The sequence below is a fragment of the Abramis brama genome (assembly GCF_963993115.1).
Source record: "Abramis brama genome assembly, chromosome: 22".
Classification (NCBI taxonomy): Eukaryota; Metazoa; Chordata; class Actinopteri; order Cypriniformes; family Leuciscidae; genus Abramis; species Abramis brama.
Window position 1 is genome coordinate 6,761,265 of NC_139984.1, and position 54,522 is coordinate 6,815,786.

General features: G+C 39.0%; 2 protein-coding genes across 3 annotated transcripts; both read right to left on the minus strand.

The window, feature by feature from the left end:
* Positions 1-12,233: 12,233 nt before the first annotated feature.
* Positions 12,234-42,270, minus strand: epm2a (EPM2A glucan phosphatase, laforin). Of its 2 annotated transcripts, XM_084098523.1 has the most exons (5): positions 41,934-42,270; positions 30,397-30,571; positions 23,243-23,487; positions 22,872-23,083; positions 12,234-12,813 (listed from the first exon to the last, which is right to left on the minus strand). In XM_084098523.1, exons 1-5 carry the CDS (start codon positions 42,181-42,183, stop codon positions 12,730-12,732), a joined length of 966 nt encoding a protein of 321 aa, XP_083954649.1. In that variant the 5' UTR covers positions 42,184-42,270; the 3' UTR covers positions 12,234-12,729. The 2 variants fall into 2 exon arrangements, with proteins under 2 accessions (XP_083954649.1, XP_083954650.1); XM_084098524.1 differs by having other exon boundaries at positions 12,234-23,083.
* A 1,251-nt stretch (positions 42,271-43,521) lies between these two features.
* On the minus strand, positions 43,522-51,097 carry fbxo30b (F-box protein 30b). The gene is made up of 3 exons (XM_084099452.1): positions 50,934-51,097; positions 45,382-47,721; positions 43,522-45,208 (listed from the first exon to the last, which is right to left on the minus strand). Exons 2-3 carry the CDS (start codon positions 47,674-47,676, stop codon positions 45,005-45,007), a joined length of 2,499 nt encoding a protein of 832 aa, XP_083955578.1. The 5' UTR covers positions 47,677-47,721; positions 50,934-51,097; the 3' UTR covers positions 43,522-45,004.
* Between the last annotated feature and the right edge of the window lie 3,425 nt (positions 51,098-54,522).

Consider the following 54,522-nt stretch of genomic DNA (forward strand, 5'->3'; position numbering starts at 1 on the left):
CTGATCCTGTACAACATTCTCATCATGGCAAAAACTCACACTCAAAAAAAATACGCATAATTTACATAGAAAATATGGTACTTTTTGAAGTAAATAAATTCAAAAATACCCCCAAAATAAAAAAAAAACACCATAAATGGATAGACAAAATTTTATCGAAGATAGTGATATAACATTTATAATAAATAAAAAATAGGATCACATCTGAGTCCTCTGTGCCCACATTTGTCCACAATTACAGAATTAAGGGCTATAAAGTGAATACGGTTTGAGGGCTACATCATTAGTATACTGCACTGTTTAATGTTAATAAACTCATTTAAAGTCCCCCTGTGTAAACCCTTGCCTCATTTAGTATACGCGGTTCTATGAATATGCAAATTATCCCCGCCTTCACTCACTCGTAGCAGCTCAGAGATCCACTCGTTGGCGATCACACGTTGATCTGAATGGTTACAAGGTAGTTTGTGATGTCAGAAACACCAGCGATTACTCAGCAATGGTGTTAACTTATAAATTTGCACATGGTTTGTGCAAAATTACCACATAGAAATATAAACAACATCAAAGCTTTATTTTCACCACAGGGCGACTTTAAATAATAACTCATCCAAAACATTATTCAAGGACCTGGTGGCAGTTGCAGAACCGGCAGACTATTGCCTCGCTTACCACACCTGTCAAGCAATCAGCTCAAGTGACATAAACAGTCCCTTTCTGTTGTCCTCATGGGTATTCTGCCAAAGTTGTCAACATGGTGATGATAGCAGGTTAAAGTCTACAGCACAACTCCAATTAACCAACGCTTTTTGTTTGTTTGTTTGTTTGTTTTTATCTTAAAATCAATTTCAGTGGTATTCAACACTATGCCACAAATACTGTTGATAGAGTTTAATCCAGATCATTCCATTAAGGAATATCTGAGCTCACAACCACTTGCCGTAAATCCATCTGTGTCACGGCCTGTCACCTCTGCATCAGACCTTCCAGCTCCACTCGTTCCCAGTCTGAATTATCAGGGGCTTTCGCACGGAGGAACCTTTTCATAGTTCCTAGAACTAATGGCGGAAGTACCCGAATTTTGGCGTTTGCACCGCAGGAACTAGGAACGATTCTAGGAACTCCTTTTGGAGGATAATATTTCAAAGTTTTGTGTATTTGTAGTATATTTCAGAAGACACTAATTTAGCTCCTACTTCAGAGTAGGGTCTACCCAGCACTATAGGACCTACCAGTGACGTTAGTGTACGCTGATTGGCCGAACGCACGTGAAACACCTTACATTTTTTAAAAAGATGTGTAAACACACAGATTACAGCCTATTTACTCCAGAAACTAACTCTAGGAACATGGAAAACAGTGATAGATGGACCTCTCAACCTTTACACTGAGGAGAAAATCCAACGAATCTTTGAGGGGACCAAGCGAAACATGGTTATGTATTTCTGCTCAGCTAGCAACACTGGACATGCACTTATAACTTTTTTATTACTGTCTACTTTCTATGACAGTTCTATCTAATAACATACTAGACAGGACTGTTGGACAGATCGTAAAATAATGAACACAGAGAATGTGAGCGCTGTGATCAGCCTCTGGTTCTCAGCGCCGTCAAAATAAATGCCACAACAACAAGCGCGGCTTACGTCACTTCAGAGTTCGTACTGGCGGTGCGAATGCAACCAGGAAAACGTTCCTAGGGGAACCATTAGTTCTCAGGGAACCACCCTGGTGGCTAGTTCCTATAACTGAGTTCCTAGAACTATCCGGTGCGAAAGCCCCTATGATCATCTGCACCTGCAGCGCTCATCACCCTATATCAGCCCTCACTTCACCACATGCCATTGTCTGGTCTCGTTGAGCACTAGCCTGTGTGAGACAGAAGACAGAAGATGACTTGAAGATGGGATAAGAGGTAAGAGGTAGTCTTGCAAACTATAGCCATTTTTCATTTCATTCTCATAGATGTGTCTTCTGTGGAAAATCACAAAGAAAATTTAGTTGTTACTTCATGACAAAAGCCACAAAGTTTTTGATGGCTGACAGCACGTTGTTCTCAATAGGGGGATCCTGAATTGTGAATGTCCTATATTTTTTTTTACAAAACTGAGTAAAGTTTAATGGATTCATGAATTATTTGCTTCATAATTAAGTCTGCTTCTGAAGACTTTTCTCTTCAGATCTGTCCTGCCAGAAGACTTCAAATGTACTTCACGAGATATCAAAATCTATTCTTTTCACTTAATATTTTTATTAGAGGTATTTTAATGCCTTTTTTTTTTTTTTTTAAGATAACATTTAGTTATTGTCTTTAGTTATTACTGAGTCTAAGTTTGCGTAGTATATAGTTCGTAAATAGTATTTGAATAAATTAGAATTAGTGTGTCCCAAATTGTAGTAGCCTATGTTGAAATTAGTATTTCAAAGATACTGGATGGTCTATTTTTTCCAGTTAGAATCTGAACTGCAGATCCGTGAACACTTCAGGATTAATAGAAAGCTACAGGCAGGTGAGCTTGATGAAGGTTGGATAAACTCTGCAGGAAAGTGGACCTCTGGGGCCAGAGTTGAGAACCCCTGTTCTAGAATGAGGATGTCCTCAATGTGTCATTCATTAGAGCATTTCCAAACCATTAATCTACAGGTTTAAGCAATGTATGAGATAGGAACTCAACTTCTCAGCATGACACACACACACAACACAGTTTGACCGACAGCTAATTCAGTTATCAGTTTCTGATCTCGTAATTAAGCGTCTTATCATACCCAGAATATGTTATTCAATTACTTTCTTTCTTTCTGTCTCAGTGAAATGTGACCTGGACATGTTTTTAAGATTCAACAACGATGACATATGTGTTTTAAAAAATCCTCCTCTTAATTGTTTAGCGGGGTTGGCTGGAAAATATCTGTTGATAGGAATAATGTTTTAAAGGACAGGCCTGTGGTACATTCAGGCACTTGGATTTATTTTGTTGTAAATATGCTTTGATGAAGCAGGCTGTTCAAGCTTCAAATACACGGCACTAATTCAGCCGAATGTCTTTGGAGTGGCTCGCTTTGATTAATACTGCTTCAGTTTAAATCAAAGCTCTTAGTTTGATTAAAATGGGGAGGAAAGGGAAAAAAAAGTACATTTGGGTTACGGTTTTGTTCACTGTGAAACTTGGTTTATGAGTTCTTGGAAAATAAATAGCTTTTAATTTCATTATTGTGATTATTGCTTCACAATGTTATCTGAACACTATGTTCCCAGACAAAACCTAATTTTATCTTCTTCATAAATATACTTCCATTTTTTATATGTAGCACAATGAATAATTAACTACATTACAGCAACCAGTGATTTACTTACTTGCAATGAAACACAGATGGCTTTTAATTTGTGTTCAATAAGCAATCAGCTAAAGAACAATTAGCTCAGCATTTCTCAGCAGTCTGCACATTTTTCACATTTCACTGAGCCAAAGTAAAATATGTTGTATATGTTGTATAGTAGAATGTTGTATCAGAGTTACAGATTTACACTCTCTCCCACTGAGATACGCAGCAGATATGTCATATATACAGTAGGTACCTCCACCATGCGTGGACTGGATGTAAAAACATCCACAGTGTACATGTACAGTACAATAGTCTCCACATGCATCACACATGCATAGGGTAAGATGTGGAAGATGTCTCAATGTGCATTTACTTAATCTAAGTTTAGCATGTGTAGGATGATGATGCTTCAGCCAATGTGATATTACAGTTTTTCTTGGTGCGTTTTTCACATCATCCCTAATATGTGCAAAATAATAAGTACATTTCTCAGAACAATTTGTAGGCTACAAACTGCAATATACAATAGATATGTTTCTAAAGCTAGTCAGTCACCAAAAATCCTTAGTACATCTCTCAAAAGTAAATATTCATGCCAATGATCATGTCAGTGTCATCAGAATGATAAGTCATTGATCCCATGTAGGGGATAGGGATGGTGTGTTGTGGGGAGGTGAGGGGGAGTGTGAAAAAAAATGAAAAAATGTAAGCACTGTTTCATATTTATAAGTACTGTTTCACATTGTGTACACTTTGTATGGTTGGTGCTCAATAAAACATATTTGAAAAAAATAATGATAAGTCATTGAGTCATTGTTCACGAACAAGGTCGTCAAAATGTTTAGGCATGTTGTCAATGTAACTGTGTACTTTGACAGTATTACCTGATGTAAACTTAGGCTACAGTTTGGATGACAGTTACTGTATTGAAAATGCACAAGGCTGCACTTCTATATCAATTTCAACAGTACTATTTACATATTACTGTATATGGGTTATTGATTGACTGGCCAGGATTTTGTTTTTCACAGCTTTTACTAGTGCCACTTTATGAAAGAAAAAAACAAAATAATTTAAAGTAAGAAAAAGACAAGGGGCACAAAGGAAAAAAAAAAACTAAATTAGAAAGAAACACAGGAAACACCCCTAAGGCACAACTTTGCCCGCAGCACTGTTCTAGTGCTGTCTCTACACATCCAGACGTTCCTGTCTGTCGGCCCACATATTCTCATCCACATCACACCGGATATTTTCCCTTCCAATGCAACGTGGAAACAATATTTTGGAATGCTTTATCCATCCTCTGCAGGCGTCTACTGTCCTCACAGGCTGCATCCATTGCAGCCAGCAGGGGCATCTGTGTGTGTGGCTGATGATCATAGACCTTCCACCTCCATGCTGAAAAGAACTCCTCAATTGGGTTAAGGAATGGTGAATAAGGTGGGAGGAATTCTATGAGCATCCTCGGTTGGGTCACAAACCATTGCCTTATGATGTTTGATCGATGGAAACTCACATTATCACAAATGACCACATACTTTGGCAAATCCTCTCTAAACAGACCCCTCTCATCATCAGGGATGAGAGCCCTGTAGAGAGTCTCTAAAAAGTTGAGTAGATGCTGGGTGTTGAATGGCCCTATAAGGGGGATATGGGTTAGGACACCATGCTCTGAAATAGCAGCACACATGGTGATATTTCCTCCCCGTTGGCCTGGCAAATCCACAGTAGCTCTGGGACCGATGATATTCCGACCCCACCTTCTGCATTTGGTCAGGTTGAAGCCAGCCTCATCCACGTATACAAAGTTGTGAGAGGGTTCACTTGATTCCAACTCCATTATACGCTATATCCCAGAACACACAGTTGAATTTGTTTTGGTAAGGAAGAGTGACATAAAATGTACATACAGTGAGGAAAATAAGTATTTGAACACCCTGCTATTTTGCAAGTTCTCCCACTTGGAAATCATGGAGGGGTCTGAAATTGTCATCGTAGGTGCATGTCCACTGTGAGAGACATAATCTAAAAAAAAAAATCCAGAAATCACAATATATGATTTTTTAACTATTTATTTGTATGATACAGCTGCAAATAAGTATTTGAACACCTGTCTATCAGCTAGAATTCTGACCCTCAAAGACCTGTTAGTCTGCCTTTAAAATGTCCACCTCCACTCCATTTATTATCCTAAATTAGATGCACCTGTTTGAGGTCGTTAGCTGCATAAAGACACCTGTCCACCCCATACAATCAGTAAGAATCCAACTACAAACATGGCCAAGACCAAAGAGCTGTCCAAAGACACTAGAGACAAAATTGTACACCTCCACAAGGCTGGAAAGGGCTACGGGGAAATTACCAAGCAGCTTGGTGAAAAAAGGTCCACTGTTGGAGCAATCATTAGAAAATGGAAGAAGCTAAACATGACTGTCAATCTCCCTCGGACTGGGGCTCACCTCGTGGGGTCTCAATGATCCTAAGAAAGGTGAGAAATCAGCCCAGAACTACACGGGAGGAGCTGGTCAATGACCTGAAAAGAGCTGGGACCACCGTTTCCAAGGTTACTGCTGGTAATACACTAAGACGTCATGGTTTGAAATCATGCATGGCACGGAAGGTTCCCCTGCTTAAACCAGCACATGTCAAGGCCCGTCTTAAATTTGCCAATGACCATTTGGATGATCCAGAGGAGTCATGGGAGAAAGTCATGTGGTCAGATGAGACCAAAATAGAACTTTTTGGTCATAATTCCACTAAACGTGTTTGGAGGAAGAAGAATGATGAGTACCATCCCAAGAACACCATCCCTACTGTGAAGCATGGGGGTGGTAGCATCATGCTTTGGGGGTGTTTTTCTGCACATGGGACAGGGCGACTGCACTGTATTAAGGAGAGGATGACCGGGGCCATGTATTGCGAGATTTTGGGGAACAACCTCCTTCCCTCAGTTAGAGCATTGAAGATGGGTCGAAGCTGGGTCTTCCAACATGACAATGACCTGCAGCACACAGCCAGGATAACCAAGGAGTGGCTCTGTAAGAAGCATATCAAGGTTCTGGCGTGGCCTAGCCAGTCTCCAGACCTAAACCCAATAGAGAATCTTTGGAGGGAGCTCAAACTCCGTGTTTCTCAGCGACAGCCCAGAAACCTGATTGATCTAGAGAAGATCTGTGTGGAGGAGTGGGCCAAAAACCCTCCTGCAGTGTGTGCAAACCTGGTGAAAAACTACAGGAAACGTTTGACCTCTGTGATTGCAAACAAAGGCTACTGTACCAAATATTAACATTGATTTTCTCAGGTGTTCAAATACTTATTTGCAGCTGTATCATACAAATAAATAGTTAAAAAATCATACATTGTGATTTCTGGATTTTTTTTTTTAGATTATGTCTCGCACAGTGGACATGCACCTACGATGACAATTTCAGACCCCTCCATGATTTCCAAGTGGGAGAACTTGCAAAATAGCAGGGTGTTCAAATACTTATTTTCCTCACTGTATGTACATTTTATGTCACTCTTCCTTACCAAAACAAATTCAACTGTGTGTTCTGGGATATAGCGTATAATGGAGTTGGAATCAAGTGAACCCTCTCACAACTTTGTATACGTGGATGAGGCTGGCTTCAACCTGACCAAATGCAGAAGGTGGGGTCGGAATATCATCGGTCCCAGAGCTACTGTGGATTTGCCAGGACAATTTCAGACCCCTCCATGATTTCTAAGTGGGAGAACTTGCAAAATAGCAGGGTGTTCAAATACTTATTTTCCTCACTGTATATTGCATGTTCCTTTCACAGCAATGAAAATGTGTGCAGTTTATGCTTACTGTATTATGTATCACCATAAAATGTTGCTGTAAAGTAGTTACATAGATATATGTTTTACCTGTACATAGGCCTACTGGTACCGTAGCTCCTTAACTCTGTCCTCATTCCTTTGGAATGGTACACGGTACAGCTGTTTCATACTCATCTGGTTTCTATTCAGCACCCTGTCGATGGTTGAGATGCTAACCGTATGGATGTTTTCAAAGATATCGTTGTCTTCTATAATGGTCCTTTGTATTTCCCTGAGTCTCATGGCATTTTTTGCTCGGACCATGGTGCAAAGAGCCTTCTCCTGTTGAGGTGTGAAAAGGCGTCCTCTGCCACTGGTTTGAGGTAATCTTGCAGTCCTATGTGGGGAAAAATGCAGTGATGCATCGCACACTTTCGCATAGACAAAAACTATGCGAACACACATTTTACTGTAAAACATACAGGTGGGTGCATGTAAGGTGCAGTATGTATCTGTATAGAGTATATTTCTGTATGCTGTGAAATACAAGTGGACTACTGTAATATGAAGCATTGTAGGAAGTATACTGCTTATATACAGTAACAGTGCACTGTACATTGGTGGACATACCTGTTCTCTCTTCGAAAGGACACGGTTGATCTCCCAATATTCGGCTGCACCCTTCGACCCACCTCAGCCATTGTAAGGCCATGATTGACAACATGGTCTACAATAGTGGCTCTTATGTCATCAGATATGCGTCTATGTCCTCTTCTGCCTCTTCCTCTGTTTTGCCTTCCACCACGCATCCTTGCTCCTCTTCTTCCTCCTCTTGGCTGTTGACCCTGTTCGTTTCCTGGTCCATCCATTATTGGGAAATTGCAACTCTGTGTTGTGGTCTGTCTATATATGCTTGCCAATTGATTGTGCATGAGATGCACCTTTGAGCAATTTAGACAACTGGTTGATTGTTGGTTGAACTAACACTTTACATTCCCTCATGAGTAAGGGTCAGTTTCACCTGCACGATTCATCAATTCACGTTTTTGTACAAAAGGTCTAATAGAAATGTGTAAAACTATGCTTGACAGTTTATGACAAATAGTTAAACAATTTTGCATGTAGTGGCTTATGCAAGGAACTAATGCCTAGACTTTTGAGGGGTAAGACTATTCAACAGAGAACCATCTACTATATTTTGATCAGCATGATCAACACACAATTGAAAATGTGGCAAAAACCTGACATTGTACATTATCAATTGCAATATGTACAAAAGCAATTGCAATTTGTTCAAAGGAATAAGAAATTGCTTTAATGATGTGCACAAGTGACTAGATGATTTGGAATTTGTACAAGTAGTATCAAGAATTGCACTTTTGATCTAAGAAATGCACCAAAGCGACTGAGAAAAACTGTAACCTTTAACTGTCCACCAAATATGAAAACTAGATTGTAAGCTTTCAAATGATATATAGTTTGTCAATATTACTTTAGGTTTTTACTAAGATATTATTGTTTTAAAAATAGAATGGCAAACAGTCAAGGGGTTAAGGGAAATTAATGAAAACATTTGCTAAATGACTTGTCATATAGCACAACATGTAAAAATGACTACTGACACATGCACACACACACACACACACACACACACACACACACACACATTCAATGACTGGCAATATTTCCAAAACTAGCTTTAGACACAAATTTAGAGTTTAACATCTGTTACAAATCCCCAGCCTCAGACGTCATGTTCTTGTCATGTTCTTGTTTAGCTCTGACACCTGCTGGACCTTGCATGTAATCAGGAGTCTGAAAGTACTTTTCCCTTTTTGGGGCTGTCAATTTAACTTGTTAACATAGCAAAATTAGCCTGATTAGCCTCCCTTGTTATCTTCTGTAAGCCCTTAGGGGCTGTTTACACGACACCGTTTTCAAATAAAAATGTTTAAAAAATTAATGCGTTTTGGCCGTTCATTTACACGACAAAAGAGTTTTTACACCCCATAATGGAGTGCAAGTTTTTGAAAACGGTCTCCATGTAAACAACAAAAACGTGAATCTCTGAAGACGATGACGTCATGCACATGCGTATTACGTGTTCAGTCTATAGTGTTTCATCGCCATCTAATGGCCTGGCAGCAGAATACAGCGCTTTTAGTCGTTCTCACGGATCCGTGTGAATGGGGACAATGGTGTCTCTGTAATCTCAAAACTCAAAGGAAAAACTTCAGGATATCGTTATCGTGTAAACGTACCCTTTCCTCTGTGCATTGTTCAGTCTTGTTTGTGTTATACATGGTTGTGTATCTTCACTCCTAGTTATTCTCCTGCGTGTTTCGTAGATGGATTTTGATTAAAGACTGTTATGGTGCGTTCAAGTCATCTCGTATAGATCGTATTTACGAGTTGAACGCACTTGAACGCCACCACAATGTCGTAAATACCAGTGGAGAGCTCGGGATTTTCTCTAAGCTCCGATCTTTACGAGTTGGGGGCGTGTCAGTGATTAACATGGCGGAATACACAATACGTAAAGGTATTTAGCTGTGATATTGTCAGGCTTTTCTATTTACAGCGCAGTTAGCTAATCGCCAACACAGAATATGATAGTATTATAATATAACTATGCAACATGTAACGATGAGTTGGCAGTGGCTTCATAAATGAATTAAAAACATAAAAATACAAAGTACACCTGATGCACATTTCTTTGTTCTTCATTTTCTAGAACAAGAGTTTAAGAACCTTACTGTATTTTTGTGTAATTAATTAAGAGAAAGTACTCCGCCATCTTGCTCCGACGAAAGTGACTTGAACGCACATGCCGTTATAAGCACGACTTCCCACCTCGTACGTACGAACTTCCCAGGAGGACTTGAAAGCACCATTATACTCCATTTGTTGTGCGCTGGATGCAACCAGCCTTATGTGACAGCATCTTGTGTAAATGTCTAAATCTTGTCTAAATCTACCTTGAGTTTAGTGCTTTTGTCTGCTTCAATAACATGAATTTTGAATGATCATTTGGGGTCTTTCTTCATCAAATATTGCACTTAATTGTGATTTAAATGTATTAAATTTATCAGCATAGCATGCAATTAATTTGATTGCAAGTTTTAATCGATTTGATTGTTTATTTCACTATTGAGCAGTTCACTCAATGTATGAGAGCATTTTTTATTTGAAATTCTAATTTGAATTATCAGCCATGGCGTTTCAAACAGCAGTTTGTTTCTTTGTTATTGTTTTGGTTCATTCACATTCATTTATGCAGTTCTGCTCTGTCAATTCAGCCACCATTGTGCAAGTCCACACTTATCTCTCTCAGACACACAAACACACACATTCAACACTCACGTTTTATTGCTGTGTGTGTGTGAAATGATTTCTATGGCCTTTATCTGATCAAAGGCAGAGTTTCTTGACAAAGTCTCTTTATAAGATTTTTTCTCTGATATCTGTTCATGCACTATAAATGTGTGATATGCCCTTACAAATATTTGCAGTGTAGATCTCAGTATGACAGTGTGGCATCAGTATTAACTACGGTGGCCGAGAGAGCTCAACGCGCTGCAACTGAAGAAAACACATGCAAATAGAAAAAACACCTGCAAATTAAGAAAACATCTTCATCAGTTTCACAACACATGTGTGCTCCAAATACTCACAACACAACCAAATACAGAAACGCGCTGCAAAAGTTCACAACACAACCAAATGAAACGCGCTGCAAAAGTTCACAACACAACCAAATACAGAAACGCGCTGCAAATAGGACAGAACACAACGGAAATGTTTCCAGGGAACCCAATAAGTGACGGACGGACGGCTGGGACGTGCTTATTGCTCGTGAGCTTTACCTATGCCCTACTCTCTTAAAAGGGCAGACGGAAGAGCCCTTGAATTGGGCACTTTGGAGGGAGCGGGGCACTTGTGTGCCATTATGTTGATGAAGGGAGCAACCAGAGAATGTCTAAGCAACGAAAGACAACGTAATTTCCTCATTATTTTCACCTGGGATGTTCCCATGACAACGCAGCGCGTGTCCATCAGCTGAATAGCTGTTCTTACCAGAAATATAGTATTATTGCTGTTAACATAACTGTTGCAAATAAATATACATTTTATACAACACAGTTTTTAAAATATGCGTTATATCTGTGTGTGAGTGTCTCAACTTTAAAACTTGCCGTCTCATATTTGGACCTAGCTGCATTCTAACATTTCTTATGAAACTTATTTTAACATAACATGACAAAATGTGTACAATGTAACTGATGTATAGATTAATGTCTTTCCCTCATGTTCTTTTTCTCTATCTTTTTTTATTTATTTATTTATTTTAGTCTTCAGCTCATTGTTCTTTTTAGTATTCTTATGACATTGAACATATTGTAAATACATTTTGTATATTGTATACGAAGTTGTATGTCATAAACGTGTCATCTCTGTATGTTTTGCAAAAAAAATAAATAATAATAAATAAATAATAAAAGTAGACAGCTGTAAGCACGTCCTAGCCGGGTCCGTCACTTATTGGGTTCCCTGGAAACATTTCCGTTGTGTTCTGTTCTATTTGCAGCGCGTTTCTGTATTTGTTTGTGTTGTGAACTTTTGCAGCGCGTTTCTGTATTTGGTTGTGTTGTGAGTATTTGGAGCACACATGTGTTGTGAAACTGATGAAGATGTTTTCTTAATTTGCAGGTGTTTTTCTATTTGCATGTGTTTTCTTCAGTTGCAGCGCGTTAATTAATAATTACCATTATTATAATTAACATTATATGCACAGTGTGTTATTATCCTATGGTGTCGAGTCATTTATATAACACTTTATACAATAGAGGTTGTTAAAACAGCTTAAAGGCCAAGAACAATAACTAGCATCCACCGCAACAAATTATATTGTTCTGATTATTTTAAGAGCGCACTGCAGTTTTGTCGTCTGCCACTTTAAGTTCTTTAAAGCGGGATGGATTCTGATTGGATGTCAAGGTCTGTATCGTTACAGTAATCGTCCTGGGTGTGAACAGGCCTTTACAGTGACAAACAGGAAAATGACAGAATCAATTGTGCAAACTTCATTAAATATGAGACAAATTCAAGTCAAGTCAAGTCAAGTCATCTTCATTTATATAGCGCTTTTAACAATGTAGATTGTTTCAAAGCAGCTTTACAGAGATAAACGTATAATTTAAGGTAACAGAGATTGTTTTGGCTTTATAGCGGTTCTTTAATAAAGTTATTTTCCAGCTAAAGTTATTTTTGATTGATTCGCTTCCATCGCAACGATCATTTGTTATTAAATTAGGGGCCGCTAAGACGACACCATTCTCTCTACACAGACTTTAAACGTGAACCTGTGAGAAACGCTGATGGCGTTCACATGCGCATTAAGAATTGGTTCTATAGTTATGTGCGTTTGAATATATGTGTGCAGGTTTGTAATTCCCTACAAGCCAAGCCTAAACAAAGTACTGGTCTTTCCTTATAAATTTTGATACAGAATTGTATTTTATTTTGTCACTTCAGGGTAGGTATGCGAAACGAATTTTCCCGACAACGCTTTATCTGTAGAGTGGTAAAGGGATCCTCCATAGGGAGAGACTAGTTGGCACTTCAGCACTGCGTTGTCATCGGGTCCAGGCGAAGGTCCTTCATCAGATCTGGGTACGGCCTGGATCCGGCAGGCTGCGGGAAAACCTCGGGATAAAGAAAGACACTAAAATTAGAGTAGATGCCATTCTTCTCATGATGTAACGAGTACATCAGGATTTATGGGAAGTGTTCCCGGTTCTGGCTGATCTAATCTATGCAGCCTAACATTGAATTATAGAAGTCTATAATGTATTATGTGACTGCTAGGTCAAAGAGATGTGTCTTTAATCTAGCTTTGAACTGACAGAGTGTGTCTGCTTCCCGGACAATGTTAGGAAGACTGTTCCAAAGTTTTGGTGCTAAATAGGAAAAGGATCTACCGCCAGCGGTCGATTCAGCTGTAAAGCAGCTCTAAAGAAGACAATCGTGTCGTTATTCAGCTCAAGTCAGTTCACTATGGACTCAAATCAGTTCAATAACAGTGTCGATGTTTCAAAATTCGTCTATTAAAACAAATTTGATTCAGCTATAAGCAGAAGACAATAGTGTCATTATTCAACTCAATTCAGTTCAAGTTTTGTTCTCATCCAATAGTGTCAATGCAGCCAAATCAATAATATTACTGAATATTAAGAGTCTTTTAAACCTCAACTAAGCAAGCCAGAGGCGACAGTGGCAAGGAACCCAAACTCCATTGGGTGACAGAAAAAAAAAAAAAAAAAAAACTTGGGAGAAACCAGGCTCAGTCGGGGGCCTGTTCTCCTCTGACCAATGAACAAACACTGTGTGATTATGGTTCAGGCAGCATCACAAGTCAGATTTGTGATATTATTCAAAAAACATTTGCATCCAGCTCCTTCTGCTTGAAGATCGAAATCCACAATGCCGGCATTTGGTGGAGGAAAAATCACAATAGCATCAGCAAAAATCAAAATATTGGCAAATCCAGTCTCATTATAAGCCTGACACCTTGTAAACACAACTGTATTTCCAATTGGACTGATAATTGGGCTCACAATTCATGTTGGGGAAACACATCATGTTAAAAATTGCTTAATATTATAAAAGACTGTGCATCTGAATAGATTATGCATTTAACACAAATATAATTTATGTGATTGCAATAAATCACATATGGGCGGATAAAATATGTCCGCAGTCTGAGAAAACACAAAGAGTAAAAAGGGTTAGCACACCATGAGGGGAAAATGATATACGGTAGGCAGGGTGAGTCCAGAAGTTTGTCTTTATGATCAATGGCAGTCCACTTCAATGGCTAGTGGGCTAATAGACTCGCCCAAAGATTTATGGGAAATTTCACTGCTACGGAATGAATTTACAGAATGGAATAAGGGAGGAAAACACCAAACAACTGAAATGAATCTGTTCTCTTCTTTCAGAGATGTGTAGCTAATATAAATGTGCCAGTATCAAATCAAACAGCGGGAACAACATGAAGGTGAGTAAATGTGTATTAAATGAAATAAGTGCAGTACTGTGGAAAACATCAAAGCCATAGCATTGATTTGATGTAGAGAGACACCTGTGTTATTTGACTGTTTTACAGCTTCTCACAACACTGTGACATGAGTGCACAAAGTAAATATGTCCTCCAGAGATCTATATATTAAACTGTTTGTGACACATTAAAGGGAAATATATGACTTGCAAAACTCATAAACAAACATACCACTCATAAAAGAGAAAAGAAAAGAAGAGTGCATGAAGGAAATAAGGGTTTACTGGAGAAATTGGGACACATTTCAGTGATCTAGTGTTTTCTTGTTTTCTTTAAAAAAAAATGCTGCAAATAGATCCTTGCTTCTACTTTCCTGGTTTGAACCAACCTGTGACATTAAATTATAGCTAACTCTTTTTCCACAACAGAGTGTTTGAAAAAAGTTTCCAGCCACTGCCAGCATTTTTAATCATTTTCACAAAAGTTTCATGGCCCCCAGAATATTTTGTAGTGTGAATATCTGAATATATAATATATCAAAAGAAAGAACAAGAGCATCTGCTTTAAAAAATAAATAAAAATCTGTTTTATTCTAGCTTCATGCATTCCTTTTTATCAAAGTCACGTTTTTGTCAAAGACTATATCTGGATCGGATTCAGAATGATGATCAAAACACAGATGGAGTAGATTGTGTCCATCAACACCCCCAAAGCTTCACAGTCCTGTAGCTCGTCCTGGGTTGACATTTCATTCAGTAACATTAGGCAGTTTTGATTTATATGCTGTTCTGTTTATCTGTTATCTATTTCTGTTGATGCTTGTTTCTGCGTCTTCTTCATATGTGTTTTGATCAGGAGATTCAGTACTCTTTCAGAAGATGTGTAATAGCACCCCCTACCCTGCAGTGAAAACACGGAAAGCCATTTTGGTCAATGGCGGGAAGTGTTTTCTCACACATGACAATTTTTATTTTTTTTATAAACACTTTTTTTGTTATCCTGGTTCAAATTCTCTTCACATTGTGATAGCAATCAATAATATAATTGGTCTTAATATTAAAACATGTACATATATCTTCTGTGGAAGTCACAGGGTTCGTACTGGTGCTTGAAATCCTTGAAAGTGCTTGAATTTTGATGTTGTGTTTTCAAGGTTTGAAAAGTGCTTGAATTTTGGATAAAATGCTTGAAAATGCTTGAATTTGTAACTGTATTTCTTTCACAAGAAATATCTTTCTGACGAAATAGTTCTTTATTAAATGGAGAAAAAAAATGTAGCCCTTCAGAATCAGATACAGATTGATATACAGATTGATTTGCGTTACGCTGGCAAGAGCAAAAGTAGGCGGAGTTTTCATTTTGATTTCCGCGGTTGTTTGGATGCACCGTTTTTACTGGCCACGCAGCGGCAACAGTTGAACTATTTTAAACTTTGACCGCGGCGTGCGCGCGAGCTCGCTGAGCTCCGCTTTGGTCCGAGTCGCACGGCGCAAGCCATTGAAATATATCGGTTTCATTTCATAGCGCAGCGCGGTCCGCGTCCTATCTGAAAGGGCCATTAGTGACTGAGAGTACTTGGTGTGACAATGTAATGTAAGTATTGCATGTCCGTTATGTCACGTTCATTTGTGGAATATGCAGTGAACATTGCCAAAATTACAGAACTGTAACGTGCAAATTAACCTGCAAACGTTAGCCCAGTGCATAACAACAGTCGCTGATTGCTGAACTGAAATCAGTCAGTGTCATAAGTAGTATACTGTTACTGTAAGGTTTAGGATGGCCCTGTGCAATATTTACACTGCTCTATTCCAGTAAATGTATTAGCTAACGTTATGTCTTGGCCCAAGACATCTTGGCAATGAAATACATTTATCAGGCAGGTTCCTGTGCACTCAGCTATTGTTCAAACCTGGTCTATATCAAGAATGTGTCCCAAAACGGGAAGGCCTGTCAAATATTTCTGTTCAAATCTTCAAGTCTTCATATTTGAAATTAATTCAGTTTTACAGCCTATAAATCACATTATCTGGTAAGCACTATTTGGACATTAATATAATAAAAAGTATATTATTCATATGGCTATATACTTAGTGATACATTTTGAAGAATAACACTTGTGATTGGCTTAAATATTAGGGCTGCACAATATATCGAAATATTGCAAATGTATATATATTACAATATGCATAATTGCATATAGCAACGGCTTGCAATAACTGGGGTCATGAACAAAAGACAAAGAAAATCACTCACTGCTTTTGGCTGAATAGGCTAACTTTTGTAGCTTTAATAAGAATCAGTATATTTAATTCATGCAGTGAAAACTAAGCAGTGTTTATTTTTACATTTGATTAATCAGTTTCTGTTGTTAAATAAACCTAATGTAGGATAACCTGAACCCCTAAACCCCAGTGATGTTAAAATAACACTTCTTATGCTACAGTAAAACACTGATGTTCACTGTCTTGAAGTTGTAGGGATATTTTCTTATCACAAAAAGAATGTGAAACACGTATGTGTAGGTTATATCATTTTAAAGACATTTTAAAGATAATTTAAGTTAATTTGACACACTTTAAGCATTATCATATTGCATATTGAATATCGCATTATTTAATGAGTTATCGCATATCTCATTTTTCTTCAATATCGTGCAGCCCTCTGCTATTATGAAACATTTGGCTGTTTATCTCTTTTGATGTGATAAAAACACTAAATAATAATTTTAACTATGTATTGGTGTGTAATTTACGGTAGTGTAAGGTGCTGGAAAAAGCTTTAAAATGGACCTGGAAAGTGCTTGAAAAGTGCTTGAATTTGACCTTGGAAAAAGTGTACGAACCCTGAAGTCACAAGACCAAAAAATGTTCGTCCAATCATTGCATTCGGTCCGTTATTACGAGATGGCAACCCGTGAAGTTTTACCCGGAGCTGTTCACCTCCTTAGACTCGGATTTATGCATTTCTATGTCAACATTATCAACGCTGAAATGAATCTGCAACAGTCAGGCGGTACAACTAGAGCTCAGTGAGTTGTTTATTTTCATTATTATTGTAATGTTATGTGCTAGACATGAGGTAATTTAACGCTGTCTTGTGATGCTTTGAAGACTCTGCTGTGTGCGTTCATGAATTTTGAAGGAGGCGTGGCTTTGGAGACGCTCTGAAGGGAGGTGGAGTAATAACTTTTTTTAACGAATCTGTTTGAGATCGAATTAAAGGTGCTCTACGTGATGTTGGGTGACGTCACTTCTTGTTGACGTTTAAAGTATTGTCAAAAAAAACGGAGGCTAGCTAGACCCTCCTCATCCGCGCACTAACCCCCCAAACCCCACCCCCAAATCCTTCTTGTCGGTTATTGGCTGGAACAGTTTGTTATGTTTCGTGGTGCGGGTGAGCCCAGTTTGTTTTTCTTGCCATTTGTGGAGCCTGGGGTGTCTACAGAGACCGCGTTTTTTTACAGTGTGTTCAGGGGACAGGCAGCTAGCGGATAGTGAAGGAGATGTTTGCTGTATGTGACAAAAAAATTTTGGCCTAAAAAATGCGTGACACCGCTTAGAGCACCTTTAATGCTAGATGTTTTGCTATAAATTATGAACATGGCATCTGAGGACTATTTCTCATTTTTCTCAGTTATTTTGCTTTATTACAAGATTCAATTATAGGCTCGTTCTTACGTAACAGAGCACGTTCGCACATGGACACACTTTAAAAACGGTGCTAAAAATCTCTTGACAAACTAAAAGATGTAAATGACATTTGTATGTATTCTAAATAAAAAAATACAGATTGTACTGAACGTCAGCTTGCTTATTTGGCTCAAAATAAGGATGTATTAAGTCCACATGTCATGCAATCAAGACACTACGCTTCTAACCACAGGTCGAGAGCTGCTGTTTCGGGAAACACAGACTCGCTGAACTATGCTGATAACAACAGACCTTGCGACCATAGTTGGGTAACGATACTTTTGGGAGACACACCCCTGGTTGGTTGAAACCAGCAAGTTCTGCAAGTTCCAGACCCAGATCTGCCCTTTCTGTGTTGGAAGTGAATGGAACAAGCTAGAACTGGGCATCGGCTATGTAAATGGGGAAAGGAGTGTGAAAGGAGCTGGAAAAGATTGGATTTTACACTTCGGATAATGACAAATCATGACCTCTGACTGACACACACAGTGAAATTACCTAAATATCTGTGACAGGTCATCTTCTGCACACACGCTTTCTTTACATTGTATTTACTTAATACTTCCGCAAAAAAATCAGCTTTTAAGCAAAACCGCAATGATATTTTCTTTCATATTTCATCTCTGTTTTCCAGTCCAGATAAAGACTTATTTTTTCAGCGAGACACAGGAAAAAGGACTGCATTATAATAACTTAAATAAATATGAATAATATTAGCCTTTTGAACCAGCTCAATCTCTCTGTAAAAGATCACATGACTGTACAATTCTTCACTGACACAGAGAAACAGATGAAAACTTTATCCTCAAAACACCAAAGCTCTTTATCTCAGTCCTGAAATAGACTGTGTGTATATCCACTTTAGAGGTGGTTTTGTTTTGCTGCATGGAGGCTGTATTTATTTAAAGGTGGAGCGGCAAGGAATTGAGATGCTAACCGTGGATCAGGATGAGTTTTATTGTGTGAAAATAATGCCCATAGTTCATGATGACTCATCCTTGACTCTTCTATTTGAGCATGAGCGCTCAAGGCAAACACAAATTTAACTATAGGACTGGATGACTACATAGAAAAAGAAAAAAGGTCTTTATCTGTATCTTATGTTCTCCAGTAGAAATATTTAAACACACTATACCGTTCAAAAGTTTGGGGTCAGTAAGATTAAATTTTTATGACCAAATACTTTTATTCAGTAAGGAATAGGATACATTAAAGGGTTAGTTCACACAAAAATGAAAATTCTTTATTCATTTACTAACTCTACATCAGATAAAGATATGAAATCTGAGAGCTTTATGTCCCTCCAATGATAGCTAAAAAACTAAAACTAATCCATATGAATTGAGCTGTTTAGTAATTTTTTAAGAGATCTGATGTTCTGGTTCATTTTCTTGTGTTATGCAGCGCATTTGAGCTTCTGCAAGAACCAAAGAGGTTCATTCTCATGGAAACTTAAACGTGCTGCGTAACACGAGAATGAACCTCATTGGTCCTTGCTGAAGTTCAAACATGCTGCGTAACATGATAATGAACCTCTTTGATTCTTGCAGAGGCTCAAATGTGCCGCGTAACACGAGAATGAACCTCATTGGTTCTTGTGTTACGCAGCACGTTTGAGCTTCAGCAAGAACCAATAAGGTTCATTATCGTGTTACGCAGCACGTTTGAGCTTCCACAAGAACCAATGAGGTTCATTCTCATGTTATGCAGCACATTTGAGCTTCTTTAAGAACAAGTGGGGATTGTTCTCGAGCTTCAAGCAAGTACGGTTGAGCTTCTCTTTATGTTCGCTGATCAATGTTTATATGTGAATAAAAGGCTAAATTCAATCCGTTCATCATATGAAGTGATCATGTCTCTTCAGAATTTTTTTACTAATCCTCTCAATTTATATGAATTAGTTTTACGATCTCTTTATGAACTTTTTGAAGCATAGTGAAATGGTAGTTGCGTAGACTGTCAATGAAGGGATATAAATGTCTGAATTATTTAAAATATCTTCATTTGTTTTTGGAAGATGAACAAAAGTCTCACAGGTTTGGAACAACATGAGGGTGGGTAATTGATGACAACTTCTTAATTTTTTGGACGAACTAACCCATACACGTATATGGATTAAAGTGTAAGTAAAGACATTATAATGTTTTACAAATTTCACAAAATTACTTATTTTTGTGGTACACAGTCATTTTCATTATATATTTTTTTATTTATGTCTCTCTTTAAATCACTGATTTATTCCTGTTTTCGAATCAAGTTTAATTAATGGTACCTTCTGCTCAAACCACTGAATCGCTTTTTCTTTTCTGAAGCAGAACTTTTTTTGAATTTTCACATAAAGTCTCTCAGTGTGGTGACACTAGTCTCTATTTATTTAAAGGTCAGGTTAAAGCTCTTTTCATTATGGCAGCTTATTTCAAGGGCAGGGAAATTGCTGTGCTAAATATATAACAAGAATATTGAGTTACATTCATAAATGAATGAAAGTGGCATGTTAGAGGAGAAAAGGGGCAGATAGTCAAATAATAACCATCGCATTAGCAGTCCTGTCGACAATTGCCTCAAGGTGCCTTTTGAAATGAAGACCATGTCAAGATGAATGAACAATAACTGGGTGAAACTGGCATTCGGTGAAAACATTTCAAAGGAGAAACAGCACAATACACTCATGCCATAACGTCTTGGTTACATATGGTAACCCTTATTCCCTGAAGGAGGGAATGGAGACGCCACATCGAGACCGACGAATAGGAATCTCGCTAGAGAGGACAATCTACTTCGAGTGAAACTAAACGAGCCAATGCACATTGGCGTGCAATCATTTGCAACAGCTGCTCTGCCACACAGCGCAGGTATATAATGAGCAGCAGGTGCGACTGCACTTCAGTTTTTTGCTGATGAGCCGAGCTGATGAGCTGGCTGCCCTGGCGGGCCGCAGCAGATGTGGCGACGTGATGTGCAGATGTGAAGATGTTCCTCTTCAGTCGGTCAGTCGACGCCACGTTGAGACCGATGAATAGGAATCCCTACCAAAGGGCCACAGTTGCTGACCCCATCCAGCGCCCTGTGCAAGCCTCTTGCCCCTATATTACACAGAGTATATCTGTCACTGTTGTTCCGTGATACTTGGGGATCATGACCACCCTCGTGCAGGTTGACCTGCAACAACGCCATAGCATGTATGGCAGAGGCAGCTTCCCCACAGGCCTTGTAAGCCTTGCCGGTTAACTCTGACGAGTACTTACAGGACCGGGAAGGGAGACACGGCTCTCCGCGCCAATGGAGTTAGGGCACAGCTGCATTGCAACGGCCCGCTCCACTGGAGGGATGCACATGTACCCCTTAGCCACCCCGCCACCGGGATGGTTTCTGGCAGTGAAAGGTGCCGTCCACGCCCCAGTGAGCTCCTCATATACCTCCGGGACGAAATGCACCAGGGTGGGTTGCTGAGAACCAGCGCGTGCCACCCCGAGAAACCAATCATCCAGCCTCGAGTGCTCGGGACATGGTGGAGGGTTCCACACGAGCCCGATCCTGTTGGCAGCCCGGGAATGCATGGCCATCATCTCCGGGTCCGACTCGGGCACCGCTGTCACACCCGAAGGGGGCAGTGGCGCCGAATCATCATCCGCAGAGAAGTCTGACCCACCCTCCGATGCAGCGATCGATATCTGTTCATCGTGGGGAGCGCCGAAGGAAACGACTGGTACACACCTCGTGGATGGTCCAGCACGTTGGCGGCTCTACTGGCTGTGGAGCGTGGGAGGGATGAGGGTTCCTAGGGGGTTGGTTCCCCGAAGGAAGCGTGCTCACCGTGATCCTCAGGTCACCCGTACCACTGCCTGAAGTAACCCTCGGAGGAGGGTTAAATCGCGGCAGAGGCGCAGGGACTTTACAGGAACGAGAGTCTCGACCGTAGCTCTGAGATGGTCATCCTCCCACAATGGGTACATGATTCATCCACGAATGCTGCCTCAGCGTGTTCAATGCCCAGACACGCGATGCAGCGCTTGTGACCATCCCACGATCCCAGGCAAAGACCGCATCCAGAAACACACAGGTAGAGTGACATCTTTTTAAAAGACGCGCTCCACCCGTGTAAGCTCTTTCAGGGGACTGCTCTCCTTGGTGCTGAAGCACGCAAGGGGAATGGTTGCAGCAGACACAGACAGGAAATGTGCAGCCTGACTTGCGCTGTCTCTCTTTACGGCGGTCTTACCAGCCGTAAGAACGACTATTCAGCACTCTTGGCGCACCGTTATCAGCTGTGAAAACAGCCATTTTGTTTTGCTCAGTTACACAAAAGAGATAGAAGACAGAGAGGGAGAAAGAAAGTCGTTTAGTTTCACTCTAAGTAGATTGGCCTCTATAGCGAGATTCCTATTCGTCGGTCTTGACGTGGCGTCAACTAACCGACTGAAGAGGAACCATTGCCAGCTGTACTGCATTACAGATTCAACATTATGATTCCTGGCAAATAACAGCTATTATTATTTATAAATAATTGTTTTATATTCATTAAATTAATGTTTGGTATTGCATTATATGCAGGGTTGTGCAACACTAATATTATGTTAGTTAGGTAGCAAACAAGAATTGTAAGGAAATTGTAAGACTGGAGTAACTGGAAGAATTGGAAGAGAGCGCAACTCTCTGAGAAAACAAAGGAAATTAATAATCAATGTTATTTATATTATTTGCTATACTTCACACTTCATTTCATTTTGTGGATTCCAAGAAGAACATTTCATGTCCCATGATGTTCTAATTAACTCAATTTTATATAATCACTAGATTTAGATTTTGATGTCACTATTTAGTTTTAGTTTTTTTTTACAAAGTAGCTCTGTGTGACAAGATTAAAATCTATTTTGATGTCTGTTCATTGCTTTGACATTAATGAACACAGGTGTCCTCCTATCCAGTAGAGGGCACTGTTTTCAGGTCTCTGGGTTGCAAACAAATGGACAGAGTCGCCCAAACTTCACGAGAAAGTCATTTTCTGCTCTTACCAGTGCTTCCTCATCAATATAGACTGCCGCCCTTCTGGCAGTGAGGTAGTACTGCACTTTTCTGAGTCTCCAGCCTAACACATACATCAGGAGTCCACACACTGCTGCAGTAGAACGGCCCACTCCTGCATTACAGTGAACATATACTGTGTGACCGTTCTTCAGCAGTCCATAAAGCAGGAACACCGCTTGGGGCAGCATCCGTGTGCGGCCTGCAGAGGGCAAAATTACAATAAACATATACAGCAATACAAGCTTCTTCTAAGTAATCAAGTTTACAGTTCAGTACAGCATATCCTCCGTGTGCTAAATACATACGGCTCACTTGTGTCTGTTTTTCAAGGGTATATTGACTAAACACACACACTGACCTTCTGTGCTCATGTCTGGGGTGGGGATCCAGATATAAGAAAGGCCACAGTCTTTGTACAGGTGCGTCATTGTCTCTGGGGTCATGGGTTGACTGAGGTCACGCCGGCAGCCGTGTGAGTTGTTTATGACATCCCATTCTGTCTGAAAGTTCATCACTGCTGTAACACCCAGTTCTTGTTTCAGCTTTAGGGTTATATGTTCGACCCGTCGAGGGCAGCTGCCTAACCAGACACGTGGAAGCACCCTGAAGAGAAGAGAGAGAGAAAACTTAGCTGTGTGAATGAGTATATGTCTACAAACAATGCAAATAGTTGTGTGTGTAACCAGTGATGGCCCATCAGAGAAGGAAAGGGAAATCAAAATAAATGTACTTATAAATATGCAGAAGTAAAATATTTCAAATATTTTCCTTGCATAGTAGACCAGAGATCATCTGTGTACATAAGCATAATGAGCAGCCAAAGACACAATAATTAAACCTGCCTCAATCTTTTTTGGTTTGATCAATATTGTACATACATCATGCAACTTCCCTGGACAATTCCCACAGCTGTAACATACAATCACCACATTGCTTAATAGATATATTTTGAGATCCCAGAGCAACGAGTGCAGAAAGATATGGCAGGGTGATAGGAAAGATCATAAAACATATACTGTATGAAAAAGTGTTCCTTTAACGATTGCACTGACAATGTTACTACTCAGTGATACACTTTTTAGCGTTTTTTTTTTTTTTTTTTTTGCCATTGAAACATACTGTACCTCCAGCCCTATGTATTTAATTTTGGACTGCAAATTCATCCTGTCATATCATATCAATACAACGGAGACTCCTCCTGACGTGGGGGGTTGACTTGGGCAAACCAACAATTACGCAGAACACTGTAGCAACTCCAAAGAAACACACTACAAAACACTCAGAACAACAGAAGAGAAAAAGAGAGGAGAGCAGATCATTTTCATTTTTCATTTCCAGCATCTCTACCTCCATCGTTTCTCATCAAACGATGAGACAGTCATGTCAGCAGGGTCTCTCCCTCTGTGTATATGAGAGCTCAGGACTCAAATAATGGAAATGTTAATGAGTTTAGTGGTTTGAGGAAACAGACTGACAGTCAGGGGAATGAAGGTCACAGACACCAGGTGAGAGGTGTATTTTTACCTCAGAAACCCACATGCCTCTTTGAGGGGAAAACATAAATGAAATGATTGAAGGGAAAGTGAGCTGCAGGTTAATGGTGTGAAGCATTGAGTATGATCTAACCTCTGCCCAAAACCTTCTCCAGGGCAGGACGCTTGGGTTTATGTCTAAGGAAATTACATTCATATATTTTCCCTGTGACTTAAGTTTCCAAATGCTTTTGGGTGCAACTGTACTCAGAGGTGTGTGCAATGTACTCCTTCTCTGAAAACGATGTGTTTGTGTGTGTGTGCGCTTATATTTAAGCACTGCTTTAGAAGTGGGCACGTAGTGCATTTTAAATGAGCAGTGGTGACAAGTACAAGTTGTGTTTAATTAGTGGTCAAAGACCTAACAAGGTGTACTTGATTCTGGAGACAAAAGGTCCTTGTATTTTTCCTTGGGACTTTGTTCATTCAGCCACCCAATTATTTTACACTCTTCATTTGGTGTGAATTAGACTTTGTAATTCATACACAGAAACACTGTTTCCCGAGTTCCATGGTTGTTTATTCCTCAATGACATGCACTGTTGGAACATTGACTCATATTGTAAATGTAGACAAAACCTGAAATAAGAAAAAAAAAAACTTTCTAGTTCTCGCAGTAAATTTTAATGTTGAATTCTCTGTGGGTCTTACTATCTTCTGAGACTAACAGGTTTAAATAAACCAACGGTTCTTTAATAAAACAAACTCAGGTAATCCAAATACAGTAAGGCAACATAACAGCATATTTTACATGAACACACAAACAATACCAGAAACCAACTGAATGAAAAGGGGGAACTTAAATACACAAGGTGATTGAACTCAAATGATGAACAGGTGATGACTCACTAATCAGAAACCATAGTAACAAATGAGGAGAGGGAAACTGGAACAAAGTAGTTTGGTAACTGAGAGAAACAAATAGAAACTCCATGAAAATGAAACTAAAACAGGCAGTTTGTGATGTCTATATAAAACCATACTTTCAGATAATATAATATTTATGAATTAAAGAGAGCACGTTTTCATGACTATGTTCAGTTACACTGTGTTTGGTGACTATGATTGGTTACACTGGAATTAGACAAATAAGTACTGAGTAATATTAATTATTAACTTGAATATAACATGTAGTTATAGTTATAACATGTAGTTATAGGGTCCTGTTATGGGTTGCCTTAGGGTTAGTTGCTTGTAATTATGCATAATTTACTGTTATTACTTTTTTAAGTAGCTGTAACTAAACTTTAACGTATTAAGTGTTACCCTATGTTTTTAACACTCTTAAGTATACTTTTAAAAAGTGCACATTGTAATTATGTAAAATTAAACATTTTACTTTTAAGTACATTTTAATTCATTGTTTTAATAATATTTTGTCATGTTTTAAAGAAGTACACTTATTTTGATGTGTTGACTAACATACTAAAACATATGTGAAGTCTTTATTATAATTTAAACTGAAGTAAAGTGTGACTGAAGACAAACAAACTAAAAGGTGACACTGAAGGTGACACTGACTGAACATGAACATGACAGAACGCCCCCTCCCGGGAGGCACAGCCTCGCAGCGTGGAGAGGAGAAGGAGGAGGGCGTGGAGATGGTGTAGGGATGGTGACAGGTGATGGCGAAGGGATGGTGATGGCAGGCGGTGGAAGAATGGTGACAGATGGACGGCGACGAGACCCCAGCGGCGATGGTGTACGTCCGATGGCACAGACCCAGAGCACAGTGACGACAGCCCACGGTGGAATCAGAGGAGGGAGGTCAAGGGAGCCAAGGTGGTGTAGAGGCGGACGTCAACTGGAGGACGACCGACGGAGGCAGAGCCGATGGATCCCAGAGCAAAGACAGAAGATCGTCTGAGGAGGAGCCGATGCGATGCCGGTGTAATGGAGGACCAAGGCGTAGCCGAAGGGAAGCCGTAGGGGTGGAGGAACTGCGTGTAAGTCCACAGAGGAGGTGGTGTGACGAATGACCAAGAGGGAGCCGGTTGGGGCGAGGGAATCCGGTAGAGTCGAAAGGCAGAGGGTTTCTGTTGGAGCCGAAGGTGGGAGGAGCCAAGGTGGAGCCGACGGGCCTGAGACGGAGTGAGGGGATCAGAAGCCGGAGGTAGAGCCACAAGATCCATTCGCTCAGGTGCTGATGGAGGTTGCTTGACCTGCGGCTCGATGTCACAGCATGGCATTTCAGGAGATGACAAAGGGCTGCAAACTTCTATCAGAGGCGGGGCTGGAGGACTGGCTGAGAAGGGCGGTGATGGAGGCAAATGGAGACTTGACAGGGTTAAAGGTAATAGTCCATGCAGGTCTCTGTGTTGTTTAGAAACAGTGATGACAGTTCTGATGAAACATGAAGAGAGTTCATACAGTCTATGGTGCTGTCTAGGAACAGCGATGAAGAACGAGAAACAGTGTGGGATAGGGTGGGAGACGATACCTCCATACTTAAGTCCATCAGCCAGTCCTCAGTCTGCATTTCCACCAGTATACCCGTGGGCTCACACCCCTGGTCAGACTCCTCTTCCGGGGCGAGGGTCAGCGCTGTTCACTTGTCCTCGGGCTCTGGCTGACGCGCGACGGCGGGTGGTAGCTCTCCGTCTGTATGGGGCTCACACGATTCCTCCGTGGTCGCAGGTGGTGAAACGGGCTCTGGGTCCGGCTGGGTTCTGGACAGGGGGTAGACACTCTCTGGACACCTGATGAATCCAGCGATGACTAGACGGCAAATACCAGACTAAGACACGCTTCGCCGCTCCTCAAATACATAAAACATTAGCCTTTACACACAACCTGTTTTGAATAAAGAAAACACTGTACTTATTCAAAGAATCAGTTTTTTTAGTTTCCCTTGCACTGCAAACAAGCAAAGACAGTCTCCAAAATGCTTGCAGGACATTCACGATTGAGGTGGCTGGAGCTGTATGAGGTTTTGGCGACAGTTTGAGGATACACTCGAGTTACGAGGTTTAGTCACAAGCTCTTAGTATAAAGTTCAGTTCAAGCTCTGGTATAAAGTATTGGCAAATAATAATAATAATAATAATAATAATGAAAATGTTATTAACTGTTTTTTTTTTCTCATCAAACTGTTTTCGGAAAGATAATGTTACAGAAGGAACTCGTGAACAGAAACGTTAAAATACTGATTCTGTTCAGAGTGAACCAATTCAATTATTTTTTCTTCCGTTTTTTTAAGCCCTGCTATAAATGCACCAATACTTCTACATTTAGCTGATTAAAGTCTCTCTGTGTTTTCCACTATTTTGTCCAGTTGTACTTTCTTTACTGGAGATGATGGTGCATTCTGTCATAGGAAGACATATAATCTCTGCCCTCTTGGAGATACACCAGCCTCTTTGATACAGTAAATCTGTCATTACTCTAATGGATTCCCCAACCCCAGACTCAGTGACCCAGTCTTACTTTTATCCGCCTCCACTTTCAACTTTTTTTGCCTGTAGAACAAGGTCAGAGGTCAAAAGAAACAAGCACTTAGAGCTCACTGCCAAAGGAATCCAGAGATTCAGAGTCATTGAGCTAATTATAGAGTGCTGTTTAAACCACACACACAATTAAAAAGAGAGACAGAAAAAAAAAAAACCTAATCAAAATGCTTCAGGGTAATTAGATGTTACTATCTGTGGATTTGAGACTTGGCACATACTTCAAGTTACAGTAAGTTGAATTTAAAGAGTACCTTTATCTTTAACCTGGTGTTAATCGAGACACTTTACTTCTGCTTAACATCTTTTTGTTTTCCACAACTCTTCCCTTTAAAACTAAAGGTCACATTTACCGTTATTCGGAGAAATTTCATGTAATAAAAAACGGAAAAAAATTTCCTTTGCGTTTTTTGCGCATAGACAACAACAACGTCAAAACAATCCCTGTTCACAAGGATCTGCGAACACAACTAAAAAAGCTGCATTATGCTTCCATGCCAGCAGTTGGCGAAGTCACTTTGTAAAGAAACACTGAGGGCCCTATCTTACACCCGGCGCAATGCAGCGCCAAGCGCAACGCAAGTGTTTTTTTGCTAGTTTCAGTCCGACGCAGTTATCATTTTCACGTCCTGCGCCACGTTGTTTAAATAGGAAATGCATTTACGCCCATTTGTGCGCCCAAGGGCGTGCTGGTTTGAAAACGAGGTGTGTTCAGGCACATTGTTGGCGCGTTGCTATTTTGAGGCAACAGAAATAGGCTGCCAAATAGTCAATGGCGCAATATTTTTTTTGTTATTTAATGAGCGTGTTAGTAATGTGCGCCTATAGGCGGGTCCACAACGGGCGTACACTCTGCTTATTAAACACACAGCACACAAACATGCCAAATATTTAAAATAAAACGATTACAATGTAAAAGATTATTATTGTGTACATAAAGATATGGTGGAATCCGGCTTGTCCCGTAGATGGTCTGCTTGCTCACTGTTTGCACTCTGGAGACGCGTTCGGTCTTTCCACTATCAAATTCTGTCATGTAAATAGCAAATCTGCCATGGCGTGTGCGCAACTGGCGTTTAAAGGGAATGTGAGATGAGACTCTGACTGGTTTAACGCACGTAAATCCCAAAACACACCCAATTACTCATTATGAGAATAGGGACAACCCTTTTAGACCATGCGCCTGGCACGCCGACCATTTTTCCTGTCATTAAACTAGCAAAAGTGAACTTGCGCCGTGCGTTTTAGACCATGCGCTTAGATCGTTAAAATAGGGCCCTGAGCCTTTAGACTGAACATGTAATACGCATGCACCGTTTTGTGTTTTTGTGTCAAATTTGTGTTTTTGTAGTTTACATGGAGACAATAACGGTATAATTTTCAAAAACCTGCACTTTGAAACCCCTTTTCAAAAGTTTGCATTTTCAGGCCCCCAAAAAGCTGTTGTCGTGCAAATTTATGGCCAAAATGCATAAAAAGTTTGACCTTTTTAGACATGTAAACTGCCCCTTAATTACACAATGCAAAAGCGAGAAAATTAGGAACCTTTGCTATTGGTAGTATTGAAGCTGTGTTCACAATGGCATACTACCATACAACCCTATATACAACTATATTTGCAGTATGCAATGTGTATATTGTGAATAGTATCTGAATTTTATGTATGCATGGATTACTTACTATGTAATACATATTTTACTTATGTATTACTTACTACATATGTTGAAATCTGTTGTGTGCATCTGAGAACACAGGGTGAGATATTGTTTCCCACAACACAACGTGCTCCACATGATGCTTCATCTTCAAAACTATGGAGGTGAGTGAAGAGTGTGGCGTGAGTGAACTGGAGCCGGGGAATTAAGTTATAAATGTAACATTCATATTACATGTGTTATTCCTTTAAAGTAAATTCAAATGTCATTGTGACGTACAAACTATAGCTGTTTCCCACAGCACTTGTTAGCATGTATAGCCCAATTTATACTTCAGTCTCAACATATGCTTTCGAAAAGCATCGTTTTTATTAACATGTTCAATTGATTGTTCAAAAAACACATTATTTTCTTTCTCTTTTGCCGACACAGAGTTGCAAGTGCACAAGGTAGTTATGCATCAAATATATCGCGAAAACAGTTGCAAAATTCAAGCCGCGAAAGAGGTTGTACTGCAAATGTGAATGAAAGAATAAGTGCAACAGCAAGTTTGTGTCTGTCATTGTATTTTTGTGAATGGGATTTTACATAGTTGTAACTACTTGTCTGCAACTTCAAATTCAGAATACAGGTTTGGGACTATTGTTTGCGAGTGCAAATCTGCACCCATTGACTTCCATAGTAGGAAAAAAGATTATATGGAAGTCAATAACTACTGTCAACTGTCTGGTTACCGACATAAAACATCATCAATAGAAGAAAGAAACACATACAGGTTTGGAACAACTTGAGGGGGTGAGTAAGTGATGACAAAACTTTAATTTTTAGGTGAACTATCCCTTTAAAACACATGATGGATGGGAATGCATTCACACATACTGAGAAAAGTGAATGGCCTGCTGTCCCGCTATGCTGAAGTAGAAGTTGGTGGTGTGTTTCATCTCATCTGTGTGGCCTGTCTCCTCAATCCAGTGACCAATCGGGTGGCAGTATATCCCGTCCACCATGTTACCGTCGTCATACACACACTGCCGGTCATGATGTGGCCCATTGCCTAGCGATAGACACAAGACAAACACAACACTTCTCAAATACATTTGCACACTAATGGGTCAATGACAAACCACAGTAGGATAAATGAGATGAGGAAAAATAAAATATTGTAAAAGTTTTTAGATGTCCTAATTCTTACATTTCAACAAAATGTTTGAATTAATCACTTTAAAATATCATGTTATGTAACATCTGAATAGACAACACATTTGTTTCATGCTTCATATAAAGTTTCAGTGGCTCTCGAAAACGTTCAAATTCACATTATTGTCCCTTTTGTGCTTTTTATGTAAGCCTTTCATTTCTAAGGGGGAAGGTAATTAAATTACAGAGTGTTGTTCAGACTCTGGAGGTCACCTGTTCCTGAACCTCTGAGAGTTCACATTTAAAAGCTAATGGTTCCTTTCATTAATTCAGACACTTCCTGTAATGGCTGCAATGCTGCATAATTTTGGTGGTCAAGTCATAAACTTGATTCATAATAAATTAAACAGTCAAATGAGTCATTGCGTTAATAAAACAGTAGTGGATCGCTGCCTCAGTCCTACATGTTATGCACTTGTAATGAGGGAGAGCATATGGGTTTCTGAACTCGTATTCATCCCTAACTCACATTCATCCAGAAAGAACGTGGGGTGTTTGTTATTTGTCCGACATTTATCATCCCACCCCGCTGCTGTCGCCCTTTCAACCGCTGGGCTGATTAGAGTCTCAGAGCTGCAGCCCACACAGCAAACAAGCTCTTCACGCTGACTCATATAGCATGGACAAAACCTATGCAATACTGCAATTATGCTCATGGTTTAAGCCACAAACATATATTACACACTGTAAGCATATACAGTATGCAGATGGTGGTGTTTAAATAGGTTTGGTGGGCTTACGTTTGGAGGTCTCAAAGCAATATTGCCCTACGAAGCCAAAATGCAGTAAGTATGCCAACACTGAAATGGCTTTTTATTGAATTTTGATTTATTTGACATTCAGATCTAAAACCTCATTTATAAAATAGATTTTTCTGACTCTATATTCTGATTGGATGGATTAGCATTAAAATGCTAATTTATTTATGTTAATGTGCATGTTGCTATGATTCTTGGTAACCATAAAGAGCCGACAGTTCCTGTATCTTTTTCTATTTATGTTATATTACATGCTAGAAAGTCTAAGGTCTTCCCAAGTACAGCAAACCAATCTAATCTGCTGCCTGTTACATGTCAAACTAAGATTGCTGTGGGGGAAAACATTTATACTGTCAAGTTAGCACTTTTAAACATCCGATCACTTAAAAATAAATCACTTCTAGTCAATGACTTAATAACCACAAACAACCTGGATTTTATGCTTCTAAATGAAACTTGGCTAGAAGACAAGCTGCAGTGCAACAGTAATCAATGAAACATCCCCTACTAACTTTACTTTTATGAATGTCTGCAGAGCTGTTAAGAGAGGTGGGGGTGTAGCTGCGCTATTTAAAGATATCTATCAATGTAAGCAAGAATCATTTGGGAATTACCCTTCTTTTGAATTTCTGGGTATTGTGTTAAAACGTGCTCCACGCATTTTACTTATCATTATTTACAGGCCTCCAAAACACTCTCCAGCCTTTGCTGAGGACTTTACAGAACTGTTATCAACAATTACCTCAGAGTTTGACTGTTTTGCTATTGCTGGGATTTTAATATTCACATAGATAATGCAGAAACCAATATGGCAAAAGAAATCAAAACTGTCTTAAAAACTTTTGATCTGACTCAGCATGTACACAGACCCACACACAATCACGGACACACTCTAGATTTATTTATCAGTAAGGGTCTAAACATTTCATCGATTGTTATTAAGGATGTCTGATCATTTCTGTATTTTCTTTGACATATTGATCTCTCCTATACTACTGAAGCTAGATCTGTGTCTGTCAGACACAGCAAAAGGAGATACTTAAGAGGAGATACTTAAATGAGAACACTAGTGTGCTATTTATGAAGGCCATATCTCTAACACCAAGCATATCTGCGGACTCGGTTGATTCTATCCTTGAGTCCTTTAACTCAAAAGTACAGAGTGTACAGTAATAGATGATATTGCTCCTGTGAAAGTCAGGAAGAAGAGTGGCAGACAAAAAGCACCTTGGAGAAACAACAGCAGTGCACATTCTGAAAAGAAGCTGAGGGCATGTGGCAGAAGACAAAACTTGTAGTCCATTATAACATCTATAAAGACAGCCTCCATGCTTTCAATGTGGAACTAGGCAAAGCTAGACAGACTTTCTGTCTACAGAATTATACCCTTCACCAAGGTCTAAGCTACGTCCTTGCTTCAGGTTGAATGATTCTGATTGGCTAAGAAATAGATAAACATAGTCATTTTCCACACATGTACAGATAGACTGAAGCATATCTCCATTGATTAGGCAGCTGACACTCAGACCCTGAATTTAGGCACGTCGTGATCTTCCAGGTCGCAGATCTGGGTTGCTGGACGCCAACATGTCAAAGAAAACAAGTCAGTCAGTCTCCAATAATGCCACTTGTTCCTTAACCTGTATCCAGGAATACTAACACACACCGACACACAGCTTCTTCAAGGTTGGATTTGGTCGGGCCCTAACGATAAACAGGAGAGTCTTTTCAAAACATCAAGATAACATCTTCTTTCTCTAAATGAGAGGACACTTTAATATAGAACAGTAAAGTAAATGCTAAGAATGGTCACTTAAACTATTGGTTCCAATGACCTTTATGACCTATAGTCATTGGTGATCTAGAATATACTGTATGTTTTAACACATGTTGAAAATCTTTCACAAAAAAAACGAGTCCATATTTAATTACTGGAAGCCAGGCTAAATAAGCAAGCAATGTTGCTGTATTCCTAGCATGGGCTAGACCTGCAGTCACCTCTCAGATATCAAATACAGACATTAGAGAATACATGAAAAGAACATTTCATTAATCACACTGGTAACTTCTATGGTAACATCTCATAAGCCTAGATAAGTCATTCAACTCATGTGATATTTAGAAGGAAAAATATTGATTAATACCTTGATTAATCACTCATTAGATATACATTGAAGCAGCTGTGGATTCCAGAATCCACCCCTTCAGGGGGAAACTCACATTGAAATGTGCTTTCTCTAGTTCACGTTGGCTACAATTATTGGCACCCAATTATTGCATCACCCTTTTGCCAAGATAACAGCTCTTAGTTTTCTCCTATAATGCCTGATGAGTTTGGAGAACACCTGACGAGAGATCAGAGACCATTCCTCCATACAGAATCTCTCCAGATCCTTCAGATTCCCAGATCCATGTTGGCGCTTCTCCTCTTCAGTTCACCCAACTCATATTCTATAGGGTTCAGGTCAGGGACTGGGACGGTCATGGCAGAAGCTTCATTTTGTGTTCAGTGACACAATTTTGTGTTGATATTGATGTTTGTTTGGATCCTTGTCCTGATTGAAGATGCAACCATGGCCCATTATAAGATTTCTAGCAGATGCCGTCAGGATTTTATTTTTTTATCTGTTGGTATTTGCAAGACGCTTTACAAAGACATACAGAAAAGATACACTGAGATAAAAGGGCCTCCCCCTTCTGTATTTTTAAAACATATTTTAAAAAAAAAATAGAATCATACAATCAAAATCTATTTAAAAGACATTTTATATATATATATATATATGCTAGCTGGAAAAAAATACCATGTATCTGAACAAGATGTCCAGGAACTCCAACCAAAAAAATAGGCCCACAACATAAAGATCCAGCAGTATATTTAACCGTGGGCATGGGGTACTTTTTATCCGTTTGCACCAAACCCAAAAAGCTCTTTTGTTTTGTTTCATTAGAATCCAGTCCCGTTTTTGCCATCTGGTGGATTTGCTGCCAAAAACAACTGAATATACTGGAGTTTGTTTATGGATGAGTGAGGAGGATTTTTCTGGAAATCCTCCCAAGCAACATGGGGTGATGTAGGGGTTGTAGGGGCTTTCTGACCCCCAAGACTCAACTAATCTCTGCAATTCTCCATCTGTGATCCTTGAAGAGACTTTGGCCACTCAAACTCTCCTCCTCACCATGCATTAAGATAATATAGACACACGTCCTCTTCCTGGCAGAATCGTAACATTTTTACTTGATTGGAACTTCTTAATTATTGCCCTGATGGTCAAAATGGGGATTTTCAATTCTTTAGCTATTTTCTTACAGCCACTTTCTATTCTGTGATGCTCAACAATCTTTTGCTGATCTATTGAACTATATTCTTTGGTTTTACTCATTGTGATTGATGATTAAGGGAATTTGGCCTTTGTGTTTCCTCATATTTATACTCCTGTGAAACAGAAAGTCATGGCTGGACAATTTCATGCTCCTAGTCACCCTGGTGTGCTAAAAAAAAACATAAATATGAATGGGAATATACTTCAGAGATATTTTACACATACGAATATCTGGAGGTGCCAATAATTGTGGCCATGCAATAAATTTATTACATGTGAGCCCCACCACCCCCACCCCCACCACCACCACCCACACACTTTCAATTGTTTTACTTCAATGAGAATTTAGATTTTTGCAAATTTTTCAATGAAAGATCAAAAGGATAAACAATGCCGATTTATTTTACCAGCCGCCTTTCCTCATATTTACCAAGGGTGCCAATATTAGTGGAGGACATTGGTATTAACTAACAAGAAACTCTGATTAACAAATTATTAAGTAAAAGTGCTCAGTTGAATGAGGTAGTTCACTATTAGCTTAAAAAAACCTACTATTTTATTCTATTATAACTACTATATCCAACGTCCTAGTGATCCAACGTCGGATACTCTTATAGGTTACTCCTGTGGATCACGGCTGAACGCGTCTTCTCCACACTCACTTACAAACAAACATTTTTTCGCCTATCGTGCGTCTACTCTACACCTGTACCACTAAAAAGACGGATTATATCCAAGACTTCAGTCATAAATTAGTATTAATATTGATAGCATCACTGGTAGCGTCGTTGCTAACTTAACTTACTGTCCATCTGTTAAAATGGCGAATATATCAGATGTAAGTAGTCTACCTTTTGGTGCAGGTGAGGACACATTTGAGCTACACGCGTTGCAGTCTGAGCTGGAAGCTGTTGAGAAACAGATCCACGACCTTTTAGTGAGAAAAGCCGAGCTGATAGACCGGCGGTTAGCTCTTGAAACATCACGCGCCGATGCACACAAATCAGTGATCAACGTTACTAACCCGCTGACTCCGACCTCGTCTACTCCGTGCGTTACTCAGCATCGGTCACGAGCGTCGAGGCCGCGATCAGCTATGGTCTCGTTTACGCCGGCTCCAACATGCCACCACGAAGCCTGGATATTTCCGCAGCGGAAGACGCGAGTCAGGTCTAGACCAAGAAAACTCTCTCCGACCCTCCCGGTTTTCGAGATATCCACACAAAACCGCTTCTCCCCTCTTCGCGAAACAGAACGCGATGCTGTGATCATCGGTGATTCCATCGTTCGACACGTACAAGCTACGTTAAATAAAAGTAAGGTGCATAGTCACTGCTTTCCTGGTGCTCGTGTTTCTGAAATCGCTGCTCACGTTCCCGAGATTCTGAACGAGCGCGTCGGAACTGTGGTCCTGCACGCGGGAGGGGCCGACATCAGGCTGCGACAGACAGAGGTTCTGAAGAAAGACTTCAGGAATCTGATCGATACGGTACGCAGCACATCGCCTGATATAACGATCATTGTGTCAGGACCGCTTCCCACGTACCGACTAGGTCATGAAAAGTTTAGTAGATTATTCGCGCTAAATGAATGGTTAATGTCATGGTGCAATGAGCAGAAACTGCTCTTTGTAAATAATTGGAATCTGTTTTGGGAGCGTCCTAGGCTTTACCGTGCTGATGGCTTACACCCAAGCAGATTCGGATCGGATCTTCTGTCAGATAACATCTCCAAAATGTTAAATACCTTTTGACTAGTAACCAAAAGTTCAAATCATAGTCTCTGCTGCACCAAATTAACTGATATAAATAGTGTAGAACATTGCATAGAAACTGTGTCTATTCCTCGTTTAGTGAGATCAAATAATAAATCTACTGCAGGATCTAGAAAAAATCTAATTGTTATTAAACCAGAAAATGTTGCTATTAGTAACCAAAAACAATTTCTAAAGCTAGGTCTTCTAAACATTAGATCACTCACACCTAAGGCAGTTATTGTAAATGAAATAGTCACGGATAATAGCTTCGATGTACTTTGCCTTACTGAAACTTGGCTTAAACCTAATGATTATTTCGGTCTAAATGAGTCTACTCCATCAGGATACTCCTATAAGCACGAACCCCGTCTGATTGGTCGTGGCGGCGGTGTTGCAGCGGTCTATAGAGATATTCTCAATGTTACTCAGAAAACGGGTTATAAGTTTATTTCGTTTGAAATACTTGTACTAAATGTTACGCTCTTAGATGTTAGAAAAAAATCCATATTATCTCTAGCCTTGGCTACCGTATATAGACCGCCTGGGCCTTACGCTGATTTCCTAAAAGAGTTTGCAGATTTTCTCTCAGATCTATTGGTCAATGTAGATAAAGCATTAATTGTTGGAGATTTTAACATACACGTAGATAATCCAAATGATGCGTTAGGGGCTGCGTTTACAGATTTATTAAATTCCTTTGGGGTCAAACAAAACGTCACCGGACCAACTCATCGTCTTAATCACACACTCGATTTAATTATATCATATGGAACCGATCCAACCGATATAGATATCATTCCACAAAGTGATGATGTCACTGACCATTACTTGGTAACTTGCATATTACGTACTGCTGTAATATGTCATGCTGTGCCGCGTTTTCGACCAGGCAGAACAATCCTTCCATCCACCATAGATAATTTCTCGAGTTGCTTGTCTGATCTGTCTCAGCTGCTGCCTGAACCCAAACAAACAGATGAACTAGAAGAACTAACTAGCACTATGAGCACCATTCTCTCTAGAACATTGGATGTTGTTGCACCCGTTAGATTAAAAAAGGTCACAGAGAAAATTAAAGCACCATGGTACAATAATACTACGCATGTTCTAAAGAGAGAAACCCGTAATTTAGAGCGTAAATGGAAACAAACTAATTTAGAGGTCTTTAGAATCGCGTGGAAAGACAGTATGTCACGTTATAAAAAGGCCCTAAAAGCGGCCAGGGCTGAGCATCTCCGCAAACTAATAGAAAACAACCAAAACAATCCTAGGTTTTTATTTAACACCGTGGCTAGACTAACAAATAAACAGACGTCACCCGAACAAAATATCCCGTTACAGTTTAGTAGTAATGATTTCATGAACTTCTTCACTGAGAAAATAGAAAACATCAGAACCACAATTGTAAACGTTCAATCCTCAATCGCACCTTATAATTCAGCCTCAATTATCCCCCCGCAAGAACAATTACAGTGCTTTACAACTATAGAACAAAAAGAGTTAAATAAACTTATCACTTCATCTAAAACAACAACATGTTTATTAGATCCTATACCAACTAAACTACTGAAGGAAGTGTTACCTGTAGTGGAAGAGCCTCTCCTCAATATTATTAACTCGTCTTTATCTTTAGGTCATGTTCCAAGAACATTTAAACTGGCAGTAATAAAACCTCTCATTAAGAAACCACAATTAGACCCGCATAATCTAGCAAATTATAGACCCATTTCAAATCTACCTTTTATGTCTAAAATACTAGAAAAAGTTGTGTCCACTCAACTGGGCTCTTTCTTGCAAGAAAATGATATCTATGAAAAGTTTCAGTCAGGATTCAGGCCGCATCATAGCACTGAAACTGCGCTCGTTAAAATCACAAATGATTTACTCTTAGCTTCTGACCAAGGCTGCATCTCAATACTAGTTTTACTTGATCTAAGTGCTGCGTTCGATACTATAGATCATACAATACTCTTAGATCGACTACAAAATTATACTGGTGTTCAAGGACAAGCATTAAGCTGGTTTAGATCATACTTATCAGACCGCTACCATTTTGTCTATTTAAATGGAGAAAAATCGATCATAATTCCAGTAAACTATGGAGTGCCGCAGGGATCTGTGTTAGGCCCTCTGTTATTCTCAATATATATGCTGCCACTTGGAAATATTATAAGGAAACATGGAATTAGTTTCCATTGTTATGCTGATGACACTCAAATATATATTTCATCACGGCCGGATGAAAACGCTAAATTATCCAAATTGACAGAGTGTGTTAAAGATATAAAAGATTGGATGACGCGTAATTTTCTATTATTAAATCCAGACAAGACAGAGGTAATACTTATCGGTTCAAAAAACCGCCCACAGAACCGCTCACAATACAACTTTGACATCGTAGGATGTCCTGTTACTTTATCCTCTACAGTAAAAGACCTGGGTGTTATACTCGATTGTAACCTGTCTTTTGAAAATCATATTTCATATGTTACAAAAACAGCCTTTTTCCACCTTAGAAACATTGCTAAGCTACGTAATATGCTATCAGTTTCTGATGCAGAAAAGTTAGTTCATGCATTCATGACCTCGAGACTAGATTACTGTAATGCTTTATTAGCCGGTTGTCCTGCATCCTCAATAAACAAGCTACAGTTAGTCCAAAATGCAGCCGCTAGAGTTCTTACTAGATCAAGAAAATATGATCATATAACACCGATTTTATCATCACTACATTGGCTACCTATAAAGTTCCGTATTAATTATAAGGTATTGCTACTGACTTATAAAGCCCTAAACGGCTTAGCTCCAGTCTATTTAGCGGATCTTCTATCACCCTATAATCCATCGCGCTCTTTAAGATCAATAAATTCAAGGCTTTTGGTCATACCTAGGATATCCAGATCAACCAAAGGAGGGAGAGCATTTTCACATTTGGCTCCAAAACTCTGGAATAGCCTTCCTGATACTGTTCGTTGCTCGGACTCACTCTCCCAGTTTAAAACTAGATTAAAGACGCATCTTTTCAGCCAGGCATTCATATAATATTGTTAATCTCACAGTTTCAAACTACAATCCGGCCTCTAGTTCATAAATGCCAGAGGAGAACTGGCCCCCGACTGAGCCTGGGTTCTCCCAAGTTTTTTTTTTTTCTCCATTAGGTCACCTGATGGAGTTTTAGGACACCATTAGGCCGCTTGATGGAGTTTTTTCGGTTCCTTGCCACTGTTGCCTTTGGCTTGCTCAGTTGGGGATATTTTGGGGATATTTAATTTTATTCTATCAATCAATAAATTCCACTAGAAACAAACTTTGTTGTATTATTTTATTTTAATACTGTGAAGCTGCTTTGATACAATCTGTATTGTGAAAAGCGCTATACAAATATACTTGATTTGATTTGATTTGATTTATATACAGGTTCATAATTATTAAGAATAATGCACAATGTTAAATAATTCATTCTAAAATGGAGATAATGTAATAGTAGTTAATAGAATATTTAATTTATGTTACTCATTTGTTCCTGTGTAGTTATTCATTAATGACGGAACAGTAGTTTAAAGTGTTACTGTGTGTTTTATATTGTTGCTCTGATGTGATGAATATGTAATTTACAAAAAAAATGTATCAGGCTACTTTCATTCCATCCCAAAAACAGCAGCCAGTTCTTTTCTGATTTAAAAGTGGTTCACTCTCTATCATACAACATTTCCTCTTAAGCTTCACATCTAGGTCAAATACAGGAAAAAAAGGTGCAGAATTAGAACCTACTGAAGTGAACAGGCCATTATGTCCTATAAACCAAGACTGTCCCTATCTGGACGCTGCCAATTGATACACCCCACTGATCTGAGTACTTTAGTCTCAACTGGAGGAGAATCAATTCATGCTTGCTTACCTCAGAGCCAATTCACCTGCTATGGTGCGAAATCAGCAAGCATCATTTCAATCAGCAAAACACATCTCGACACAATCAAAATCTTGGCTGTTTTCAAATGAGACAGTGGGAATTGACAAGATACCAGCAAACAATGGCTCAATCAAAACCTCAGTCAACAGATGGCGTGAGCACTGGAGCAGATCGTCGATTTGTTACGCATATGCGTATTCATTCAAATGAGAAACATGACAGAATGAGAAAACTGCCACTTGAGTCATGTCAGGACGACGGCTTGGGCTCCCTGACAAAGCAGGTCATGTTCAGGTTTCAGCGTTCCTTCATTTTTCATCACTTTGAAATATTTGCTGCTTTGCTCCCAAAGCAGAGTTCAAAGTTTGATCTTATGACAGTGAAATACTTTTCAACAAGCTTGGAAAAAAAAAAAGGTGCAAAAAGACAGTGAATACATAAATACTGGACAACATTTCTATAGGCTATTATCAGGTACTTTCTCAATCATTTCAACCCAGTGCACTAATCTTCAAATATTATTGGGAGATTTAGAGTGACAACTGATATTTATGTATTTAGTAGTCTGATCATCTCATTACATTTCAAGATCAGAATTTCAGCTTACTTTTTGGCCAAATAAATATCAGAATCTGCACTGAATTGCATATTTTTACTCAGTTTGGGACTCTGAATAAAACGGAAGTGCTTTTTCCTCAAGTATGAGAGACATATTCCCACTATCATACTATCTGATACATACATACCGGATATATGATACAAAACATAAAACACAAATGTATTTTTCTTTTATATTTTGTTTAAAGGTCCCAATAAAATGTTTTTTTTTTTTGTTTGTTTTTTTTTTTTTTTTTTATAGATTCTGACTATTATTTCACACGTCAGGCTTTACATGGTTAATTTCTGAAAGCTTTAAGTCAATGGAAGTTGTATTTTCTTAAAAGCTATTCCCTGGTTTCACATACAAGACTTAAGCTAGTCCCAGACTAAAATGCATGCTTGAGCTGTTTAACTGAAAGCAACTCACACTGATATATCGTAAATATGTCAGTGCCATTGTTTTGTCTCAATATACGTACACCGGTAATGTTTTTTAATGGCACCTTTATAAAAGCTACTTAAATGCCCTAATTGAACTAAGGCTTAATTCTGGCTTAGTCTAAGCCTTGTCTGTGAAACCAGGCTTAAATTGATTAAATCAAATTATGGATTTTAATACAGTTAGAGACTGTAAACTGTAGCCTTCACAGGTTAAACTGAAAGGATTTATGAATTCGTGACTGTCTGTCAGTGCAAGTCAGACTGTGGAACAGCAGCACCATCCAGTGAGTCAAAAACTTTATTACACTGTGGATGTTAAAGCGCTTATTTGTCCTTTATCTTAAGAGATAATGTATTTCCTCTAAGCTGATGTCCTTTTGAAAGTGTGTTTGTCGTCCTCACAACTTGACCATTATCCTCACATAGCCTACCTTCCCAAATGTAGTTCCCATCGACACGCTTTATAAACTTAAACCACAGCTTGTCTGTGTTGGGTTCGGACAGACGCACGTCTCCGGTCCACAGACACGGTTCACAGGCGGACGGAACCGCGCGGCTCGGGTTCATCTGCACGGCACGGGCCGGGTCCCAGTGTCCCATCTCCGGCCGAGAGCCCAACACTAACACCTCGACATCTGAACTCTCTGGTGTCAGAATTACACCAAACCTAAACACAACCATGTCCTGTGAATACACACAGTATTCGGGAGCTCTATAACTGGGATTGATCTGTATGTGCCTTCGGTCACTGACATTAAATGGCTGCGCTAAAAATATACGCAGTATTCTTGACATTTAAAGGGATACAGTGGCTGAGAGGGGACATACTCTCTCTCTCTCTGTGTGTGTGTCCTGGTAAACCTACATCATGGGGACACAATATCCCCACAGAGATGGCAATATCTGAAATCCTTTTCCTCGTGGTGACATGTGGAAAACAGCTTTATAAATCAGAGTGATGTGTTTTGAAAATGTAAAAATGCAGAAAGTTTTTTTGTGATGGGTAGGTTTAGGGGTAGGGTTATGTAAGGAGAGAGAATATACACATATACACATATATTTAAAAATCATGGAAAGTAGGCTACCCATAAATCATGATAACACAACTTGTGTGTGTGTGTTGTTTTAAAGGATTGGTAGAAAAATCTCACTTCTTATATAGGAGATGTTTATTATTATCATGATCACGGTAGAACATAGGTCCTGAACAGTGCTGTAAAAAAGTAACCGAGACCACATGACCTCGCTTTAAGAGCCTTCTTATGTTTTTATTCAGATAATTCACATGTGAATAATGACCCTAAACATGTTTAACAGCCATGTAACATAAATACACACAAAAAAAGAAATTATTAAAGTTGAAATAAAACATTATTATTAAAATTTACATGACCAACATAATTTATGTATTTGAATATAGCTGATGGATATAATAACATTACAAAGTGCCCTTTTTAAAAGTGTTAAGAAGCATAGTCATGCAATTGGACTCTTTTATTTAATCAATGATATATTATCTGCTATTAAAAAAATAAGTTATCAGTTTATATAAAGCCTGCTTACCTGTAAAGATTTTAAGTACACTTCAGGTGCACTTTCAGTACAATCAAGTGCTTTTCTCTTCATATTCAGCATTAATCAATACAAATTCTCTGGATTCGAACTCTACTCTGTAAAAAATAATTATTAATGTGACGTTATTTTTTATTTGTTTTACCCTGTTCGCACCTTAAGGTATTCAGCCGTATTTAGTATTTTCAACAAAAGGCCACATCTCACAGTTCATTTGCTTTAGTAATTGTACATACACACTTAAGAGACTGTATAATGGACATGAAATACCAGGTTCTTCTGTACTGTATTAATTGTATTAAATTATTTTATTATAATCTTCAAAGAGGCAACACATTCTCAGGGAAAGCAGCACATCATTTCCAGAGTATAAACCAGTTAAAAGTTAGGTTTGGATGTAGTCTGTAAGCATACATTTTAAAAATATAAAAAGACATTGAGCCAGAATAAAGATAATAAAATATATATATATTTTTAATTCATAAGTCAAAAACCACATGCAATTCCAACCAACAGCTGTACTGGCAATTTCTCCTCCTTAGATTTTAAACAATCAACCTATAACATGGCTTCAGTAATACAATATATGGACTGCATTAACAAAAAAACAAACAAAACAAAAAAGAAATCACTTCATTTTGATTACATACAAATGACCACACAACCTTGGGTGACGCACAATTTGAGAAGCCTAAAACAGCTCCTAACATGTAAACGCTGGATAGCTTTCCATAAACCTTCTATAGGTAAAGATGAAAATAAACACTTCTGTGGTTTCATTAGCTGCAGATCACACCTATAAATATTAGCCTTGACAAATGCTCACAGCACACATTTAAATGCAGACAGGTTATAATATGTCACACATCACATATGTTAGTTAGAGCTCTTCTTTGTACTCAAATATAGTGTTCCCTAAGCTTTCCCTCACTCACTCAATGGGAAAATGCAATAGCAGTGTCTATATGCTCCAGGTTAGTGAGGAATCAGCGGGTCAAGAGCGCAGACAGCCACAAATTTCAGTACAAATATTGACTCTAAATGTTGATATATGTTTGGCATGCTAACCTGGCATGCTGATATTGAGTGATATAGTACTGGAGAATGAACTAAAATTGTGTGTTTTAGTATGAATGCCTCAGTACATACAGTGTCAAAAGTCATTGAATCAACTGTCGTTCACTCTGACTAAGATCCACTGGTGCAATTTCTGGATGAAGCCTTTAAGGTAAAGTTGCTGTAAATGAAAACCCTCTTTTCTATGACAATGTGATATAAAAAATAAAATAAAAAAAACAGCAGAGCAGCTCTCTTACTCTGTAGCCCAATATAGATTCAAGCCCTTGCATTCTTAAGCATGACAGCTGTTCCCAGATCAGGGTGAACTGAGCCTGTCTGCAATGTCAGCATAAAACAGAACTTATCTGTCCAGAGATAATCACAGACAATCGAAGAAAGCGTCCTTTTCAAATGATATCTTAACCAAACCATGCAAATATCCTATAGTGTGGATGTGTATTGATAGAAACTAGAAGTCATTATCTGATAATCTTTACAAAGATTACAGAGATTACCTTGCTGTGTCAAGACAAATAAATCAAGTGCTATTCGACAGGTTGAGGCACTGAATTAAGCCTTGTTTCCCCAATGTTTACACTCCCTTAAACCAGTCTTCTCTCAGCATTGGTCTAGATAACAAAGCATGGGTGTGTGTCAGAGGAGTAGATGATTTTAGTAGATGAACCATTGCATCACACACCATCGGACCACACTGATCTTTCATATATTAATAAAAAAATAATCTTAACATCAAAAAAAAAGAAAAAAATATTTTGTTTCCTTTTATTTACACAGTGATAGTATATTGTAGATTGAAGAGGTTAGATATTGTAGTGTTTTAGTTATGTTTGCAAACTAGGATTCTGTAGCGTTATGACACTGGCTTGAGAACGGACCGAAGCGATCTGCCGTCGCGCGTCAGCTCTCTGGTCGTGCACATGCAGGGCAGAGGAACCGCCTCCACCTGGCGGAGGACTTCATTGTATGGGCAGCGTTTCAGGTGGTCAGCCATGCTAGTGATGTCCGCAAACTCCCACCTGTTAACCGGGCTAAAGGCTGTGCTGAACCGCCAAACCTGCAGGAAAACAAAACAGTTACTTATGTAACCACTTAACAATTTTATGGTAAAACGTGTTACCTGCTCAGGCTGTTTCTTCCACTGAGCTTGGAAAAGGAGTACAGTCAGAAATAAATATGTGCAAACTGTTTACATAATTAGCATGTGGCCACTGTTCAGACGTACTGTACCTTGTCTTTTATCTGCCAGGATCGTCTTCCATCCAAATATTGCTTCCTTTCCCACTGAACCACCACCATGCCACGGCTCTGTAGCAGACTGGCACAGACATCCCTCATCGTACGAGACACCATTGACAGCTGACACAGGCCAAAGCCATCCAGAAATCGGGCTACATGTTGAAGTACTTCAAACGGCAATCCACTAAGGTGATCGCACTTAGGTACTATCACAGGTTTTGAGATGGGTTTCACCCCAAATGACCTGAGGTGGCGGTCATGAACAACCTTCGACCCTTGAGTGGATGGGGAGAGTCTTCGTTGAGAGTATGTGCAGCCGTAATACGCTAACGGGCAACGGTGCTCCATCCAGCCATTGAGTCCAGAGTGGATATCTCCATGAACATTTCGGAAATGCGAGAGGAACTCTTCTCGACGGAAGAGCTGGCCGCACTCGAAGGTGAACATGGAGCCCTCTCGGGGAGCCCAGCTGGGACGAGGCACAAGCTGCTCCAGCGTCAGATCGAGCCGAAGAGTGCAAAACGGACTTGGCTGTGAAAGGCGAGGTGCGGCTCGATCGCAGGCGGAAGCGGATGCGACCTCTCCCACCATCGTACTTGTTGCCAAGATGGCAGCAGGGAAACTAAACGTCTGGGTGCCGAAGTCAACACGTGTTCCTCCAAACGCATAGACCGTGTCGGATATCCTCCGAGCTCGTGGCGACTCCTCCAGGCAGAACAGAAGAGCTGCTGCCGTAAAGTCAATTTCGCCGAGTCCCATGGGGTCGTCCACTGGCTCCTGATCTAAATCGGATGTGTCCACAGCTTTGTCCTCCATTTTGCAACGTGGATTTCTATGGGGAAACCCCTCGGTAAACGACCCCTTCCGTCCGTTAAGTGCAAGTGGCATAAAATTGCGCAGCAACTGAAGGTTTTGGAGTTTCCTCTCAAAAGCCCTATCTTCAAAGTCTAATGCCATCACAGGCAGCACGTTGTCTCTCTGGACGGTCAAAGTCTGAGCATGTATAGGCTGCTGCAGCAATGGGGCTTGTGATCCAGAGGCCTCCTGGATCAAGAAAGCGTGTTGGTCATGTCTGATCTCTGGTCTATGAGGAACTAAAGGGCCGACAAACTCCCGAGAACCTCGGGACTCTGGATTTTGATGGTGTTCTGTGGTTGATTCCATTAAGTCATCTAGAATACTATGAGAGCCATTAAAAAAACCTTGCCTATCTATGTCCCCTAACATGACTGGGCAACACTCACCTGCTGCCTCATGAGCTACACCATCTAAAGTGGCTTCTCCACCATCAAATCCCCCAACAGCCCCAGGCTCACCATCAACCTCCGATGTAACGTCCTTCATATCAACATCTGGAGACTCCAACGTTTCTGACTGCTTACCATTCTCGCTAATTGACTCGGTGCCTTTGACAACATCTCCTAATGCACCGAGGGCAGAGGCCAAACTCCTGCCAAGTTCCATGAGTTTTTGGTGCTGTTGAGGCTGTAGATCCTCCTTTAGGCCATTGACTCCGCTGGCTATTTTATCACAGCTGAACCCGGCATCTTCCCTCATCCTCCCCTTCTCATGCCGTTCCCCATTGCGCTCTGGAAGTGCATCTGACACATTAGTAGTTGTACAGTCTGTTTCAGAAGAATTGAGGTGGATCAGGACGTTAAGAGCTGCGGCCAGGCTTTTGGTTGTCTCAACCGTGGTTTGGTAGAGCTCCCCGTAATGTTCTTCTTTTAGACCATTAATGCCATTGGAAATCTTGTCTTTTGAACAGCCAGCCGTAGGCTCCATCTTCGCCTGAGCAACTGAGACTAGACCAGGCTTTTCACGTTGTCCTACTGCCTGAGTCTTTTTCTCTGGTCCACTAGTGGGAGCCAGAGAGACGAGTTTAAGTGATGCTAACATGGTGCGCTGGTCCTGAAGGGCGAGCGCCATGTCAAGCTGCTCCACCTCATCTGCTTCTTGACTCAGTCTCTCATACGAACGATAATCCTCGTAGTTCACTGGCCACCTATTCCACTCCATAGTGCAGCACACCACACCTGCAGGACACACCTCAAGGTGCTCTGCCATCTGGCCACGGGCCAGGGTAAAAGGGCATCCAATGCTGTGGTTAAGACATGGCACCCTTTCAAGCGGGCACAGCAGCTTGTGTTCAATAGCCTTGCAGCTGTGGAAGATGGCACCGCATACAAGAGGGCAGGTGATGAGGTCACAGGAGGTGCCGGGTTCAGGTTTGACCATGCATCGTCTGCTAATGCAGGACATGCAGTGAACATGGGGCTCCTCCATTGTTTAAGATGACAGCAGCAAGATGAAATAGAGCAGTCTCAACCACTGCAACATAATAAGAGAAAAACTGAGATTAGATTCATCAACATGCAGGCTGTATAATAAGTGAATTTCTAATCAACTTCTAAATGTAATATTTTAATTTAAATCATAACTAACTCTTTATAGGAACATTCTTGTGGCAAACAGAGAGCACTTTTCCAGAGATGTGCAAAACTACACATTTTCTAAATTGACCAGTAGGTGTGTAGTTTGAACAGCTGGTAGACTAGTCTGCCATTAACATAATGTCCTGTAGACACAAACAGGAACAGAGACAGCACAGGAATATTAAGACACATTTTTAAAACTTTTCTAGAAGTAGGCTATTTACCTTTTTTTTTTTTTTTTTTACTTGACAATATCTTAAAAATATTTTAGTTCATGGCCAAACAAATTTCATCTGCATGTTGGTCAATGACATGATGTAAATAGGTTTGTGTCCCAAGTGCATCATTTCCTTTTAAAATAATTTGATAAATTCATGACATGTATCAATTTATTCTAGAAATCTTATTTAGTTTGAAATTAACCCCCCAAAATGTCAGGTGGCGCAACCGTCCACACAAATGAACAGAATAAGAAAATTATTTAAAATTGTGTCTTAAGAAGAAATTCAAAATAAAATACTATGGCATAATTTTATGTTTGAAACCTTTTATATAAACAAATTGTATAAATATCAGTAGCTATAAAGCTTTTAAGAACATTAAAAAAGTTTTGTCAGGGACTTTGTATGTTCTCAGATGTCAGGGTGGCACAACTGCAAACATGGGTCTTTTATTATGAAGTGAAATAACAGTCAGCATGATAATGTGGATAATGATAATGCTCCAGAGGAGACCAACTGATCCTTATGGCAGAGAGAAAAGGTTTGTAGATCTCTTTCAAATACTGAAAAAAATAGCTACTTTCATGTATGGGTAGGTTGGTACACTTTCCATGTCAGGTGGTACAACCAATGTAAAAATAGGAAAATTATATTTATTATAAACTTCTTTATTGTATATGAAAATGGTATGTATGAACATGCTAGCATAGAAAAAAGCTAATTCAGGCATCCAAGTAGAAGCTTGTTCAATGTAAAACTATATGCAAAAGTCACGTTGGTGCAACCAGGAAGTCAGGTGGTTCAACTGCACTGAATGTGCCTATATGAAAAAAAAATAAAAAAAAATCATTATTTAAGCTAAATAAATAATACAAGCTAAGATTGTCTATTATTATATATTTTTTAAATTATTGTTGTAAAATATTAGTTTTTAAGTTAAAGATGTTTTCCAAAGTTATTTTTTATAATACTTTTAGATGCCACTACCGTATCAAGAACAAATGTCTTTAACTAGGTACTATGTACTCGCGTCAACAAACAAACAAAAAATGTTAGGTATGATGTGCTTGTTCATGTGCTTTTGCAAACACTTGTGCTGCTGTTGAGGTGGGATATGGGTAAGGTTACTATGCATTTAATGTTTTAAACATTTTGACGAATGCATTTTTTTTGGGGGTATTTTAATTTAAAATTTTCAACTGACTAAATCTGATTATTCTTTTTGTATAAATATAAAACGTGACTTTGTTATTCAATCACAATCGATTAAAGTGTTTCTAACCAATCTATTCTATTCTACCAATGTGTCTAGTGTAGCCTTTTCCAGTTCCTTCATTCTGAATGTGATGTCATGTGATTTATTCTGTTTTTGATCAATTTACTACTTTACAATACAATTTGATCAATTTACTACTTTACAATTGTTTTGTTGACTAAAACAATACTATCATTATTTAAGTTTTATATGTAATTGAAATGAAAAAATAATTCAGTATTCAGCATATTCCGGCGTTATTAATGTCATTATGAATGCTGTCAGTTGGCACAACTCAACTGATATTCATCAGGTGGTGCAACCATGCAAATTCTTGATTTTTAAACCAACAAATAAATAGCCTAATAGGTGAAAGTGAACAAATGGCTGAATACTAGATTGTGAATAGTTATTGTACCGAATGCATTTTACTGGTATACTTGCATGATACTGGTAATTATTCTGTCTTTAAAGGTAAAATCGGCTGCTAAATATACAAAATACCTGGCATTTTCCATCATTTTAAATGAATATGAATTAAATACACAACCACAAAACAATAACGTGTTATGCACTGTAGAGACTCTAAGGGTTACTTTGCTAAGATTTCACTAATAAAAAATAAAAAAAAGGAATATATTTATTTAAAGACTTATTTAACAATTGAAACTTGTTTAAATCCATTGTTCCTGACTCAAAAATATGCATTACATAGCCTACATTTTAAAAATATTTATTTTAAATGCCCTTTTTGAAGCTTTATTTGTGATTGACCCATGTGCAAATAGACCAACAATTAAATAATTTAGGGGTTCAACATTATTTGTCTTCAAATAATAATAGGGCATCCAATGATTTGGATGCTGTTAGATTATTATTTATTTTATTTTATTTTATTTTTTAAAGGAGTGCTTAGTGACGTTACTTTAAAGGTAGTCAGGGACACTTTTATACCGTCATTTCAAAATTAATAAGTTGGCCAATTTTATCCTGCGATACCTTATGAAAGCTGGGAAACTAAAGTTTAAAATATCCACAGTAACTGATGTCTTTAAATCTTATGAGACCCACAGCTGTGGTTGTCAATTTCTCTCACTGATGTTACTGAACTTTGCAAGTACAAGTATTATTCAATAATGAAAACCTCTCTTGAGCTTCTGGCAGACTCTCTGCCTCCAGCTTTATTGCTGTCTTGATTTTATTCAACAGTCTTCCTAGTTAGCATAAACAAAACTGGCCCACTTAACTCATGTGTTGCTCCTGTCCTACAAGTCTTTTACCAATGACACCACATTAAACCGTGAACCAACAATATACAGACAATCTTTAAAGCTTCATTAAACTTACTCATAAAGTTTCTCGACACACACTAGTTTTAATGTTTACAAAACAATAAGTTGGTAAACAGATATTTGACAGAAATGAAAACCTTAAGCAACCACAAACACTTACTGACACTTCATACAGAACAGAATGAAGTTAAGAAGTGTCCTCATGATTGTAGTAGTGGTATTTTGATCTTTATTTAGTTGATGTTTAACTTTGTTTCACTTTTTTCATTATTTTCTACAGAGGTTAGCCTATTAGCTAGCTCAACTTTCTGCCTTCAGTCAACATAAACAAACTACTCACCTTCCCACAGACTATGTCAACTAACTCCCCGCGTTTCTCACTTACGCCCCTCGCGTGCTTTATCACTTGTCCGGTTTTGCGGTGAAACGGGACACTTTAGCACACTGCTCTATGATATTGTACACAATCATCACCGTTTGTCCTGTCCAAAAATACTCAATCCGGCTGGGACGCGCGCCGATGACATCATCACGCAAAATAAAATGGGCGTCATGACGTTAGGTTTATTTTGGGCGGATTAGGGATACTGGAAATGCTCGCATTAAATATTTCTGTGATTTTTGTTCATTATTTTTCCCATGTTCTTCTTATCATTGTGTATATGCCTACTATACGAATTGATGGATCATTTTAGATTGAACAAATTATATTGTGTTGAATGATTTTTGGCAGATAGATAGATTATAATAGTTTATTCTTTTATTGTGTCTCTTTAATTACATTTAACCCTTTAACTGTCACCGTCCCGTATACGGGACGCCTAAGTTTACTTCACTATATTACAATTAAATCCTAATTTAATCATGACAAACTATATATCGTTGGAAAGGTCTAAGACTCCTTAATAGATATTTCAGCATTGTTTTTTGTTACAATTTATGCAGGAACAGTAATAGATGAATTTATGACAAGAGCGCACCTCAAAAAATCGACATCATAACAGGCGTTTCTGGCGTTTGTCACAAAAAGTCGACGCACACACTTTTAATAACTGAAACTTTGGTTTTCATGCTAAAAGTTCATAATAAAACATTTAATCTAGTATTTGTCAATAAAAAAAAATTATAAAATAATATTATCCTCTAAAAAGTATAATATACATATTATCCTCTAAAATATAATATTATCTTTTTTATTGCCTTTTTTATTACATCACATATTTTAGTAGTTATCATAAATTAGGTATCATTTGAAAGCTTACGATCTCAGAATTCATCCTGTGAAAACTGTTTTGAAATTGGACATTGTGTTACCATAGAAACGGTACTCTAAATTATTTTATCAGGCTCCTCCCCTTTTGGGCGTTGTCATGTTTCATAATTTATGATCAAAATATTTTATAATCTTGACAAAACACATATTGTCAGAAAGGTCTGAGTCTCAAGGTTCCATATTTTGTGACAGAAGTGATATTTGGACAGAAATTTATTAATTTATTATGGTAGAATGCATACAGTTAAATTCAATGGAATTCAATGACACCCGGTGGCTATTTTTGGTAATACGCCTAAACAAAATCTCATGGGAACTTCAATTTTTGTGATATCAACTTCAAATTTGGAACACAACTTGGTTAGATATATGGCTTTGATTTTATAGTAATTTTTTTGTAAAACATATTTTGTAAAATATATATTTTATATAAAAGAAAAATATTAAATAAATTATATTTGATTTAATGTAAATTTAAACTTCCATAACTTTTTCATACTTTAATTTTTTGAAGTGCTTTCACCTCAGTAATAATCTGCATTTTTTTCCCTTTAAAACAAGACCAAACTTGGGTCTATACTCCAAAGCATTCTTGAATTACAACCATTTAAGCATGAATAGTGCATTTTAATGTCCATTCTCAAAAAGGGGGGTGACAGCTAAGGGGTTAACTAATATATAAAATGAAGTGTTAAAATTTTGCCATATTTTCCCCCACACTGACTTTTTATAACTTACCCGACATAATAGATAGGCCTATATAAAACCAGAGATAGCCTACTTTACAAATTTATTCAGTATTTATGTGTACAAATGTTATTTATGTATAAATTAATTTATTTAATGATCAGATGACATGAATGTTTAACAATGAACATAATTGGAAAAATTTAAAACATTGCTAGTCAAAGTGAAAAACTGAAGAATCAAATTAAATAATCATGTATTATTTAAAAAAAAATAGATAATTAAATGACAATGACAAGTCATTAGGTGTGTTATACTTGATTGCGGCCCTGTGCAGACCGATCGTGTATGACATTAAGAACTGTGAGAGCGATTAGAGAGGCTCTGTATGCTTTCGATTCGCTCTCCCAGTACACTGAATTCATAAACCAATCGGTCTGCACAGCGCCGTTTCCTATTTTCTTAAATACAAATTATAGCCAACCAATCAGGGCTGCTTGTGGTAAAAACAACACGTGCGGATAAACTTTGAAATTTAGCCAACATATCAATGAAATTTAAATGAACCTACTGAACAACAAGGAACAAGTGAGACTGAACCACAAGGCCATATACAGTGAGGAAAATAAGTATTTGAACACCCTGCTATTTTGCAAGTTCTCCCACTTAGAAATCATGGAGGGGTCTGAAATTGTCATCGTAGGTGCATGTCCACTGTGAGACATAATCTAAAAAAAAAAAAATCCAGAAATCACAATGTATGATTTTTTAACTATTTATTTGTATGATACAGCTGCAAATAAGTATTTGAACACCTGAGAAAGTCAATGTTAATATTTGGTACAGTAGCCTTTGTTTGCAATTACAGAGGTCAAACGTTTCCTGTAGTTTTTCACCAGGTTTGCACACACTGCAGGAGGGATTTTGGCCCACTCCTCCACACAGATCTTCTCTAGATCAGTCAGGTTTCTGGGCTGTCGCTGAGAAACACGGAGTTTGAGCTCCCTCCAAAGATTCTCTATTGGGTTTAGGTCTGGAGACTGGCTAGGCCACGCCAGAACCTTGATATGCTTCTTACAGAGCCACTCCTTGGTTATCCTGGCTGTGTGCTTCGGGTCATTGTCATGTTGGAAGACCCAGCTTCGACCCATCTTCAATGCTCTAACTGAGGGAAGGAGGTTGTTCCCCAAAATCTCGCAATACATGGCCCCGGTCATCCTCTCCTTAATACAGTGCAGTCGCCCTGTCCCATGTGCAGAAAAACACCCCCAAAGCATGATGCTACCACCCCCATGCTTCACAGTAGGGATGGTGTTCTTGGGATGGTACTCATCATTCTTCTTCCTCCAAACACGTTTAGTGGAATTATGACCAAAAAGTTCTATTTTGGTCTCATCTGACCACATGACTTTCTCCCATGACTCCTCTGGATCATCCACATGGTCATTGGCAAACTTAAGACGGGCCTTGACATGTGCTGGTTTAAGCAGGGGAACCTTCCGTGCCATGCATGATTTCAAACCATGACGTCTTAGTGTATTACCAACAGTAACCTTGGAAACGGTGGTCCCAGCTCTTTTCAGGTCATTGACCAGCTCCTCCCGTGTAGTTCTGGGCTGATTTCTCACCTTTCTTAGGATCATTGAGACCCCACGAGGTGAGATCTTGCATGGAGCCCCAGTCCGAGGGAGATTGACAGTCATGTTTAGCTTCTTCCATTTTCTAATGATTGCTCCAACAGTGGACCTTTTTTCACCAAGCTGCTTGGCAATTTCCCCGTAGCCCTTTCCAGCCTTGTGGAGGTGTACAATTTTGTCTCTAGTGTCTTTGGACAGCTCTTTGGTCTTGGCCATGTTAGTAGTTGGATTCTTACTGATTGTATGGGGTGGACAGGTGTCTTTATGCAGCTAACGACCTCAAACAGGTGCATCTAATTTAGGATAATAAATGGAGTGGAGGTGGACATTTT

Bases quoted from the DNA above. Each gene is read 5' to 3' on its own strand.
- epm2a (XM_084098523.1), bottom strand. From the start codon at position 42,183: ATGGTTGTGTTTAGGTTTGGTGTAATTCTGACACCAGAGAGTTCAGAT. The intron at 30,572-41,933 runs GTAGGCTATGTG...GTCTATCGCTAG, and splicing joins TGGGAACTACATTTGGGAAG to GCAATGGGCCACATCATGAC. The intron at 12,814-22,871 runs GTAAGAGCAGAA...CTTTATCCCGAG, and splicing joins ATATTGATGAGGAAGCACTG to GTTTTCCCGCAGCCTGCCGG.
- fbxo30b (XM_084099452.1), bottom strand. From the start codon at position 47,676: ATGGAGGAGCCCCATGTTCACTGCATGTCCTGCATTAGCAGACGATGC. The intron at 45,209-45,381 runs GTACAGTACGTC...GTTTTCCTGCAG, and splicing joins CCTGGCAGATAAAAGACAAG to GTTTGGCGGTTCAGCACAGC.